Source organism: Schistocerca piceifrons, chromosome 4 (genome assembly GCF_021461385.2).
Source record: "Schistocerca piceifrons isolate TAMUIC-IGC-003096 chromosome 4, iqSchPice1.1, whole genome shotgun sequence".
Classification (NCBI taxonomy): Eukaryota; Metazoa; Arthropoda; class Insecta; order Orthoptera; family Acrididae; genus Schistocerca; species Schistocerca piceifrons.
The window spans coordinates 17,754,234-17,826,322 of record NC_060141.1 but is presented as its reverse complement, the minus strand read 5'-3'; the positions used below and the strand labels follow the sequence as shown (position 1 = coordinate 17,826,322).

Genomic DNA, 72,089 nt, shown 5'->3' with positions numbered 1-72,089 from the left:
CTCCATTCACGGCTGTCGCGACACCACTGGAGGCGGGCTGCGCGATGTTGGGGCGTGAGCGGAAGACGGCCTAACGGTGTGCGGGACCGTAGCCCAGCTACATGGAGACGGTTGCGAATGGTCCTCGCCGATACCCCAGGAGCAACAGTGTCCCTAATTTGCTGGGAAGTGGCGGTGCGGTCCCCTACGGCACTGCGTAGGATCCTACGGTCTTGGCGTGCATCCGTGCGTCGCTGCGGTCCGGTCCCAGGTCGAAGGGCACGTGCACCTTCCGCCGACCACTGGCGACAACATCGATGTACTGTGGAGACCTCACGCCCCATGTGTTGAACAATTCGGCGGTACGTCCACCCGGCCTCCCGCATGCCCACTATACGCCCTCGCTCAAAGTCCGTCAACTGCACATACGGTTCACGTCCACGCTGTCGCGGTATGCTACCAGTGTTAAAGACTGCGATGGAGCTCCGTATGCCACGGCAAACTGGCTGACACTGACGGCGGCGGTGCACAAATGCTGCGCAGTTAGCGCCATTCGACGGCCAACACCGCGGTTCCTGGTGTGTCCGCTGTGCCGTGCGTGTGATCATTGCTTGTACAGCCCTCTCGCAGTGTCCGGAGCAAGTATGGTGGGTCTGACACACCGGTGTCAATGTGTTCTTTTTTCCAATTTCCAGGAGTGTATGTAATTACGGTTGCCCATTTACAAGATCACATCAGGTTGATATTGCAAAGCTTTTAATTTCTGTTCATTATTTCAGGGTTTGTGCCCACTTGTATGCCACTGGGACCAAATAAGATTATTGTTTGGAAATATTGTACCTCTTTATGAAAAGTTTTATTCTCATGTTATTAATACTATCGTTATTATTATTGTAATTATTAATTGTGCTCTGTCCATTATTATGTAAGAATTATTTCTGGGTAGACTATTATTTATTTTTGTATTAACTGACAAACATTTATACTGATGTCAGTGTAATGACATACAGGATGATTTTGTGATGATGAAAGTTTGAAACATCGTCGCAAAACACCCAGTGTCTTTGTTAATAAATGCTGTTATAAAAGAAGTTCATGACTGGACAGCCTCAACTCCAAGGCCCACTCTGCCCAATTCTGGCATTACAATTTGTAGCAGAGTGTGGTTTCGATACACAGACCTGTTGATTGTTGGTCCAGCAAGCTACAATCTGTTAGCAGAGCTTGGTTATGTGTTGTGCTAGCTTGGTACACACAGAATTGACATTAAATGTTGAGGAACTGTGTCTTGGTTTCCTTTGTTTGGTTGTAGATATGGCTGTTATGGAGGCACGAGCCACAGCAAGGCTACACAAGAAGAGTTGGCTTCTGAAGTATCCATTCAACGGTGAACAACTACAAGCACTGTGGCCAAGTTGTCGCAACAGTTCTGACAGGTGATGCGTGGGTTATTGCAATTGAGTGTGGATTTGACAACAATAAATTGGCACTGATGTAGATGCATCATTTTTTTGGATAGAGTGAAGACTATGACTATGCATTATGTAAATAGGGTTAACAATTCGAGGTTTCTAGCGCAGGAAGCAGAAAGGAAGAATTAAATAACTTACAGTGGGGGGCATCGCAGGCAGATACTGTTAACAGTGAATTAATATGTGAATATCCTCGCAAGGTAGCAGATGAGATTTAAATCTTATAGCAAGGGAGGAGGTTAATCAAACAGAACAGGTAGAGCTACCAGAGCTGGAAGGTAGAATGTGGGAAATGTAGTTCACTAGATTACCTCATACATTAGCAGGAATAAAGACTAATTGAGCGTTGTCTGTGGATTCAAAACCAGCGACTGCAAAACGTTTATATTGTGTGCTATCACTACGTGAATGTAAATTAATCTTTTGGTTAAGGTGTGTGGAAGTATTACTGTTATTGTATCCTCATACAGGGGTTATTCTGGTACAAAGAGTAGCTAATGCCATATTTGAAGGGGAAATGGTGGTGGCCTTCCATCAACAGTTATGTGAGAAAGTACTTCCATAGAGGAATACAGAAATTAAGCGATCTGTGTTGTGGCCATTAGCAGGGAGTAAAGGAGCCGATTATTATATGTGAAAAACAGATATGTACAACTATCGCACATTTAGTCTTCCAGAAGTGAAAACAGCAATTCTAGCCAATACTGTGGAAGGCGTCAAACCAGCTGGTGATTTGCGGGGGATGTTTCCCTAATCCTCTCAAACGTTTAAGGACTGGAGTTAGTGCAGCAGATTGAAGTGTCTACGTATGTTAAGCAAAAGAATGGGGTCAAATAGGAAAAAGACATAGTACATGAAGGAAGAGATTGGCAAAACTAAGAAGCAAGACCTAATGGCTGTTTTCTCTGTGATGCCATAAGCCACTTTATGTGGGATTGCTTCCAGCAGAAGAAACAACTGAACACGGGAGATGATGGTTTCATGGGTGTGCAGCAGAGATTCTGAGCACATCAGTTTCCCATAGCAGTGTCAGGAGAAGGATCGCGCAACTGAGACATAGGACGCAATTCATCCCTGGTGAAGTTAATTGTGAGCTGATGTGTGATGTTCGTTATACATGTAGCTCGGGGACACTCGTGAGTCACAGTTGGCTTCATAGCCAACAGATTGTGTGTGGTTGACGAGGGTTTAAGGTGGGTGAATCTTCATATGAGTCAGGCAGTAGCAGCCGACCGAGACACAAGCAGCAACAGGGAAGTAACCGCTTTTGTGACATTTACGATTTCCTAACCAGTTTAGTTTGAGTTTCTGCGTGTAAATTTAATACCTAATAGCCACACTTCTCGCGTTTTCGTTTGCGTTGGAAAGTAAATCGATTTTGTGACATATCACAAGTTCCTAATCAGGGGCGAAATATTTAGTTTCACCTGAGTGCTTCGGTACTTAGGTTTTTGAATATCTGCGTATTACTAGACACAGTTCGTGCGTTTTCGTTAGGGTCTACAGTAAAGTTTCGCAGCACGTGTCGACAGTCCGTTTATCTGCATAGTTTAGTTTTCCACGGTCTATAGTATGGACAGGAACTGCGATTGTTGTATGCGGATGCGAGCCGAGTTGGTGACACTTCGCTCTCAGCTTCGGGCTGTGATGGCTTCGGTTACACAGCTTGAGGCTGCAGTGGATGGGCACCACTGTTGTGGGCCGGCCGTGGAGATCCAACGGACGTCCAGCACGTCAGAGTCCTCCGATCTGCCCTCACCGGTGGCCAACCCAGTTACTGCTAGCACTGAGGCTGACCTTCACCTGTGGTAGAGTGGGAGGTCGCCCCGGGGCGAAGCAGGCGTCGAAAGACTTCCCAGGCGTTCGCGAGTAAGGCCTCCCCGATTTGTCTGACAAACAGGTTCCACGTGCTGTCTGCGGCTGACACTGTCGCTGAGCCAGATTCTGCCGCCTGTCCTGTTTGAGAGGAAACCACTCAACCTGCAAGAACCGGGCAGTCACAGATGGTGAGATTATTGGTAGTTGGGAGCTCCAACGTTAGGCTCGTTATGTGGCTCATTAGGGACTTGGCTGACAAGAAGGGAAAAAAACCAATGTACACTCCGTGTGCATACCGGGTGGAGTCATTCCAGATGTGGGAAAGGTCCTCCCGGATGCCATGAAGAGCTCATGGTGCAGCCAACTGCAGGTGGTTGCTCACGTCGGTACCAATTATGTGTGTCACTTTGGATCAGAAGAGATTCTCTCTGGTTTCGAGCGGCTAACAGAAGTGGTGAAGGCTGCCAGTCTTGCTTGCAAGACGAAAGCAGAGCTGACCATTTGCAGCATAGTCGACAGGACCGATTGCGGACCTCTTGTACAGAGCCGAGTGGAGGGTCTGAATCAGAGGCTCAGACGGTTCTGCGTCCGTGTAGGCTTCAGATTCCTCGACTTGTGCCAAAGGGTGGTTGGGTTTCGGGTTCCGCTGAATAGGTCAGGTGTCCACTATACGCAAGAGGCGGCTACACGGGTAGCAGGGGCTGTGTGGCGTGGACTGCGCGGTTTTTTAGATTAGAGGGTCTCGGGAAAACACAAGAAGGGCTTCAGTCACAAAGAGTGCAGGCCGAACACAGGAAGATCGTAGATAGAGGAACTATTGGTATAACAGTTGTAAATTGTCGTAGCTGTGTTGGGAAAGTACCAGAGCTCCAAGCGCTAATAGGAAGCACATGCTCAAATCGTTGTAGGCACTGAAAGCTGGATAAAACCGGATATAAGCTCAGCCGAAATTTTTGCGAAGAACCTAACGGTGTTCCGAGAGGATAGGCTAAACAAGGTTGGCGGTGGCGAATTTGTTGTTATTAGAAGAAGTTTGAGTCAGCTGTAGCTGTGCTACAGTATGAGGATGGGGGAGGTGATACAGTACAACTCCATCACTTACCACCAAGTAGTAGAGAACAAGTAAATTGATTATGTTGAGAGCTCAAGGATTTGCTAACTGACAGAGTGGAGATACATACTTAGTCAAATATTGGATTGAGTTGGTAGATATAATCTCACTAACACGGTCACCCTATCGTCTGTTACTGCATAGAAATAGTTAAGAGGATTAGTGGAAGAAATGTCTCAGCAAGGTGTTATTTGCATTTCTAAGTCACCTTATTCCGCTTCCATAGTTTTACGGCCACACCTATCAGGCAAGTCTAGATCGACAGTAGATCATAGCAGCTAGTCCTCCGGTCCATACCATTGACGGATTTAGTGGTCTTTAAGTAGGGTCTTGAGGAACACGTGGGACTCGCCTTATGAAGGTGGGGTTGATAGTTAAATGGAATAAGTTGAAGAGCGGTTGTGGAATATCCTATACTGAGGAATGCGAAGGAGAGAGGTTTGTCGGCATGGTAATATTTTTAAATACTTTGTTCCGAGTTTCACGCAATTAGTCAAGCCACTGAATGAATTACTCAAAAACGGATGTCAGTTTGAGTGGTTTGAGTCTCAACAGGCCCCGTTTCAGGGGTTGAAGGACGCTCTAGGCAAAGCTCTTGTTTTAGCCACAACAGTCTTCGAGAAGGAGCTTATAGTTAGAATTCATGCTTCTATGGTGGAGATGGCAACTGTGTATCTTCAGTACTATCCGGAGCACGCACGGCCGGTTTCGTGTGTCTCATGAAGACTGTTCCCGCTAGAGAAAAGAAAATAGTCTGTTTCTTAGCTTGAGGCTTCGATAGTTTTGTTCACTTCGGAGGAATTCGGGTCTGCCTAGAGCATAAAAAGCTTTTCACTTGAAGACCGACAACAGGCTTTTATGAAACTTCCTGGCAGATTAAAACTGTGTTCCCGACCGAGACTCGAACTCGGGACCTTTGCCTTTCGCGGGCAAGTGCTCTACCAACTGAGCTACCGAAGCACGACTCACGCCCGGTACTCACAGCTTTACTTTTTACTTCTGCCAGTACCTCGCCCCTACCATCTGCCAGAAAGTTTCATATCAGCGCACACTCCGCTGCAGAGTGAAAATCTCATTCTGGAAACAGGCTGTTAGTTGGATGATGGCGTGCCCCAGGCACACAGGCAGAATTACTAGCTGGGCTACCCATATTCCCGTCTTTCAAATGTCGGAGGCACCGCTAATGTCACTGCTGCTGGTTTTAGTCGTATGTTTCAAATTCATTCGGAAGAAAATGAAGTAATTGGGAATGAGTAAATCTGATATTCGGAAATTTCCCTAATTGGGAGATTTCACTATGCTATTTAAAGAGATCGCCCTACACCAGGAGAAGGACAAAGTTCTGAGGGCCATGAAACAGAGGAATAAGAAAGGGGAGAAGGTCAGGCCGCATACTCTTAAAAGTTCAGCGTGGGATGACAGGTGCTATCCACTCCGCTCGCCAGATTATTGAAAAACACAGTGAGACATCAAGGCAACTGTAGCTTTATCCGAGTCCCACACAATTTGATTTGGCTTGCCCTGCCTGAGCATAGAGTACCTGAAGAACCTGTCAAAGTGCTCTACCACGACCCAATGGGCTGTTGGAGTAGCGGACGGTTTTCCCAAGGATACAGTCACAAGTGAACGGGAGATCTGCAGAAAACTGCACCGTGGATGTTGCTTTATGCTGATGATGTGCTACTGCCTTCCGAAAATGAGACTTGAAGAAGTAGCTCTACGATTCAACATAAAATGCAGTATCTCACCACAGGTGCACATGACTCAGATTCCATCAGACTCAATAGCGTTGACAGGACTTTTAAGTAGCTGGGCTCGACAATTTCTGCTGATGAAAATCTCAGCTCAGAATTCTCTAACCTAGTGAGCGGAACATGGCTCACGTGGCATTCTGCGACTAGTGTGCTCTGTGACCGGAAGGTTCCAAACAGGCGGAAGTATACCGATCGGTAACCCGTTCAGTTGCACTGTATGGTACTGAATGCTGGCGTTTAACAAAAGATGACGAACAACGACTTGCTGGCCGCGAAACAGAGATGCTCAGATGGGTATACGTGCATTAACACTGCACGATTATGTCACTAGTGAAGTTCGTCAGTTATGTGGGGTAGTAGCAACAGCAGACAAGGTGGAAGGAAGTCATCTGCGATGCTGCGGCATGTTCTTGGAGCACAAGCTACAACAGTGGTAACGGTAAACCATGAGTAGGACGGTCTAGCTGGTGACTGCTTGAGCACTGCACGACGGTCTTCAGATCTCAGGCCTGCACCTTGATCTGGCACAAGACCGTCAAGTGTACTAATCTTCCGCGTAGGTGATGCAATTCGGCAAGTTGATAGTTTTTCCAATAAAACATGTCTGCAGTTCAGAGTGTATTTACAGCACGTTTGTACAGCATACTAATTACACATGATGCAGGCAACGTAGCGTGACTTGATTGTGTGAATATGTTACGTTCGCCTCAAAGACTAATGCAGCGGTCACGTGACATAAGCTGCTCAAACACTGCTCTCTGCCGTGGTTCCATGCACACAGCTTATATAAATTAACAACAACAAAAATTAAATACATATATTGTTGATTGTCTAAATTTTCACAGATCTGAACGGTTTAGTGATGAATGGAACTTGCTTCTGTTGAGTTCCCGTATAGAGTAATAGTTTTACAGATTTACAAGGATTATCTCCCCTAAAAGTAAAATTCAAATTGTTCAAATGGCTCTGAGCACTTTGGGACTCAACATCTGAGGTCATCAGTCCCCTAGAACTTAGAACTACTTAAACCTAACTAACCCAAGGACATCGCACACATCCATGACCGAGGCAGGATTGGAACCTGCGACCGTTTCAGTCGCGCGGTTCCAGACTGAAGCGCCTAGAACCGCTCGGTCACACCAAATATACAATTCCAATTGCTGATACAATGCATTACATGAGAGCGTTAAGTGCTTTTAAAGTAAGCAGATTCAGTTTTTGACAATATTATTTTAAATATTAAGAATGTATTTATTTCTTTTTTACCTGAAAATTCGGTAAATCAAAATTTTTTTGTCTGTTTACATTCCTGTTCTGGTGACGATCTTTAACGAGTAGTACAACCGCAATTAAAATAGAAATCAGCTAACTATCCAGCAGAGTGTTTGTTTTGTAAAGTGAACATTAACGTATAAGACAATCACTGACTTTAATGTACGTATCCAATGACCACTGTGGGTATAGTAAACTACTGTTGACACGATGTTGGTGTATTCTGAATATATTGTCCCATTCTGCTACATTACGAACGGGTAAAATGGCGACAGAGGGAAAAAAGAGCAAACCGCACCACCAATTGTGAGAAACTCTAAGCAGGAGAAAAAGGAAGAAGAAGAAGAAGAAAAAGAAGATAGTTATAGTGATGGTGATGAGAAGGAAGGGTAACACCCATGTATGCCGTGGGCCTACGGTTGTGGTTCCCACGGAATTGGTTTCAATGTTATTTGCGTATTATCATCAGTATGTAAACACTTTACAGTTTATAAGACACGTTGCTAAATCCTGGAAGGACTTATCTGTAAGGGAACGGATGGGGACATCAATACGATGCTGCGAGTATGTGAGACATGTGCCGTAAATAAACCCGCGTAGGACACGAAAAAACATATTTTGACATCGAAACAAAGACAAAGCAGATGGAGTTGTATGTTGATTTTGTGGGTTCATATCCGAGATCGTGAGCGGGAGAAAAGTAGCTTCTTTTGTGTGTGGATACGTTTTCAAGGTTCTGATTGTTTCCTATTGGGACCACAGTTCCACAAGCTCCTGTGTATAGGTTGAAGAGAGAGACTACACAAACCCGTCGTTCAGCAGGAGGGTTAACTGTAATAAACGAGTGGCCTTCATTGCTTATGTTAGTTATATCACACCCGTTGCGACTCTGGAATAGCTTATGTACGTGTTCTACATCTATATCTACGTATATACTCTGCGAACCAATGTGAAGTGCATAGAAGAGGGTGCGTCAAATTTGTATCAGTTATTTGGGATTTTTTGCGTTCAATTCACCCTCCCTATGGGGGAGATATATAGCGGGCCGTAGTATATTGTTGTTGTTGTTGTTGTTGTGGTCTTCAGTCCTGAGACTGGTTTGATGCAGCTCTCCATGCTACTCTATCCTGTGCAAGGTTATTCATCTCCCAGTACCTACTGCAACCTACATCCTTCTGAATCTGCTTAGTGTATTCATCTCTTGGCCTCCCTCTACGATTTTTACCCTCCACGCAGCCCTCCAATACTAAATTGGTGATCCCTTGACCGTGTCCTACCAACCGATCCCATCTTCTGGTCAAGTTGTGCCACTAACTTCTCTTCTCCCCAATTCTGTTCAATACTTCCTCATTAGTTATGTGATTTACCCATTTAATCTTCAGCATTCTTCTGTAGCACCACATTTCGAAAGCTTCTATTCTCTTCTTGTCCAAACTATTTATCGTCCATGTTTCACTTCCATACATGGCTAGACTCCATACAAGTACTTTCAGAAAAGACTTCCTGACACTTAAATCTATACTCGATGTTAATAAATTTCTCTTCTTCAGAAACGGCGTCCTTGCCATTGCCAGCCTACATTTTATATCCTCTCTACTTCGACCATCATCAGTTATTTTGCTCCCCAAATAACAAAACTCCTTTACTACTTTAAGTGGCTCATTTCCTAATCTAATTCCCTCAGCATCACCCGACTTAATTAGACTACATTCCATTATCCTTGTTTTGCTTTTGTTGATGTTCATAATATATTACAATTACAATTAGTATATTACTAGAGTTGTAATTTAAAGCCAGTTCTTCAAACTTTATCAATAGATGGTCTCAGGGTAGTTTCCCTCTATCTTCAGAAGGCTGCCAGTTCAGTTCTTTCAACATCTCAGTGACACACTCCCGTGGGTGAAACAAATCTGTGACCGTTCGTGCTGCCATTCTCTGTATGCGTTGAATATGCCATGCTATTCCTAGACAAAGCCTGAAACGCAAAGGATATACCAGAATCGAAGTTTACTTTGAAGACCAATCCGCCACTGGCTAATTTATTGTCCATTGAACATGGAAATGGAGGACAGCTCAGAAAAATATATTGGCTTCTCATCAGCGGAATACTTTGGTTTAGGATTGAGGAAGACGTTCCAGTCAATTTAGAGTTAGATCTCGTGTGCATCTGGGGAATTTTGGTAAAATGAGCAGGGCAGAAGCGAAGTACATGGGAAAACTCTTACCACGATTTACGGCCCCTACGAAATTGTCATTTTTGTGACTCCTGTCTCGGTCTTTATTAAAGAGTTGGCAATGACAAAGGGCAAAGGAAAGCAAGGCACATATTTCGTAGCTTAAACTGGCGTACAGCCAGAATGATGTGTAATGTGGGAGACCATTGTAAGGTTTGTTTTCCCACCTTGTACTTAAGTTCGTTTTTGCTGTTGTACCCCCCTTCCGGATCAGTGCGTGCTTGTATGTTACCATGGCCGAATAAGATTAGTCTCTGACAATACTGTATATGTTCAGAATAAGTTTTATTACTGTTATTATATTATTGTTATTATTATTATTATTATTGCTATTTGTTCTGTGTCCAATTTTAGGGAAGAATTATTTCTGAGAACAGGATAATTCATTTTGACATTAACTGCCAAGCGTTTGTAGTGATCTCATTTGAGTTTCATCCGCTAATACATGTTTTCCGATAGATGTGATACAAGCCCATGGTTATAAATACCCAAGTGTCCCAAGCTTTCTCCAGCCCCCCTCGGTCGTTTCCATACGTTTGACGACGTAAACCACGAACGCGAGAATATCTTTCCTTTATTCCTCCCTCTTACGGTTGCAAACTCACGATTGAGGTATCACAGAATGGTCCGACTGAGATACCACAGAACGGCGGCATAATAAACTGGAAAAATCTTGTCTCGTATTCTAGTGCGTCCAGGTGTCCAACGTCAGTCATGTTCTGATGTCAATCCCCTAGGGAATACGTAATAAACGGAATAAATAATAAACTGGAAAAATTTTGTCTCGTATTCTAGTGCGTCCAGATGTCCAACGTCAGTCACGTTCTGATGTCAACCCCTACGGAAGCGACAAGGTGGTGAATTATTTCGTCCTTGCTTCACAGGTGAGAGTGATGTCACGAACTGGCGTAGCGATCCACGGCACTTCCCCGTCTCCAGATTTCATCGGGCGCCCCACAGCCGCAGCGACGGTGATGTGCTGTGTGCCGTGACGCAGGTCACAGCTAATGCGTGCAGCGTGGAATGGAGGAGGAGGGGGAGGGGTAGGGGGTTGTGGCGGCCGTGCGTAGCGCAGTCCGGGACTCGCGTCCGCAGCCGAAGTCGCTTACGCACCCGTCAGCGCTGACGCTCCAGCAGAAGGCAGCCGGCGCGTTGCCTGCTGCTGGGAGAGAGATTTTAATCTGTGGTGTTTGGCCTGGTGGAGGAACAGTGCTGACGTACTCTTGCTGACCACCGAACTGTGATCCAACGAGTTTGGTTCGGCCTCCGCCTCCCCGCAGGGCCTCATCGACTGCAGGACCTCTGGGTTTGCCCTCCCCCACTTCCCTCGCACTGCCTTCTGTCATACTCCCTAGACTCTACGCTGTACACATACACATCACAGACTCTGAGTGACGTAGTTACACTGAACACATAAACACATTTCATAATGAAACACGTGAGATTAACGGAAGACGAATAATGCCATTCCACATTTTTACAGTGACGCTTTTGGGTGATTCTCCCCACCCGTCCCTGTGAGGTCTGCGTTACTTCTCTCGTGCTACACATATTTGTGGAGTTGTATTTTAAAACATTTTTCTCAGCAAGTGGACAAACATAAAACAGCCATTTTCAGTCCATCTCTATTCATTACGTAGTTATTTTCTGTCATGCACTTAATGGTTTAGATATATCTGTCTTTTATAGGCAAATGTTTGAACACAACGAAAACAACACTCACTAGAAGTTCCACATCGGATTATTGCCCGGATTTTCATAGCCAAATGCGGGTAAGGAATGAAAGAGGAAGCCAGTTGGTAGAATTGTGCACAGACCATATAGCTTAGTCATAGCTAACACTTGGTTTAAGAATCATGGAAGAAGTCTGTATACGTGGAAGTGGCCTGGAAACACTGGACGGTCTCAGAGAGATTATACAATGGTAGGACAGAGATTTAGGAACCAGGTTCTAAATTCTAACACATTTCCAGGAGTAGATATGGAATCTGGCCACAATCTATTGGTTATGAACTTATATTAATACTGAAGAAACTGCAAAAATATGCGAATTTAAGGAGATGGGACCTGGATAAACTGAAAGAATCAGAGGTTGTACAGAGTTTCAGAGAGAGTATTACGGAACTATTGACAAGAACGGGGGAAGAAAATACAGTAGAATAAGAATGGGTACCTTTGAGAGATGAAATAGTGAAGGCAGCAGAGGATCAAGCAGGTCAAAGGACGAGGGCTAGTAGAAGTCCTTGGGTAACAGAAGAAACATTGAACTTAATTGATGAAAGGCGAAAATATAAAAATACAGTAAATGAAGCAGGCAAAAAGGAATACACGCGTCTCAAAAATATGAGATCGACAGGAAGTGCCAGATGGCTAAGCAGCGATGGCTAGAGGACAAATGTAAGGATGTAGAGGCATATATCACCAGGGGTAAGTAGACACAGCCCACAGAAAAATTAAAGAGACCTTTGGAGAAAAGCGAACCACTTGTATGAATACCAAGTGCTCAGATGGAAAACCAGTTCTAAGGGCAGAAGGGAAGGCAGGAAGGTGAGAGTAGTATATAAAGGGTCTATACAAGGGCGATGTAGTTGAGGGTAATATTATGGAAATGGAAGAGGACGAAGATGAAGATGAAATGGGCGATATGACACTGCATGAAGCGTTTGACAGAGGACTGAAAGATCTAAGTCGAAACAAGCCCCCAGCAGTAGACAACATTCCATTACAACCACTGGTGGCCTTGGGAGAGCCAGCCCTGACAAAACTCTATCACCTGATGAGCTAGATGACAGGCGAAATACCTTCAGACTTCAAGAAGAATATAATAATTCCAATTCCAAAGAAAGCAAGTGTTGACAGGTGTTAAAATTACCGAACTATCAGTTTAATAAGTCACGGGTGCAAAATGCTAATTCTTTGCAGACGAATGGAAAAACTAGGAGAAGGCGACCTCAGGGAAGATCAGTTTGGATTCCGTAGAAATGTTGGAACACGTGAGGCAATACTGACCCTACGAGTTATCCCAGAAGATAAGTAAAGGAAAGGCAAACCTACGTTTCTAGCATTTGTTGACTTAGAGAAAGTTTTTGACAATGTTCACTGGAATACACTTTCAAATTCTGAAGGTGGCATGGGTAAAATACAGGGAACGAAAGGCTATTTACAATTTGTACTTAAACCAGATGGCAGTTATAAGAGTCGAGGAGCATGAAAGGGAAGCAGTGGTTGGGAAGGGAGTGAGACAGGGTTGTAGCCTATCCCCGATGTTAATCAATCTGTGTATTGAGCAAGCAGTAAAGGAAACAAAAGAAAAATTAAGAGTATGACTTCCAGGGAGAAGAAATATAAACTTTGAGGTTTGCCGATGACACTGTAAGTGTGTCGGAGACAGAAAAGGACTTGGAAGAGAGGTTATAAAATGTAGACTGGCAATGGAAAGGAACGCGTTTCTGAAGAAGAGAAATTTGTTAACATCGAGTAGAGATTTAAGCGTCCGGAAGTCGTTTCTGAAAGTATTTGTATGGAGTGTTACCATGTATGGAAGTGAAACATGGACGATAAATAATTTAGACAAGAAGTGAATGGAAGGTTTCGAAATGTAGCTCTACTGAAGAATGCTGAAGATTGCATGGGGAGATCACGTGACTAGAGAGGAGATACTGAATAGATTTGGGGAGAAGAGGAATTTGTGACACAACTTGATCGGTTTGTAGGACACGTTCTGTGCCATCAGGCGATCATCAGTTTAGTATTGGAGGGAAGCAAGGAGAGTAAAAATCGTAGAGGACAAGGCATGGTTACACTAAGCAGATTCAGAAGGATGTAGGTCGCAGTAATTACTCGGAGATGAAGAGGCTTGCACAGGATAGAGTAGCATGGAGAGCTGCATCAAACCAGTCTCAGGACTGAAGACCACAACAACAACAGCGTGAGGTCTAGCAGAGCAAAAAGAGATGCAACTTCTTGAAAGTAGTCTGCCTAATTAAGAAAATCTTAATTAATGACTTGAGGTAAAATCGAAATATTTCACAATAGTTCCTTCAATGGGAAATGGTCGTCTCGTCAAGATAAATTGAAACTTCTGTGATTTCTCTTGATCGGTATACGGTTTAAGAGTAACAGGAAACGGAACGTAACTAAATTATATTATATTTCACGACTTCTGAACAAAAATTTAAAATTAATAATTTTTGAAAATAAAATCCATCAAAATTTTTTTCGAAATGATTTGTGTAAGAGTAAGAAACAAAATAGATAAGCGAAACATCTGAAATGATACATTTACTGTGCTTGAAGTCGGCTTCAATTAAGTCACTTGATTAATATTTTCACTTCTTTTATTTCTTACTTTTAAATACATCGTTTCACAAAATATTTGATTGGGATTTTTTTTCAAAGTACTTTTTTTCTGTATTGTCTCTGTAGATAATTTTCACTTCTTCATGTGAAAGTTGAGTGTTATATGAGTGGTAGACTTACTCATTATTTCTGTGTTCAACGCTAGATGATGACCCTGGATCACAGGTACCGATGTACTGCAACGTAAACCACCGTATGATTGTACACCTTTAGATAAACGACAATGAAACCGTAAGTGCGGGGTGTTTCACAATACCTATTACAGGCTTTAAGTGGTTGCAGAGAACACAACATAGACAAAGTTTTGATAAGGAAGGCCTGTAGAGAAATGTCTCATTTGGACGTAATAGCCGGCTGGAGTGGCCGAGCGGTTCTAGGTGCTACAGTCTGGAACCGCGCGACCGCTACTGTCGCAGGTTCGAATCCTGCCTCGGGCACGGATGTGTGTGATGTCCTTAGGTTAGTTAGGTTTACGTAGTTCTAAGTTCTAGGGGACTGATGACCACAGATGTTAAGTCCCATAGTGCTCAGAACCATTTGAAGCATTTTTTTTTTTTTTTTTTTTTTGGACGTAATATAGGTTTGAAGATCGGATAACTAACTTACAAATCACTCGCCTCACGGCACTTACATAGCGGACATACTAAGCTCAGATATGTGCGTCCTATAGAAGCCCATAGCACAGGGAATGTATGCAGCACTTGTCGTCGGGTTCTCCTCGACGTGAAGAACGACTTCCACTACAAAGTCTGAACCCTCCTGGTTACGAACTTACCAGTTTCTTGCACTCATTGTTCTAGTCAGACGAAAAGGTATGTGAAGGGCTGAGGTGATCCTGAGCACGTTCTCGATACATGGATTGTGCAGCACTGCCTCTAGGTAACGAACCATGAAGCGGGACATTTGAAAATGATCCAGTCTAACTTTACGGGCAAACAGTACATTTCCGGACACGGATTCCTCGCCAAAATTTTATTTACTGAACCACTTTTACAACCTCAAGGAACCTGTAACAAGAATTGTGAAACATCCTGTATATAAAGCAGCTCTAAAATAAATCCATACTTTCCTTTAAAGAGTAAGAGGATTGTTCGCAGTTAATCTCATCCTGACGTCTGCTGTGAAACACTTCTAAGTACCTCTGAGACCAAAGAAGAAACAGTTCAGCGACAAGGTTGTTAATGGCGGAACACGGGCTCGGATAGGAGAAAGGGATGGGGAAGTGAACAGGTAAAAAGGATGGGGGAGGAACATTCTGGTATTCACCGTAATCGGTTTAGGAAACCAAACGGAAACGCATACGTGGCTGGCCGGACGGTTTTGTCCGAGCCAGTGCCCTGAGCACTGCTCGCCCTCACTCGGCACCAGCAGCGTGTTCACTCCCTGGAGCAGGTGGCTCGTATCAGAGTGATAACAGAGCACGAGGTTTTACAACGTGTGTGTCATGGCAACTCCAGCGTAATATTTTACAGTTAAATGTTACGTGGCAACTATCTAATTCTATTGGTATTAATCAAAAGGCCCACTTCAGCACAAAAACTCCTGTTATGTTGGTAATTTTTTATTTATATCAGACTAAGCAGAATGTGTTCTTCTCCTGCTTACTGACATAGGAAATTCCGTTTTCACAGTCATAGGGAATGAACATTTGCTTAATTGATGTTATGTTTTGGATGGTGTTGCCAACTGTTGAATGTTGTTACTACAGACTACGAAATGTGTGTTTGTGGTATCTGTGCGCGTTTCGGTGCGATTAGGTGATTATGCAAACCTCTGCTGTGAAAACGAAATTTCGTATGACAGAAAGCAGAAGAAGAGCAGCTGCAAAACAGGAAAAAGATCACGTGTAGACCAGCGTCTACGAGATTTATGAATAGAATTTTTTTCTGTCACTACATGATAAATGAGCAGGAAGTGTCAGAACTGTTTATAACTTCAGGCTAAAATGATCGAAATGTAAGGCGAAAACGTTTAAAACTAATAATGTATATATTCAACGGTAATGAAGAAACCTTGCTAATAATAAATACAAAACGAGAATGACAAGAAAAAAATTGTTTTATTCAATTGTGATTACACGGGTCTAAAGTATATTATACACAACCGAGAACGAGAGCATAACAAACAGCGGAAGGGCTGCAACTTATGCAACGCTTTCTTGACGAAGCGAACACATGTACGACATTCCGATGGCATGTGACTGCAACAGCATAGTAAAACAATATTCCAATTACGACAGTGTTTCCACATTCCTCGTATTACAAATAAACATTCGAAAAAAATAATGTTTCATTGTACCTTATTTTTGAGAACATCGTCTTGGAAAAGCTACTGAAACACGGGGCACTGCTTTCTGGTGCTATGTACATTCCACTGCAATCAAAGCAGAAAAAGTTCGTACTGTGATTGTATCACGATTGCAAGTCCTCGTAAATATCGAAGTCCAGCCCCAATGAAGACGATTTTAAGTCCTCGTAAATATCGAAGTCCAGCCCCAATGAACGTTGCATGACGTAGGTCTAGAAATCAGTTGCTAAGAAAGAATTGAGAACTTAATTATGTGCTTCTGACATTCCGCGCTGTACCATTTATTATCGGCTGCTTCCGTAAGCTGCTCTAAAACCAGCAAAATATCTTACACCATTATCTTCTTTAACCGCAAGATCTAACATTGCGATTTTGTTGGAATTTGCATTATACACTAGATCAATTTCAAGTTCAGAAAGATGACAGCTTTTCATGGCTGTTAAGAGGAAAAAACAGTTTTGAATAATTGAAGAACTTACTTTGTTTTTATAGGCTATGGTTTACAATTCAATGAAGGAAAAATCGTAGAATGCATACACAGATAGTCCTTCGAAATATTTTCTGAATTCTCACGCATCTCTGTGTTAGTTTGTGTGTGTGTGTGTGTGTGTGTGTGTGTGTGTGTGTGTGTGTGTATTTGTGGTAGAAAACTGAACTACTGCAATGAACTTTCAGGCTATGTAAGATAAGTATGAACCTTCATAACCCAGAAAATAATATGGAAGCACGATCTGACCTCATACATTTAACAGAATAAACTCAGACACACAAACACACACACACACACACACACACACACACACACACACACACACACACGCTTACGGAATCTAAGTGCAACGAAAACTGACTTAACATAAATTCTGTTCGAACATTAAATGATAAATGGTTCATCAATAAACTGACAAAGAATTGAACAACGTGTTTGCTTTCGGCTTATAGTTTCCAGCAGTGCAAACATGTGTGACCACTCAGAAATCTAATCTTTAATTCTAGGCATGGAAGAATAGCTGAGCGATAAAGATCAGCACGCAGGTTGTGAAATACCATTTGCACCTCACGTATCAGCAAAGTACCAGGTCACCCAGTAGCAGATCTATATAGAGAAAGCAGAGCCCGTCAGTGACAACAGCCATTGACTTCCTTGCTGTGTCTGGAACCTAATTTCATGCAAAGAGAAAATACGTGTTGCTAATATATTGCAACTGAAAACGTAATTCTGTGAGTTGTCTCTGACGCATCAGAATACTCACGTGCCGTCACTGGGATCAACGATCGACAATATGGCGTGGCAGAGTGCCGTTACATCACTTACTAATAACAGAGAACTGGCTTCGGTTGGAAGGATATAATTCAGAAAAGAATCTGATTAATGTACGGACATATAGTTACCAAAAGAATGTAGTTAATTTAGAAGCCCACATGGTTCCTCAGAACAGTAAATACAAAAGTACACTACGTGATCAAAAGTATCCTGACACCTGGCTGAAAATTACTAACAAGTTCGTGGCGCCTTCCATCGGTAATGCTGGAATTAAATATGGTGTTGGCCCACCCTTAGCCTTGATGACAGCTTCCACTCTTGGAGGCATACGTTCAATCAGGTGCTGGAAGGTTTCTTGGGGAATGGCAGCCCAGTCTTCACAAGGTGCTGTCGATGTGGGTCAGTGAGGCCTGGCATGAAGTCGGCGTTCCAAAACATCCCAAAGCTGTTCTGTAGGATTCAAGTCGGGACTCTGTGCACGCCAGTCCATTACAGGGATGATATTGTCGTGTAACCACTCCTCCACATGCCGTGCATTGTGAACAGGTGCTCGATCGTGTAGAAAGATCCAATTGCCATCCCGGAATTGCTCTTCAACAGTGGGAAACAAGAAGGTGCTTAAAACATCAATGTATGACTGTGCTGTGATGGTGCCATGCCAAACAACAAGGGGTGCAAGCCACCTCCATGAGAAACACGACCACACCATTACACCACCGCCTCCGAATTTTACTGTTGGCGCTACACGCGTTGATAGATGACTTTCACCGGGCATTCGCCATACTCAGACCCTGCCATCGGATCAACACACTGTGTGCCATGATTCGTCGCTCCACACAACGTTTTTCCACGGTTCAATCGTCCAATGTTTACGCTCCTTACACCAATCGAGGCGTCGTTTGGCATTTACTGGCATTATTTGTGGCTTATGAGCAGCCGCTCGACAATGAAATCCAAGTTTTCTCACCTCCCGCCTAACCGTCATAGTACTTGCAGAGGATTGTGATGCAGTCTGGAATTCATGTGTGATGGTCTGGGTAGATGTCTGCCTATTACACATTACGACCCTCTTCAACTGTCGACGGTCTCTGTCAGTCAACAGACGAGGTCAACCTGTACGCTTTTGTGCTGTACGTGTCCCTTCACGTTCCCACTTCACTGTCACATCGGAAACAGTGGACCTAGCGATGTTCAGGAGTATGGAAATCTCGCGTACATACGTATGGCACGAGTGACACCCAATCACCTGACCACGTTCGAAGTGTGTGAGTTCTGTGGAGAGCCCCATTGTGCTTTTTCACGATGTCTAACGACTACTGAAGTCGCTGATATGGAGTACCTGGCAGTAGGTGGCAGCACAATGCACCTAATATGAAAAACGTATATTTTTGGAGGTGTCTGGATACTTTTGATCACATAGTGTAAATCGCGAAAAGCGTAATCGGAAGAACACGTTCACAATACACGACTTTATACAACGAAGGGACTTAATGTTTGATCTACGCTGCTACGCATTGAAGAGGTAACATTTGTTCCTACAATCAGCTTCCATGTAATCAAAAGTGAGAAGGCTGTGAAGTTCCATCTCATCATGCGGAAGTATATTTCCGCAAGCTTGAGCGCGAAGTACTCGAGAGTTAAACTGTACAAATATTTAGAATAAATTGCTGAAATAACCTAACGAGTCGCTTAGAATTCTCCGCCGGCCGGAGTGGCCGAGCGGATAAAGGCGCTACAGTCTGGAACCGCACGGCCGCTACGGTCGCAGGTTCGAATCCTGCCTCGGACATGGATGTGTGTGATGTCCTTAGGTTAGTTAGGTTTAAGTAGTTCTAAGTTCTAGGGGACTTATGACCACAGCAGTTGAGTCCCATAGTGCTCAGAGCCATTTGAACCATTTTTAGAATTCTCCAAGGCAAATAATTCAAATGATTTCACCCGATTTCTTCATCATTCTAGAAACTCGATGCAGCTCGCACTTAATAGACAAAGCCGTCTAGCACAAATAAAACTGATCTCGACGAAAATTAGCACCAGATAGACGAATGCACATCCAAAAAATGAACATCTCGTTGCTTATAAACCGCGAAAGCTTCCCACTGGCTGATAGAAAGACCTACCAAATATTCGAAAATGTCTCAGTGGGCATATCTGTAGTTTGAAAAACTTATTTCCGTCCTTTGAAGCTGAGTGTAGTAGAAAGAAAAAGAATGGCAAAGATGATGTGGTGGTATATGGAAGGAAAATTATATTGGGTAAAATTAAATTTCCTAATGAAGTCGCAAGATTGATCTGTTTATCCACAACTGCATATCTGTAGTTTGAAAAACTTATTTCCGTCCTTTGAAGCTGAGTGTAGTAGAAAGAAAAAGAATGGCAAAGATAATGTGGTGGTATATGGAAGGAAAATTATATTGGGTAAAATTAAATTTCCTAATGAAGTCGCAAGATTGATCTGTTTATCCACAACTTAGTGGGTTATTTACGTTACTGATTAATTCTGGCTGCAAACTTAGCAATATGAGAAATATGAAAAATAAGGAGGAGACCTAGGAAGTTCTAAATATATGCTTTGTCAAGTACGATGGAAACACATACTTTTCTAAAAACATAAAAGTTGTTCCACAGGCCATTATAGAAACAACTGCATCAACAGAAAACCAATAAAAAGGAAAAATTCTGCACTGAATCACAATTACTTTTGTTGTTTTTGTGTATTGTGTCTAGAAATATGTTTTTCCCGACATATCTAATGCCTGAATTTTAGGAACATGTTATTTCTGTGGTTAGTAATGCTACAGTCAATAGTCATGCGGCAATTCTGGTTGCTAAGAAACAAAAGGCAGAAGGAAATTCCATGAAATATAATTTTATTACAAGGTGTGATGATGGCTAAACAATGATGCAGTATCACAGTAGACGGTGATGATATTTTAGCACAAAAATATAAAAATGAAACATAATAAATTATTACCACAGGGGAGTTAAAATACAACAGTGTTTAACTCTTGCGAAGAGCAGTTTCATGCTTTCCATTGCAGAAATCATGAGATTGGCAAGTAGTGAAGCATTGTTTGTTCCTTAAGCATTAAACTATTAGCAGATATTTAATTTAATCACAGGTTTTATACAATAAATAACAATTTCATATAAATGCTTGGCATTGTTATACCTCTAAGCGATTTTCTGCCTAACTGTCGCACTTTCATGTGCAATTTGCACGATACACTTTGTGTCAGCTTTGAATTTATGTGTACAAGAAAGTCTGTGGCATTTTACTTCGATACACTTGTCACAAATCTGATGAACTACCAAACTGTGCTAGCGAGTTACTTCAGTGAATGATACCCTCTGCATAAAAAATGGCAAAAACGTAAGAGAGAGTTGTAGTGAGATATAAAAGTAAGCGTTAATCGAGCGGCGATTCAGCATAGTTTTTGCAGAACATTCTACTTGTTGTCAATACAGTATTACACAACAGACTTTCTGAAACACAATTTTGAACCAACAAGTAACGCAGTATATATAAAAAAAAAAAAAAAAAAAAAACCGTTGTGTTCTGCCTTACGGCAGCTCATGTCATGGAGGAAGCCTCGTTAGAGAGGTCCATCGCATGAGCGTCTAGGGAAGTGATTCCAGTGGCGGTTTCCCGTTGCCTTCCACTGATGTTGATGAAATGATAGTAAGGACAACACAACACCCAGTCCCTGAGAGGAGATAACTCCGACCCAGCCAGGAATCGAACCCGGGCCCCTTTGCGTGACAGACGGCCGCGCTGACCACTGAGCTACTGGGGCGGACGTAGTATAAGTAAATCGTCTTATATCACACGTAACGTATCACAGATTGGCAGGTACCCTGTACTACACAGGCTACGAAGTGCAGACGAGTTGGATCTCCGGGCCGTCCTTTGGCCACGAGCGCAGCAGTGGCGACGCGACGCTAGGCAGGGCCGGTGGCTAGGGCCAGACGCGTCCCTCCAGCCAGCCGAGGTGTGTGGAGACGCGCGTGTACACGCCGGGCAGGGCGCCGCCGCAGGGCCGGGGACCGACGCTGGTGACGCCCACCGCCGTGTAGGGGGCGGAGCGGCCAGTCACCAGAGGGGCGCCGGAGTCGCCCTGGAAAACGAGAGCACGCCGTACTGAGGAGCAGTCGGTGGGCACAGCTCACTGGAGGAGTCTCCAGTTGTCTGTCACTGTGGGACGCATCAGGTAGGATGTGTCTGGTCATAGAAAGTAAGTACTTACAACACAGGTGTCAGTCTTCCCCTGTGGGTCTCCGGCACATATCACTGACGAGTCCATTCCTTGTGGAAATCTCTCCTTGTAGGCATTTTGGCATTGGGATAACGGACGTGGGTAGATGGTGGTCTTCAGAAGCACAGAGCTCAGTCGCGTTCCTGGAACAAAAGGAGAGTGACGACTTTGTTTCTTACATTTAAATTATGGTATGCTAAGGGCGCGGCTTGTACCAAGAACGATATGACCTTGTCTCTGTCTTACATTTGGCACTGGGAGAGTCAGAAGGCATGGGGACGGGGGTAAGTAACGGTGAGAAGTGACTGGACGTTCATAAATATTTCCATACATACCACTCTACTTCCAGTGTCAATGCATAACTCATCCTAGGTCTACATCTCGTGAAGACTGAATGCATTCTCATACTGCTTCATCTATTACTTTAGGAAGCTGTTAATCGCACTGTTCAGTATTTTGAGCTGATTTGAAATGTTTCATTCTCAGTCAGGCAAGCGTAATTTTTTGATTCTAGTAACTATTTTTGAGGCTTAAAACTATGAGTGAAAGATGATAATTCTTTGGGTGGCTCGAAATGGCAAAGATACGAGGAAAGGTATATTTTCTAGTTCACGTATTTGAGAAAATATTCAGTGGCATACAGTGATAGGATTTGAGACAAGATTGCCTCCTTCGCTTACCGGCAGCGTTCGTGGCGCCCCAGCCGGCGGCAGTGAAACTCGGCGGGTCTCCGTCCTGCGTGTTGAGACAGGCGGGGAAGACGGCGTCGCTGAACTCCACCCTCCTGTCCAGCCTCAGCAGCGCTATGTCGCCGTAGGACCGCCGCTTCCTGTAGCTGGGGTGCAGCACGATCTCCGAGATCCCGTAGTCTGCGCCGTCCGCTGTCGCTGTGAGGTTGTTTACTCCCAGGCGTACCGCGACTGGCCTTCCCCTGGAACACACGTACGTGGCGGTTCTCACAGCTGCTTTGACCGCTCTTTATCTACAGTTACTGCATGCTTGCAGCTGAGACACTGAGGTATCGCGTTTGTTACTTTCAAACGAACAGAGCACATGCGTAAATGACACATATCTGAACAAGCCTCCATGTAACTGACCATTTCATAATTAATTGCTAGGGGAGTGAAAATTGTTGGACCGTAAGAGAGTGAAATTAAGGTTAACTGCTCCGCTGAGATCTGTCACTGAAGGTTTAAGAGTGTGTAGATCTCCGACCGACAAGAGAGACCAAATATACACCTCAAACAACAAGACATATACGTGTTTCTTGGACAGGGGAACTTGACGAATTGACTTAGTCGTAAGTGAACGGCCCTTACTGTCGCCTGCAACGACTGAGCCCAAAGAGACGGCCATCGCATAAGCGATTCGTGTAGTGGAATATACTAGTGTCGTTATAGTGGTATGACCATCTTTCCAAAACTAACTCAGATGTTCAGGGCAATATGTGTAGATGGGAACGCTGTGTTCCCCACATTTTCATAGAAGCAGCAGAACAGTACTCACGTGACCCTATTGGCGCAGCAGTGGGCCGCGGTGAGGACGAACTGGTCGCTGATGAGAGTCCCTCCGCACAGCCAGCTGAGGCCCTCCGTGTTGGGCACGTTGAAGCCCAGCGCCGCCTGCAACACACCACAGGCGTTTAAGAATCTGATCCAGCATTTTGTCCTCGCTGTAACAGGCAAACACAGATCCTACACACAAATACCACCATGCATTTGTTGAGAGTATTACTTATTTTCTATAATATGAATTTCAAGCGGAAATACTGAGACCGAACGAGAGGGTATATTTGTTTCGACTCTGGAGTATCATTCGGTAGGTCACCAGATCATATCCTCATCTGATCATACTGAGTCAGATTTTCTGTGGCTTCCCTAAATCACAAAGGCGTAATGCAAAACGACACAGTTGAATCCTTCCGCATATGTAACCGGTTCGAATTTCCGTTCCCTTTCTAATGACCTTTTGACGTCAACGGTACGTTAAACCTTAATAATGATTCGGAAGTATAAACAAATCGTACAGTACTTCGAATGTCGCCCTAAAGCTCGCCATACTTGCCACAGCCCCTAATGCTCTTCGCCCCCCCCCCCCCCTCTGCATTCCATTCCGGAGACGTCGACCGTTGATGATACCTCCTTACTCTGAGCTGGATTCCCGCTACATTCAGTCCAACAAGAGACGCATTTTACTAACTTTTCGCAATCAAAGGACATTGTCTTTAACATTTGGCAACACTCATATTAGATCCAAAGATGCTAAAATGGTTGGAATGGCGAACGAAATGTGTAATGCTGTGGTTCTTCTGCCCCATAGATTGCTTACCATGAGAGAAATTAGGTGTTTGTTAAGAACAGAGCCTCATATTAAGATCCCTGATAACGATAGCAGGCCACTCTCCCATACAGTGTTACGTCTGATGACAAAGTGTAATTATTTAGGGCATTCATAACTAATACGGTTGCTACAGTAAACGCAGTGTAATCAAAGAAAATGGGGTCGATAACTTGTGTCTTGGTCCACAGTACGTGCAGAAATGAATATTCGCGTAAAATGGACGTAGCATAAGGGAAAAGATTTACTGTCACTATTTTAGAGAAAGTATAGAGGTTTAATCTTGATGTGTAGCCACAATTCTTTGGGTGAGCGTCACTATGCTGAATTATTCTTGCTTAAATAACTCGCAAAGAATAAATCAGTGTCGCTTATGTGCTTCATTCCAGAAATGACGTGTAATAAGAGAGCCATGAAAAGAAATCGTTGCACACAATTTCAGAGTCACTGCAGTAGAACTGATGTGCTATCGTTAGCAGTTTGTTGCTGTAGAAATTCTCCGTTGTCCATTCTACGAATTGCTGATTCATTTGATCTCGAAACTTATCCTTGTATTACGTATTGACCAGTGAATTCACAATGACGCGATTCATGCAGTGGTGAACGTTCTTTTAAGATCTTCTGGACTCACCATATGTGGAAATTCGTGCGGACCAGCCAGTTTCCCACGCAGAATGTAGTCTTCCAGACCATCCCGCATATCCTTGTAAGAACTGCACGCTGTAGATAAGAGAAAAAATATAATGTAATACACGTTACATATAGCCTTTCCACTCATATAAGAGACCTGATTACTACGACTTAAGACATTTATAATTTTCATAATGTAGTAAAATGACTTCAGAAAATTATGGAAGTTTAAGAAGATACCTGTTCTATTTCTAAATGAATAAGTTAGACTGATTGGATTATGTGAAATTCATTTGTTGTAGGCTACGACCCTTCTCTTGCGGAATGCTTATCACTTGTGGAGTCCCGAGTAGGTAATCAGTGAAGGTTCAAACTCTCATATCTGGTGCCATAAATGAAGGAATGCCGAAAAACAAAGCACTTATCTGACAGAAACTATGTGGCTGATGTCATTACAGTAGTCGAATACTGATATATTTGTTTATATATTCTGTTTATTGATTGGTTCCAGGCGCGCTATTTTCTGGAAGTAACTGTAGACTGTTTGGTGACTAATATGGTGCTTGCATAGTACCAGGGATACGAGGTATTTGCCAATGTGGGCCGCATCAAATTCATAGAAATTATGACTTGTTTAGATTCTTGTTTCAAAATACAGGGACGTTAATTTTTGCTGTGTTCTTTGGCGGTGTTCTTATACACAACTGACAATTGTGTGAAGGGCTGTGAAGTTACTGAATCCAGGAACGCGCTTTAGACTGTCTTACGATTCCATACAGAGTAATTGAGCGTGGCAAGAAAATGCATGACGTCCTGAATTCAGGTTAATGGAGTATTTGGAGAGAGAACGATTGTAATTAAATGTGTCTGTCACGAGCGAGTTATCAAATAGTCGTACATTAGACACTAATATTAGATTACAGGGGATGGATGGCAAATGCTGGGCTTCACAGTAGATAGAAAAAAAAGAACTGAGTATAAGTGTAGGCCGCTCCATTTGTGAGGGACGGGGTGAAAGCATTACAGGGGTATGGTCAATACTTAAATTGGGAATTTTAAATCCTTACTTTCCATAATTACTCTAAAGCTTCATCCATAAAAAGCTACAAGTTTCATAAAACATTCAGGAACCATATTTGTGAATCAAGGCAAAAAAATAGTGTTTGGTTTGTTTAGTTAGAATGTTTCACCAAGAACACACAGTTGATTCAGTTACGGTAAACAAATTAGCTCCATTTTTAGTATGTATACAGTACGATATAGTGAAAAGACGACTTTTATTAGTAAGAAGGTAGTGAGTCAGATGTAAATGATAACAAGTAAAGCAGCACGAGTGGGCAGTGCTGGTCCACTGTGTGAGTCGTGGGGGTAGAGCAGGGCAGGGCAGAGTGTGCGGCGGACTCACCTGCCTCGCTGGGCCGCCGCTCTGCCGCAGGGAAGGCCCAGGCGTCGCCGCTGGGGATGTCGTTGGAGTCCCCTTCCTCCGCCCGCACCTCCGCCTCCGGGCAGCAGACGACCTCCTCCAGGCCGGAGAAGCCGCAGCGCGGGGGCAGCGGCCGGCGCTGGCGGATGGCGAGCAGCGCAGCCGGGCAGTGGCGCACTCGGAGGCAGCTGCCCGAGGGGCAGGCAGAGCCCTCTGCGGACACCAGGGGCACCGTGAGGCTCGCCTCCACTGTAGCGGCCAAGTTAAGTAGCGAGCAGACAGGGGCCCAGGACTCGTAGTGCTAATACCGTCTGAGGCCGCTTCTGACTCTGGTAATATCCTTATTTCTATGACGAGGATTACTCACACATTTCTTCACGTACGTCGTAACCAGATCATGTGACACGTTAATGATTAAATCTCATAGCACTACCGAACTGCACGAATATTGTTTCATAAGTTCACTGCACTCCGAGACATTTCCTGTAAGATTAGCATTGGGTGATTTTGTGCTCTCAATGAAATGTGATGGGTTGGCTAAATTTTCATCAAACTGGGACACTATGCTTCAAGTCCGGTGAACAATGCTTTTGTCATCTTCCACAGTGTACACATCACGAACAATGGGCGACACTTGGTGTCCGATAACACTAAAGTAAATATCGTGCTTCATCTTCTCACTACTCTCAACGAGCGGACCAAGCCGTGGTACGATAAACACCGTCCAGATTTCAAAGAATCACACCTGACCTGAAATGTGGTCTCAACATATTGTGGTTTACACACATAATTAAATCGTGGGCGAACTCGATGTCTGGCATCATTTTTAGACGGAAAAATGACTCTTCAAACCACACAAGATGCCTCCACTGACCTACTGTCCAATTTCGGGTTGAGTGCCCCAGCGAAGTTGAGCTGCGTTAGCGAGGACCTTTAGAAAAGTACCTGACTTCTCACTTCCGTAACAAGTCGTTTTCTTTGCAACGCTCACTTGGTAAGTGCTACTAATGGACTTGCCTTCACTGACAACAACACTCCCTATCGCTTTTCAAACCGTTTGTCGTTGACAAGGCGCGATACTCGTGCAGGGGTCCCTGTTGGTTGGGACCTTTTCACGACCACCGACCTTATGCCGTCTGTCATGGCCATGAGTGGTACACCACTCCCTGTAGACAGACTCGTAACTTCTCGTCGCTGTGCGAACAAATTGACAGTGTGGTCACGGACACGTTTATTCACGATGGTTCCTTATTCCCCTTGCATCGCGCCTTCAAATGTGCTGATTCTATGCAAATGGCTCTGAGCACTATGGGACTCAACATCTTAGGTCGAAAGTCCCCTAGAACTTAGAACTACTTAAACCTAACTAACCTAAGTACATCACACACACCCATGCCCGAGGCAGGATTCGAACCTGCGACCGTAGCGGTCCCGCGGTTCCCGTCTGCAGCGCCAGAACCGCACGAGCACCGCGGCCGGCTGATGATTCTACGCACCCGATTCGCACATATGCACCACTTTGCTGTCATGACTTACAACAGTGGACAACGGCCACGCGAGTACCTGGTGCCACTCCTACGACTTGTACAGTATTCTAAAGCAACCCGTGTCCTCTTTTAATGGGATAACTAATAATTCCTGTTTTGAACTGTAGTAAATCAGACTTCGCAGAAAACCGTTGTATTGTGTCAACTGGAGGAAGAGCATAGCTATGCTGCACCACGAATACTTTGAATACTTGTACCGCATAGTATTCAAATGCTTTGATCCGTCCATGTACATACAGCGGCGGGGGGGGGGGAGTCTGGACAGCATTCCTTGTAGACACATTGCACAATTCGCCTGGATATACCAACACATTATCTTTGGTAAATTAGGATTCGTAGAAAACTGTTCTATTCTGTGACGTGGAATAAGGCTACAGTTATCTTGTAGTACCTTTTCCTCGAGCAATTGAGGGACATCGTTTTAAAATTAATATCTTCATCCATTTATCTCTGGTCCTGCGGAGGACCTTAAGTACGTCTTACTCGCTAGTTTTCACAGAACAGCATCGCGGATTAGGAAAAAAATCTTCACTTTCTTAACCAGAAGCAGACCTTAAAGTTCTACAGTGGATGTTATTTTAGACTGTTGACAGCTTAAAGTTCTACAGGGGATGTTATTTTAGACTGTTGACAGCTTAAAGTTCTACAGGGGATGTTATTTTAGACTGTTGACAGCTTCCTCATCCGATAAAATTACTTGGTTATAGTAGCACCGTAAGAGAGGTACTAGTTAGAGAATATTTCCCTGTGTCCTGTGCCCAAGAAAGAGAAAAACTGATGGTTCAAATGGCTCTGAGCACTATGGGACTTAACAGCTATGGTCATCAGTCCCCTAGAACTTAGAACTACTTAAACCTAACCAACCCAAGGACATCACACAACACCCAGTCATCACGAGGCAGAGAAAATCCCTGTCCCCGCCGGGAATCGAACCTAGGAACCCGGGCGTGGGAAGCGAGAACGCTACCGCACGACCACGAGCTGCGGACAGAGAGAAAAAAAAAAAAGAAAAAGCTAATGCTACTAGGTCGAAATAGTGAAAGCCAACTAAAGTTCTGTGCATAGACTCACCTTGGAAGAAGAGGGGGCTAGACGTTGCAAATTCCAACAGCAGCATCAACACACAAGAGACAGTAATACGTATAGCCGTTGTCGCCATTGTGTGAGTGCTCGACTGTCAGATTTTGTGGACTGAGTTGCGAGTGCTGGTGAGGCGTGCTATATAGCGACGGTGGAGCAGAAGAGGAAAATCGTGGGCGAAGGCAGGTGACGCGCGTCATTTGGAAGAGGGGGAGGGGGGAGGGGGGGGAGGGGTCCCAGACCGCTGCTCCCGCGTCCTGCCACCGCAAGACGCGCGGCGGGCTCACGGAAACAAGCGAGGAAGGAAGGAAGGAAGGAAGGAAGCTGTGACCGATGCCCGTTGTTCCGGGCCCACAACGCTCTTTTCGTCTATTCTTACACTTTCTTCTTTCACGGTAATTATCCCGAAAATGCACGTTTGTCAAACTGCATGGCAAGTTACACAATCTGCACTGGCACTGATCCTGTGCAATACTTTCATTCTACGTAAAGGGTCGAATCTTCGACATTCCTTAACCTCTCAGAATAAATCGTAATCACTTTTGTGGCTTGATATATAACATTACTTGAATTTCATAGTAACAGTAGTACCGCTCTCCCGGTCACAGAGGGGATAAGCGGGACTGACCGACCGCAGTGTCATCCTCCTACACTGGATGGAAATGTCTTCATTTGGGTGCAGTATGAAAGGATGGAGCGTCATCACACCGCACTCCCAGCAATTGATGGCTTTGCACGTTGTTGCCGCTACCAAAGGGTCACGTACCTCATTAGTCCAAGTTGTTAGGTACCTCCCTAGTGCAGTGGGTCAGGTACCCCCTTAGTTGGTATCACAAGGCTGAGAGCGACCCTCTGCAATCCTCCCACGAAGAAACCCCTGGTAGGTTCGGTAATCGAACCCCGGCCCCCCACATGGCAGTAGTCAGCTAAGGAGTCCACTTAGCTACAGAAATGGGCACGCGTATTTCGTGGCACACCATATTTCACGCACTGTTACTCCAGTACTGAGCAATCCAGGTCATCCTAACAGGTTTCACCATTCTTCGTGCAGTCCCGTTTTGAAGACGCTTTGCTGTAATACATTCACAAATGTGAGGCGCAAATTAGATAACCTAATGGACCGTCAAGTACCCTTATCTATATTCATCGAGTATAGCGTCATCCAGTTGCACATAATACATGACATTGGACTTATAAATTATCTTCCACAGTAATTAGTATCGACTAAACAGATTTCATTATAACCTTATGACGAGTAGCAAAAGAATTCAGTTACATACTAAAATAAGACAGATTCATATTACAAATAAAATAAAATACGTGCGTAAAACATGCTCCTATTGGAGCACAAAAATTGAGCATGAGATCTTTGTTTATTTAAAAGACTTGGACTGAAAAGTGGGATACCAGCCGCCTCATTTTGCATTCCTCAGCACCTTTAAAAACGTTCCCACAAATTTCGGCATGCGAACATAATCCCCTTCTTTACGCATGCAACTCATCTTATACTCCCATAAGCTCCCCTGACTGTAACTCATTCATACCTACTAATACACCACCGGCCATTAAAATTGCTACACCACGAAGATGACGTGCTACAGACGTAAAATTTAACCGACAGGAAGAAGATGCTGTGATATGCAAATGATTAGCTTTTCAGAGCATTCACACAAGGTTGGCGCCGGTGGTGACACCTACAACGTGTTGATATGAGGAAAGTTTCCAATCGATTTCTCATACACAAGCAGCAGTTGACCGGCGTTGTCTGGTGAAAAGTTGTTGTCATGTCTCGTGTAAGGAGGAGAAATGCGTACCATCACGTTTACGACTTTGATAAAGTTCGGATTGTAGCCTATCGCGATTGCGGTTTATCGTATCGCGACATTGCTGCTCGCGTTGGTCGAGATCCAATGACTGTTAGCAGAATATGGAATCTGTGGGTTCTGGAGGGTAATACGGAACGCCGTGCTGCATCCAAAAGGCCTCGTATCACTAGCAGTCCAGATGACAGGCATCTTATCCGCATGGCTGTAACGGATCGTGCAGCCACGTCTCGATCCCTGAGTCAACAGATGGGGACGTTTGTAAGACAACAACCATCTGCACGAACAGTTCGACGACGTTTGCAGCAGCATGGACTATCAGCTCGGAGACCATCGCTGCGGTTACCCTTGACGCTGCATCTCAAACAGGAGCGCCTGCGATGGTGTACTCGACGACGAACCTGGGTGCACGAATGGCAAAACGTCATTTTTTACGATGAATCCAGGTTCTGCTTACGGCATCATGATGGTCGCAACCGTGTTTGGCGACATCGCGGTGAACGCACATTGGAAGCATGTATCCGTCAGCGCCATACTGGCGTATCACCCGGCGTGATGGTACGGGGTGTCATTGGTTACACGTCTCTTGCTCGCATTGACGGCACTTTGAACAGTGGACGTTACATTTCAGATGTGTTACGACCCGTGGCTCTACCCTTCATTCGATCCCTGCGATAACCTATATTTCAGTAGGATAATGCACGACTGCATGTTGTAGATCCTGTACGGGCCTTTCTGGATACAGAAAATGTTCGACTGCTACCGTGGCCAGCACATTCTCCAGATCTCTCATCAATTGAAAACGTCTGGTTAATGGTGGCCGAGCAACTGGCTCGTCACAATACGCCAGTACTGTGCTCTTGATGAACTGTGGAATCGTGTTAAAACTGCATGGGCAGCTGTACCTGTACACGCCATCCAAGCTCTGTTTGACTCAATGCCCAGGAGTATCACGGCTGTTATTACGATCAGATGTAGTTGTTCTGAGTACTGATTTCTCAGGATCTATGCACCCAAATTGCGTGAAATGTGATCACATGTCAGTTCTAGTATAATATATTTGTCCAATGAATAACCGTTTATCATCTGCATTTCTTTTTGGTGTATCAGTTTTAACGGCCAGTAGTGTATATCGCTTTACGTCGCTCATACCCATCCACTCCCAGTTGCAATTTCTCACTCACTCATTCAGCCCACCACGTTGTCATTATCTCTTTGTGTATCTCTGTCATTGTCTTCGTTCTACCCTACCACTGCTACTACAGTCTCCTCTCATTACCACTGTCTCGCTCTTGCTCTTTCTTTCTGCCAGTATGTCATTCCTTCCTTTCTACTGTTGCTGACTCTTCTAACTCTCTTTATGTCTCTCTTCCTCGTTGTCACCATCATATTCTCTGTCTCCCATTGTCGTTGAATCTCGCGACTTCCACTTCCTCTTTCTCTTTCCCCGTCCCCCATCCCTGGCATTGTCTCATTCACTCTTTTCCTAGCACTGTTATGTCACTGTGAACTATGTTCCACTCCCGCTGCGTCCTTCTCTCTCACATAAACTGTCAGCGCCTCCTTCGCTGTTTCTATAACTCAGCTGCTCTATACAACTACAGTACTTATTACTTTTCTGTTCTTTCCACTGTCTTCTCTCTCAGGATAAGAAAGCGCGAATACGTTCGCTTCCCAAAATATCCGGGAAAATTTTTAAAGGTGCTGTGGAAAGTGGAATGAGCCATCTGGTGTCACAGTTTTCAGTCAGAGTCGTTTAAATAAAGAGGAACACATTCGCATTTTTTGTGCAGCATTAGCATTTTTCCGCTGGTTCAGTTCTTTTCCGTGCTACTGCAAGATATGCAACTTATATGAAACCTGTGACCGGATATTACGTGCAAAAAAATGTTGCATGTTCTTCAGTACTCTATAAGCAACGAATTTGTGTCACACTACATTTTGCGTATGTATTTCACATGTAAAAGTACTGTAACTCTGAACCTCTTTATATCGGAAATGGATGAAAATCGGGATGTGTGCATAACGACAACGAAACGCCGGGCTCGCTTTTGGTCTACTGGTAGCAGCGAAGATATAATTTCAAAAATCTGTTTTGTTGGGTTTACGAGGAACCGCCCATGAACTAATGGTGCCTCCATAAGTTCCATCAAGCCGTCCGCAGACCACATCAAATGCAAAATGGACGAACTGATTCGCGCCATTTTCCTAAGTACTGTAGGAGTAAGAGTGCAGTAGTGACACTTTACCCCTGTACTGTAGGATAGTGACACTAAGATGATCGTTCTGTTGGGCATAAAAAAAATGGTTCAAATGGATTTGAGCACTATGGGACTTAACATCTGTGGTCATCAGTCCTCTAGAACTTAGAACTACTTAAACCTAACTAACCTAAGGACATCACACACATCCATGCCCGAGGCAGGATTCGAACCTGCGACCGTAGCAGTCGCGCGGTTCCGGACTGAGCGCCTAGAACCGCTAGACCACCGCGGCCGGCTGTTGGGCATACAAATGGTCTCCAGTCCGAGGGCTACCCTTAACACTTGGCCTCACCTCTTTATCAGCAGCCGGCCGGAGTTGCCGAGCGGTTCTAGGCGCTACAGTCTGGAACCGCGCGACTGCTACGGTCGCAGGTTCGAATCCGGCCTCGGGCGTGGACGTGTGTGATGTCCTTAGGTTGGTTAGGTTTAAGTAGTTCTAAGTCTATGGTACTGATGACCTCAGAGGTTAAGTCCCATAGCGCTCAGAGCCATTTGAACCTTCTTTATCAGCAACAGAGTCCGAGATATTAACACCTGAAAATTCCGGTTTTATGCGAGACGCAATGGAACATATTAGGTACGCATAGTGTGGCATGCATACCGATTACTTTTACACAATTCTATCGTAACACTTCATGAATCTACTCATTATCACTGGAAAATAACTGTTCCAATTATAGTAAACTTTGGGTCTCTTCACACGCAGCAGATACAGAGATATAAACACTTTTACAGATAGATGCTTAGCTTTCCAGTAGATATTATAAACATGCATAAAGAGGTCTATGCTGTGCACAACCTTATAATTTAGTTATACGAAGCTGTAGGAAGCTATACTGGTTAGAAAATGTGGTCAGTATCTGTTTATGTTGAACTGTAACAAAATTTTAGTTGCGCAGTCCTAAACTAGATTTGTATTTTTTCCGGAGTCGATGTGGTTCAAGTCATGCTTACTTGTTGCCCTGCAAGAATTGTCATTTGTATTACCGCCCTAAGAACACAGGATAAAATCATCCTACTACAGTCTACACGTCCTTCACAATATATATTCCGCCTTGTTCACCAACATTTTTTAGTTTGTGAGAGCGTACTTGTTTTCGGCGACAACACTCTGCGATTCTGCAATACTATGCTTATTCTAGGCCAACGGAACCCGACAGTGCATCGGATCTAATCTGTTAGGGAGTGAAAGGAAGACAGAATACGGAGCAGTAAGCGAGGTGCTTCTGAAGCTCTGAGTGACGCAACATGTGTACGAGAGACTGGCCAGGGGTCCCCCCTCACACGCGAATCACTGCAGGAAGCCGCTTCTTGCCTACCGGCGCCGCTGTGAGACCGTTACACCATTCTGATTCAAGTGTCTGCGCGTTTGCTTACTCGTGAGGCAAAATTCGTCTTCTCCGCTAAAAATGAGTCATGTGACGGCCAACGTGGACATAATTCCGGGTCTCTTGCTTCCCTTCCCGGCACGCTGTCTTACGTTGGACAAATTTTGTGCAAGATTCCGGATGCCTGCCTCAGTGGTCAGTGACCTTGTTTGTGTCGCGGAAGCCCTGCACGTGATCTTCGTCAGTGCCGAGGGAGTCCACTGTGTGAGGTCAGAGAAGCCGAGGCCCATGTACCTCACGAGGGCGTCGGATAAGCTACACGAAAGAAGAGTGGAGCCGCTGGTTTAGAAGGTCAGAGGCAAAGCCCTGGTGGGCACTGCGTTAACCGCTAGTCACACCTTAAACAGCATCGTACCGTGGGCTCAGAGCAAGTTTTAAATTTAATCGCATCAACAGTGTGGCCACGAGGACGAAAATGAGAGATAGCAGAGGAGTAAGGTAGAAAGAATTGTGAACTAGACATATTTGCACAAAAGATATGAACCATATCCGAAACGTATTAGGTTTAAGTAATAATGTGACCGTTTAATGACCTTGGATTTGTTCCCTGAGTTTATTTCTAACTTACCTTTTCAAGTCTTTTCTACTTCGATGTGGATATTTGCATGTATTCCTCAAGTTTAATTGATGTTCACGTCTATTATGGCACCACTGCGGTTTCCGTTTCTTCTGGGAGACGAGAGAATGTTAAGGTATTTCGTAGAACAATCATTTTAAATTCCACCGCAAAAAATAATCTCCTGCCATTAAGTGCAGCTAAAGTGAGAGGGTAGTGCACTGCCCAAACTTGTCAGCGCTACACTTTTGGATGGTCACCAACAAGGACTTCAGATAATATAGCTGCCCCAATGTGTTTGAACAATAAGCGTTGTATAACTTTTAGAAGGATATTCCCAGATAAGTTTGGTAACGTGTTATACAATGTTCTTGTGAGCGGAATGTATATCTCCAAAAGAGAAAAAGAATGGCACATCACGAAGGAGTCCCCCGAATCGTACGAAACTCGCTAGATGTGCTGTACAGACAAACAAATGTCTACAATTTCATAAAAGTTGGATGATTTATTCAAGAAAATGACCTTCGTAAATTGATCAAGTCAATAACGCGTTGGTGCACCTCTGGTCCTTATGCATCCAGTTATTCAACTTGGCATTATCTGATAGAGTTGTTGGATGTCGTCCTGAGGGATATCGTACCAAATTGTCTCCAGTCCCTGCATTAAGTCGTCAAAATCCGGAGCTGGTTGCAAGTCTTTAACCATATTACACAAAACGTTCTCAATTGGGGAGAGACGTGCCGACCTTGCTGGCCAGTGTAGTGTTTGACAAACACGAAGCCAAGCAGTAGAAACTCTCGCCGTGTGCGACCGGGCATTATCTTGCGGAAATGTAAACACAGGATAGCTTGCCTTGAAGGGCAACCGCTGTGCCGACCTGCTACGAAAAGAGATGGCAATCCAGACCATTGATCGTGCTTGTCGAGCCGTACAGTGGGTGTTAGTTTGGTATCCCATCATTGTGTGGGAGACCACCTAACACAACATCGCTGGCCACCGGTACTCCATTCGAAGTAGGACTTATTGCTGAAAATAATTCTACTCCAATCAATGATGTTCCAGGCCGAACCACGCCCTGGACAACGGTGTCATACCAACCTGGCTGTCACACGGCGTGCGAACCGAAAACCAAGAGTGATGGTCAGGACTGCAATACATCCGCTGCACTTACAGCAAAACGGTGCGTCGACGCTATGATGAATCCCGATTTGTTGTCCTTCGTGGAAACCCACCCGGGGCTCACATTACAGCAAGATAATGCCTGCTCGAACATGGCGAGAACTTCTACAGCTTGTGTTCGCGCTTGCTAAGCCCTCCGTTGGACACACAGTTCGCTGGATCTCTGCACAGTTGACAACTTTTTGAGCATTATAGGCAGCGCCCTCCACACATCTCGGGATTTTGACGACCTGTCGCGCCAGTTTGACAGAATTGTGCACTATATCCCTCAAGAGACACCCAACAAGTCTGTCAATGAATGCCAAGACGAATAGCCTTGCTCGATTTGTGAAACCCTTGAATAAATCATCCTATTTTGCTTGTTTGTACATGGACATCATACCTAACGAGCCACTCGGAAAATTGCTTCATGATTTGTCTTGTTTTTCTTGTTTCATAGAGTGTATTTTTGTAACATAAATGAATATGACTTTCTCTGGCAAACCTGAAACGAGATGAATGAATAATTTTGACTAGCTATCTTCAGGAACACCCCGACCTCTCCGTGAACGAGTCCCTGCCAAGAGGTGTAGGAGAGAAGGGCGCAGTACACGGTGCTCGTACCTCAGTGGCAGCGGCCACTTGCTCCGGACTGCTGCCTCTTGAGACCAGCTACTAGCGCCACCCACACAGCAAACGAAGATGTACCTGTTCCCAAACCACATCTGGAAGCAGATGCTCGAGTAATCAAGTACTGTAATACACTTCGTCGTTCTTTGCTTGCGATTAATTAACACGATATCACTCTCTGTGCCTGTAAAGCTACTTGAAATACTCGAACAAAAGAAGGTCTCTAGATTAATGTTTGCTCCTCGGAAGAGAAGCCGGTCACATTAGTCGAAGCAGTATCCGGTGAAAGCTAGGGCTAGTCAAATGGAAACCAAGTATCCGTCACAGCGGGGGCTAACAATGGTTCCACTCAAAAGTGATCGCCACACGCGTCTAGACGTTCATCTCACTTCGAGGCGACACGTTCTGTTCCTGTATTACAGAACGCGGTAGGCCGCTGACTGATCCACAATCGCAACCAGTCTTGTTCTTCCTCGTCAGGCTTTCTTCAGATCGCCAAAGATGTGAAAACCACACGGTGAAAGAGACGGAGGGTATGAAATGGTGGCGACATGATTTAATTATGTTTGCAATTTGTGTAAATAATGATAAGTATTTCAAGATAGCTGCGGAAGGTGACAGACGAAACACCTGTTGTTGTTACTTTCACCTGAAACACTACCAATTCTCGTTAATGTCTTGTAAAGTAATGTCCGAAGAATTTATCGCTTTACCTCGTTTCTTCTTGATTGCAGCAGTTCCAGAATCTTCTTCTGCGACCTTCCTTGTACTAGACAAATTTCTTCAGAGCGTCCCATGGTGATAAGGCTTCGTTTTCATGATATAAAATTTTTGTAGAAGAAATGTTAATGCACGTAGGTTTTTCCTCCTATTAAATAAAACCCCCTCCAAACGTGTAATAAACACTTTATTGAGATACAAGCTTCCACTGGTTTTGCTTGACACAAAACACGGAGCGTCTCCTTAAAACCTGCTGCCATGGAATCATCCGAAACAAGAGAAGTGATTAATGAAAGAAGCTGCAGAGCATCCCCCGCACTCGCCCCCTACAGTGTCGTCAACCTAGTTGGGCTTGCGGCCACGCTCCTCCATTACGAACGACAGAAGAACCTCTCTCTGTTAAAAGTTGCAGGTAACGTCGATTTCTGCGCGATTTCTGCGTACTGAAGGCGCAGAAATTCTGCGAAGCTTGGTCGCCACCTATATGCGCCAAATTAGTTATGCATCGTGATGGAGTATAATTATTATCGCCTCGTTACTGCGCACCAAGGTGTACGGCATAACGGTTTAAGCGAATGATTACGTTTCAGACTAACCTTTACCTTAGTCGAGGGAGAAACATATGACAGCTGAAGTACCGCATGGTAAAAGCAGTGTGTCCACTGTCTAAACGTCATCCGTTGTCTACAGGCCCTTTTTTTTTCTCCTGCTGATATAGTACGAGGGATAGTCATAAAATTTTGAATATCGTCTTGAGACTCTAAATCAGGTAATAAATATTCTGTTTGTTAGTTTGCATCCAGACGTCAGGAGTCGTGGTACATACGTACTGCCCGCGACACAGAACTGCTGACGTGTACTGAAAACAAACAAGAAAAATATTTGTTATGTACCTTTATATTTTCCAGATGATAGTTAAAACATTGTGACAACCCCTTGTAACTCTCTCTGGTTTCAGGCAGTCAGGTTCTAACTGGTATATCCGGATGAGGACCTTAAGCTTGGCGGCCACCTTGGTGCTACCCGCGAGCAGTAGCCTGTGCGCCGGCACTGGTTTTCGCCCTCTCCCTTCTCTCGCCATCATCATCATCATCATCATCATCATCACCACCACCACTATCTTCATCATACGACACAAATATCACACCACACACACACACACACACACACACACACACACACACACACACACAACACACACACACAATACATACATGTAGTATTAAAAATATTGTGACGGAGCTTGTTGTAAATGAACTGACAAGAAAAACTGCATGCAGTGCCAGCACACACGTTCTTTCATTAGGTCATCGTCGTCGACTAGATCGATTCCTCTCACGAGGAACCCACTGAAGAAACTCTGTAGCACGTTTCGCTCTGGTTAGGCTGGCCCTTTACTCCATCCACCTGCACTTCGTTTCATAATAGTCAGTGTGACGTCCTCCACGTTTTCCTTTCTTAGCCAGTATGTCATCTTCGTATCACTTCACGTTAATCCCCATATCTCCTTTCCACAGAAACAGCGCTGACCTCATAGTAGCTTCAGGTCAAGAAGCGCTGGTTCCGCTACATAAGAAGGAGTTCACCAGTCGCTCTTGACTTAAATGGAGTAACTAACCCGTCACTGGGTTACACTGATCAGGAGGGGCGTCCTACTCGCTGCGGCCGTGGTACTCGATAGGCCGTACACGCCGCCCAGGTCGTGCGTAATGGGCCAGCAGCTCAGTGAGCTCAGCATTCGCGCTCTGGGTACGGGCTTGGACACCCCGGGTCTTCTGAACTGGGATCTCGTAAGCGCCGTCAGCCCTCTGGAACCCTAAGTTGTGGACATGCTCAGCGACCGCCGCTTGTAACGGTCATGAACATTGTGTGTCACAGGGAACAGAGATTTTGTATTAACTGCCTGGGTCGCAAGGATGGTATGAACGTCTACAAAAAAGTAATCCCTCAATCTCAAGGTGTCTTGTGCACCGATGAGATGCATGGCTACTAAGGCACAACAGCCCTTAGGGGATGAGCTTTGGGGGACCCGCCGAATCTCAGTTATAAAAAAAGGCTTACCTAGGAAAATGGGCTCTGTCTGGCTGGGTGAATGAATTCTTATGATCTAGTGGGACCAAAATGGTTGAGAATCACAACTGACACTCCCAGTGGAAGAAGTGTGCCGGTGGAGAGGTTACCTACAAACTCAAAGACACATGAGATGGAGAGACCATCTGAGACATCTGTTTGAGTGGGGGATAAAGTAAGGGAACAATTTCAGTGGATGATAATATGTTCATTGGTATGAAGAGGAAAGAAGGCACATTTGAGAGAATATCCCATTCTGTATACAAAAGGGAGTGGAGAGAATTGTAGGAGTTCATAAGTCTATTAAAAGATTACGAATGGTAAACTCCTGTTAGAGACAATGATATCCACTCAAGCGCCTTAGTTAAAAAAAAAAAAAAAAAAAAAAAAATGTGTGTGAAATCTTATCGGACTTAACTGCTAAGGTCATCAGTCCCTAAGCTTACACACTACTTAAGCTAAATTATCCTAAGGACAAACACACACCCCTGCCCTAGGGAGGACTCGAACCTCCGCCGGGTATCGCCGCACAGTCCAGGACTGCAGCGCTTTGAGACCGCTCGGCTAATCCCGCTCGGCGCGCCTTACTTACTGGGGTACATAGATATCGAAATGCACAACAGCAGCAATTACACAGGATTGTCCTATTAAGTAGTGACTATGTTATGTGTCTGGACCGCAATACTCTTTTAGCGGAATGGCGAAGCGTATTTATAACCGATGTGAGAAATGTGTCTGACACACGTAGCTGCTGAATTATAAGAAACGGCTATCTTGGTACTCATCTTTAAGTACCCACATTGCCTGAATACATCAAGACTGGTTTACCATGTATTACAGTCCATCCGTATGTCCCCAATCCGATGTGCTGCTTTAGGGCCAGACATTTGGACGCACTGTCCCAGTGTGAAACGGGCAGGGGAAACCAACTTGGCACACATGTGGTCCAAATGGTCACGATCCAGTACGCTGTGTACACTAACACACTGTAGTGGTGATTGCTGAGGCGCGCATCGGGTATGGTCAATGGACATACCACAGAATGACGATATAATTGGAAGAGTTTTGTCTCGTATTGCTTTGCGTCCAGGTAACGTAAAACATGTTCTGATGTCACTCCCCCCCCCCCCCCCCCTCGAAGCGGCAAGAAACTTAATTACTTCATCGTGCTGCATTTGTTCCACAGTTGAGAGTGACGTTGCGAGCAGACGTCACGCCTCACAACACTTCCACGTCTTCAGATTTAATCGGGCGCCTCGGAGCTGCGGCGACGCTAATGTGCGCTGCGCCGTGACGTATACGAAGGCGAGGGGCAGGCGGGCAGTGGGTGGGTGCTCGGCGCAGTCTGGACTCGTTTGGGCAGCGGCCACAGCTGACGCTCGAACGGCAGACAGCCGGCGCTGGTTCTGCTGCCGGGAGAGATTTTAGTCTCTGCTGTATATCCCGCTAAGGGGAGGACAAGTACTGGCGTACTCTGCCTGCTCACCTAACAGTCAGCCAAAGCTTTTGGTTCAGTCTCTGCCTCTTCGTAGGTTCCCATCGAGTGCAATCGTTCGATGGAGAGGCGTAGGTTCTACGCTGTTACTGGGTCTACATTCTCCCAATTCTCTCTCTCTGATATCTGTAATACGTTCGTGAACGGCATAGACTAAATGGCGTAATTACACTTACGACATTGACAATGAAATACACGAGGACTGTATGAATACTAATAACACTAGTGGTCGTTTTCAAGTGTTTCTTCACGTTTGTTCCTGCAAGATTTCAGTTTTTTTTATGAATTCAAAACAATCATGCTGCGTATTTTTATTCTCTCATCAGTTGCACTAGCGTAAACACCGCTAATTTTAGCCCATCGCCTTTCATTAAACATTTTTGTCAATTAAGCAGTAAATGCTTTCGATGTGCCTGACTTTTGTGATCAAATATTTGAGTTGAGCAAAAACAAGACTCCCTTGAAATAACATAACGGATTTTTGTCCGAATTTTAATAGCCAAACGAAGAGTGGGAAATACACAAATGAGATTTCAAACTGACAAACAAAGATATAGTTGTGAAAGATGGTTTAATCTCTTGAAGTAGATAATAAATTCCTTATTAGTGATTTGAGTAAGAACAGGAGTGATTAGCAACAGCTGCTGTGTAAATGAAGTGTTAAACAGATCATATTTCAAAGGACTAGCTATTCTGCGCGTAAAAAGTTACGTTACTGTAGAAAGCGTGAAACTGTATAGAATGAGGTTATCAAAGGAATGTTAAGCCACCGAACCAACTCTCAATCAAAATTTCACTATTTTATTTAAGACAAGAAAGTTAGATTAGGTACACGTGGGTAGACTCAGCACATTTAATTATTCAGTTAAATAAGTGCAAGCTATTAAAGGAATGTGTATCATACATCTGCACATTTAATTATTCAGTTAAATAAGTGCAAGCTATTAAAGGAATGTCTATCATTCATCAAGTGCTATAAAACTTAAATGTTGGCAATAAATGATCTGATAAGTTTACACACTAACCATTATTTAAAGCGCCACTTCTTAAAGCCGCAACTTGACATCAAACCCCAAGTATATAACCATGCCATGTAACATCACAATTAATTAAAGGGGTCCCATTAACTGGATCAGAAATCGCTGCTAACAAAACAGTTCACAGAATTCAATAAAAGGATAGTTTGCCTTCAGAAATCTTTAAAAGCAGCAAACTATAAATCAGACAATGTAATAACAAAAGGTTGTTTTGGAAGGCGCCGATAATAAGATACTTTAGCATCAAAAGATATCAGAGGCCGAATTAGCTAAGAGTCCAAGCAAACGCTGTACTGTTCCATGAATTTAATTTTTGTACAATCAGACTTCCAGTAACGCAGGTTAAACTGCAAACCGGCTTTCATGCCGACGAAGAACGCCAGGGCCGCGCTTAGAAATTTTGTCCGGCTGGCAGATTCATTCGATACTGGTCGCAAATTGTCGCTTGTAGGACAAGAACAGTTAAGTTTTAGGACTCTGAAACAGAAAAAAATGTTACCACACAGACAGTAGTACCTTAAATCAGTCCATATCATTTAAAAGAAGGAAACAGTTTTGCATATTTAATATCCCGGAACTGCCCATATAAACTGAGCTATGACGAAGTAGTTACTGCGCGGGCTCTTTGGCAGAACAGCGGGCATTTGAGTAAGATCAGCCAAAAGTTGTTTACGGCAAAGTACGTACCAATCGGTTATGGGCCCGCTCACAAACCCCAAAACACACACAAGTTATCACTGGCACTTCCTTTACAGTTTGAAAGGAAAAAAAAACTTATTGTTGGAGCAACGAGCCAACAAGTACACGCGACTTTGGCACAACTCAGTTATTATGCAGTACAGCACAAAAAAGCTCACCATTATCTTGCGTTACGGAGGTGATGACTGCCAACTGCCTCTCTGTACGTAATGCTTAATAACGTACACTCGTGGTAGAATTAGAATCTGGCTTTAGCACATCGAATGTTCCACAACAGCGAAAGAGGTCGCCGAAAGAAGCGACGACTTCACGTGTGACTACACACAGCGTTGCCACCTCCAAACTTGAAAGCCTCCCGCCTACCAGCATCAGCACCCCCCCCCCCCCCCCCCCTGCCCTGGACCACCACATGGCTGGCAGACTGGTGCCCTCTGTACCGGCAGAGACCTCCCCTCTTTCTTCCCTGCTTGAGTGGCACCCCATCACCCACAGCCAGCTACACGCCGTGGGCCAGAGTTCCGAATCAAAGCACAGCCGCTACCTTATCCAAAGCGTATACACACGAACCTATTAATTTCCGTCAAGTTAAATTACAGCATACATTGAAACTCCGTCGTTTACTCTTGAGCTGTACACTTTAATTATAATAAAATGTTGATCGGTATTGAAATAGGTTATACCTCATCTCTTCTGAATAAACCTGAAGATAAAAAAGTCACGGAAAAAAATCCGGTCATATGTTTTGTAAAATGATTTGTGTAAATCTATGAAATACAGTAGAGTATAGAAACGCATTACACTCCTGTGCATGATTTTCAATGCTGTGTACAGTAAGTGGGGCAGGTAAAATGCTTCGCTGACATACTGTATATTTTTTCCATTCAGACAAAACATTTGCCCAGATTTTTCCAATTTTTAGGGTTCTATCGTGCCTCAGTCGGTGAAAGCGGAACCCCGACAGGGTGGCTTTGTTGTCCGTCAGTCTGCCTCTGCCCGACTGCTGAAAACCCTTTTTCCCATGAACGGGTCGACGTCTCAGGCTGAAATTGATGTCACATACTGAGGTCTGGTCTGCGAATGTTTGTCTCACTTACAACTTGAAGCACCATATCTACGTGCAGTAACTGCTCCTGGATGTCTGATGATGGATAAATTCCGAAATATGTCATATGAGCAATAAAGACGTTCCTTGTCCGAAATTTGACTTTTAGCATCGCGACTCAGTCGTCTGCTTCCTGCATGATTTTATGTCACATTTATATTAGTGTAATTAAAACATTCTCGAAAAGCTTGGAATCCCCGGGTAACACGTAAAAATGGTGGACATTCTCGGTTCGAGGAACTGATGAACTACCTGTGTACATAATTAAGTTTGTACTACTCACATTTGGCCCTTTTTTATTTTATTTTATTTATTTATTTATTTATTTTTTTTTTTTACGTCCACTGTGTCACCACAGCTGGCTTTCACTGCCTCTTCTGAAGAAGCGCCAGTAAATGAGAGGCCAACATAGTAACCGTCTCTACATTTATGTAGATACCCCGCAAATCATCTGTCCGTGTGTTCTATTCTAAGCCACACAAGATAAGTGGCCCCAATTTACGACAGCATCAGTCCCTGAATAATTATACGCATTTCGGAGAATTACAATGAAACCATTACTGCAGGCAGTTTCACTTCCGAAATGCAGGTTTCCAGAGGTGGTAGAGAGCCCCTCTTAGACAAAGTTCTTATTGTTGTGGTTGGCAGGAGAGCCAACACCGTGTTACTAGAGGAGGCCGAAAGGCACGCGTTTTAGCTCACGCAGGCTGGCGTGAGGTCTGGAACATGACAGGGAAATTAGACTTTAGAAAAACCGACATGGCTGGTGGAATACTTAACTTTAATCCATTAATGGTGAACGTCGGTCTGACGGTTCATGCATCACAAGATCAATAGCAACTGAATATGGCGCCTTGCTAGGTCGTAGCAAATGTCGTAGCTGAAGGCTATGCTAAACTATCGTCTCGGCAAATGAGAGCGTATTTTGTCAGTGAACCATCGCTAGCAAAGTCGGTTGTACAACTGGGGCGAGTGCTAGGAAGTCTCTCTAGACCTGCCGTGTGGCGGCGCTCGGTCTGCAATCACTGATAGTGGCGACACGCGGGTCCGACGTATACTAACGGACGTCGGCCGATTTAAAGGCTACCACCTAGCAAGTATGGTGTCAGGCGGTGACACCACACTTATAATGCATCCCTTTCCGGAATTGTATCGTTCCCGATGTGAAAAATGTTTAAAAATAGGATCGCTCTCAAACCTTCCGCTTCACGGCACGCACAGAGCGATCCAGAAGCGTTCCAGATACATGGATCGTACATTGGGTATCGTACCATGAAGCGCAAAATTTCAAAATATTCTCATCTCCAAACTTGATGCACATGCAAACGATACTTTTCCCGACAGTGGTTCCTTAACAATATCTCATCTACTAAATCCCGTCTACAAACCCTAGAAGCCTGTAATAGGAATTCTGAAACACCATGTGCATTACAAAAGTGTAATACAAACCCATTGTGCCTTTTATGGAGTAAACCCCTGTTCTCAGTTAAGCTACTCTGCTGCAAAACACTTCTAAGCACTTTTGAGTTGCAAGTCATCGGAAACTTAAGAACATCTCGGATTGAGCAGAAGACTGGGGGACGAAATCAGCTGTGACATTTTCACTCTCAGTAACCAGTTCAAGGAAACGACATGAAACACGTACCTCGATGGCTGGACGGGTTTCTGTGCCGCCGGCCGCTCCAAGTGAGAGTCCAATGCCCGAAGTACTGTACCACCCCACTCGGTACATGTAAGGTGTTTACCCCCTCTAAGCAGGTCGCTTGGATTAGTATAACAATACAGCACAAGGATTGGCAGTATATGTGTTATGTCAACAGCAGCGTAAAATTTTAATGTCAAATATTGCGCAATAACTACCTACCTACAGGGTAATTACAATAGAACTAAACGAAAAGGCCGTTCCAGCACAAAAAGTCTCACAATGTGCAAAAATATTGTCAAATCTAGTCTCTCTCTCTCTCTCTCTCTCTCTCTCTCTCTCTCTCTCTCTCACACACACACACACACACACACACACACACACACACACACACACAGACACGCACACACACACACTGGTTTCCGATACCGTAAAACAACTGTATCTTGTACTATAGATTGAGAATCAGTTGTCATCAAGTAGTTTTGGTCTGTTGTAGTGGTTCACAGTACAATTATCTCGCCTGTAGAGTTGCATAGAGCGCTCCTGTGAGCATCTCTGCAGAGGTGCGAGTAACCTCTTCCGGTCCGTTTTCCTCCTGGAGTCTGTTACATCTGATCTGCATATGACTTATTTCTCTGACTTGCGTGAGATTCGATCTATCTGGATCATAAAGCACGAGCAAAACGAACACTTGGTTTTAAAGTGTAATATATGCGGAATTTTCGTTAACGTCTAGTAACAAGTTAGGTAAGGTACTCGTAGGGAAGATAGTACATTTACTGTCCTCTGATGGCTTGCTTGTGCATAAGAGTGGAAGAACGAGATGCGTATTTTTTTTTCAAATTTTCTACATTTTCTCGTAACAAAAGAATAGTAATGTTTCGTTGCCCCTTATTTTAGAGAATATAATCATCGAAAACAAGTCAGACTCGTGGTACTGTTTCCTACTCTTCAGAGTACTGTACTGCAATTGAAGTAGCAAAGTTTTTGCTACGATTTCATCAAAACGTATTCGTAAACGTTCTGCTCCCATGCCACGGTACCTTGCGTGATATTGGTCCATAACTCGGTCAGTAACAAAGATCTGAGGGTTAGATATGTGCTTCTGAGATACGGCGTTACAGTTATTTACTATCAGCTGCTTCTGCGAGCTACACTAAAGCCAACAAAGGCTCTCACACTATTCGCTTCTTTAACCACACAGCGAAACTGTTGCCGCTCATTCACGATCGCACACGGGCGTCCAGAACAGAAAATACAAATGTGACTCTCCCAAACCTTAAAGAGGAATATAAATGTGCTTAGAGGGAAGAATATGTTCAAATAACTTACGGGTTTGCTGCCGGGTGACGTCGTCGATCACCGCCGATATTTCGACAGGAGCACACCCTGCCATTCTCAAGGCACAAATACAAGGAAGAAAAAATGTGCAAGCAAATTTAATACCTCGATTCACAGAGGAGAAACAAGGAAGACACCACACACAGAACAAGTGTCAACACAACCAAAGATAACTAACATCAGAAATATCGATAGTTACTATTAATCAACAGGTGAGGTAGCACTAATTCTGTCCCTCTGTTTTTTGATGAGAGACAGAGCCGGATTCCAAGCAGCATTTAAACAAAATCCATCATCTCTGTTAATAAGGTTGCTTGATAGTCTGATTTCAACAGCTTCCTTAATAACACTATCTCAATAGCTGGACGTCCAAGCCAGAATCTCCGTGTTGTTGTATTCCATAGGATGACCGGCGTCAAGGTAATGTTCTGCAATAGCGGATGTGCTCGGCTGTTGTAAGCGTGTGTGACGCTTATGTTCAATACACCGGTCTTCCACAGTCCTGGTTGTCTGACCAATATATGACATGCCACAACTGCAAAGAATACGATAGACCCCAGCCTTACGCAAACCAAGATCATCTTTTACGGAAGCCAACAGGGCCTTAATCTTACAAGGTGGTCGAAAAACACATTTCACATTTCCGCAAAATACGGCCAATCCTGTTGGAAATGCTTCCTGCGAAAGGCAAAAAGGCCGTAGACTTAGGTGCCACTTCGTTGCTATCGTCACTCACCCGTTGCACAGAAGGCTGATGGCGCAACGCACGTTTGATCTGCCTCTCACTAAAACCATTCTGACGAAAGGTGACTTCGAGATGTGCTAGCTCAGCTGCCAAACTTTCAGGGTCTGAGATAACGTGGGCCCTGTGAACCAAGGTGCGAAGTACTCCTTCACGCTGAGCTGGATGGTGACAACTATCAGCTCGCAGATACAAGTCAGTGTGGGTGGGCTTCCTATAAACAGAATGTCCCAACGCACCACCAGTCTTCCCTTTGACCAACACATCAAGGAATGGAAGGCATCCATTCTTTTCCACCTCCATAGTGAACTGAATATTCGGGTGGATTGAATTCAGATGTTCCAAAACCTGGTTTAAATTCTCACTACCATGAGGCCACACAACAAAAGTATCGTCTACATATCTGAAAAAACACGCACACATTTGTGCCTTCAGAATGGTAGGGTGTGGTCCTGTCGAAATATCACCGGTGTTAGACGACGTCACCCGGCAGCAAACCCGTAAGTTATTTGAACATTCGATTCGCCGGGAAAAGTTAAGGTCTCACAGGGAAGAATATGTTTGCAGTACACACTTTACCCAGGACAGCGACTGTTTTATAATTCGGGAGAGGATAGTGTTTAATCTACAGCGGTACGCGTCGAAGAGGTAACGTTTGTTCCCACAATCAGTGTCCATGTAATCAAAAGTGAGCAGAGTGTGAAGTTACGTTTCGCCTAACGGAGAACATTTAAACATCCCCGAGCGCGATATATTCAAGAATTAAACTGTACAAATATTTAGAAAATACCCTAGAAGCATGCTAACCAGTCGCTTAACATTCCCCATGGAATGTAACTCAAATGATCTGCCTGGTATTGTTCATCGTTCTAAAAACTCTGATGCAGTTCCCACCAGCTAGACAAAGCCACTCCTCCCACTAAGCCAAATAGAACTGAAAACACGAAAAATATCATCAGAATGGCGGATGCATATTGAAACAGGGAACACCCCCCTGGTTTCCAAACCGCTGAAAGATAGCCATTGGCTGATACAGAAACCCACCTCCCAAAGATGTGAAAATGTCTCAACGGTTATATCAAGAGGTTCCTCAAAGAGCTTATTTCCATCATTAAGAGTTGAGTATAGCAGAAAAAACACGACGTGTAGCAAAGATGAGGTCACGATGTATGTATAGTGGAAGTGTAGCCGCTAAAATGAAATTGCTAAACGAACAGGCAACATTTACCTGTTCGATTACAGCTAAGTAGTCTATTTTCCTTATCGATTAGTTTTGGTTGTGAACTTGTGAAATAATGTGTGAAAAATGGAGAATAAATTCGAGACCTACAAAGATGTTACTTTATACATGCCCTTTCAAGTACGATTGAGACTCATGCTTGCCCTTACAGAAACACCTGCTTCAAAACAAAACCTATAAAAAGAAGCGACTCTACAGTGAATTAGTCTGTCTTTAAATACAGCAACCAGTGTGCTCTCTGTGTATGACGTCTAGAAATATCTGTTGCCCAACACACACAACGGCCAACTTTTAGAAAGGCGTTATTCCTGCTGTTACTAACATCAGATTCAACATTCACATCACAGTTGTGGTTGCTAAAAAATATAAGACAGAAGAAAATTTTGTAAAACTTATTTTTATTACAGAAAGTGATGATCACTAAACAGTGTACAACAGTATACAAAGTCCAATAGTAGGCGATGATGATGATTATGATATTTTAATATGCAGTTATAAAATACATAAAAGTTAATAAATTATCTCCATAAGGTAGTTAAAATAAAACAGTGTTTAAGTCTTTTCTAGAGTAGATATGTGGTTTTCACTGCAGTAATGATGAAAAAATGGGCAAGTAGTGAGGGGTCGTACTTGTTTCTACAGCATATTCAAAAAGTAAAGAAAAGTAAATCACAGGATTTATACAATAAATAACAATTTCATACGAATGCTAGGCATCGTTATACCTCTTTTACTTTTTGTGACTTGTTGTCGGACCTTAATGTGCAATATGCACGATACACTTTCTATCAGCTTCGAATTTATGTGTACGTCGAAGCCGGTAGCATTTTAGTTCGATAGGCGTTTCACAAATATGTAGAACTATCAAATTGTGCTAGCGAAGTACTTCAGGAAGTAATACTCTCAGAATAAAAAGTAGTAAAAATGTAAGAGAGAGTTGTAGTGAGCTGTAAAACTTATTGTTAATCGAGTAGCAGTCCAACATAGGTTTTGAAGTCCTTCTACTTGTAGTAGATATTATACAACAAACGTTATGAAACACGATTCTCAACTAACAGGTAACGCAGTATAAAGACATAAATATATCACATGTAACGTATCACAGATTGGCAGGTGCTGTGTACTACACAGACTACGAGATGCAGGTGAGATGGATCTCCGGGCCGTCCTTTGGCCACGAGCGCAGCAGTGGCGACGCGACGCTAGGGAGGGCCGGTGGCTAGGGCCAGACGCGTCCCTCCAGCCAGCCGAGGTGTGTGGAGACGCGCGTGTAGACGCCGGGCAGGGCGCCGCCGCAGGGCCGGGGACCGACGCTGGTGACGCCCACCGCCGTGTAGGGGGCGGAGCGGCCAGTCACCAGAGGGGCGCCGGAGTCGCCCTGGAAAAAGTAAACACGCCGTACTGAGGGGCGGTCTGTGGGCACGGCTTACTGGAGGAGTCTCCACTCGTCTGTCACTGTGGGACACATCACATACGATGTGTCTGGTCATAGAAAGTGAGTACTTACAACACAGGTGTCAGTCTTCCCCTGTGGGTCTCCGGCACAGATCACAGACGAGTCCATTCCTTGTGGAAATCTCTCCTTGTAGCCATTTTGGCATTGGGATAACGCACGTGGGTAGATGGTGGTCTTCAGAAGCTCAGAGCTCAGTCGCGTTCCTGGAACAAAAAGAGAGTAACGACTTTGTTTATTAGTTTTAAATTATGGTATGCTAACGGTGTGGTTTGTACCAAGTATGATGTGACTATCATATGTTCGGCAGAGGAAGAGTCAGAAAAGGTAGAGAAGGATGAACTGAGTGGATGTTGAAAAGTTTTTGCATATGAAGATATTCTGCTTTCAGTCTCAATGGATAGTTCTCCTTATAATGACAATGGATGCACATGCTACGAACACTGAATGTTTTCTGATATTCATTCATTTTAGAAGTTGTTAATCATACTGACACAATATTTCGGGTATGATATGAATAGTTTCCTTTTGAATTGAGGAAGCGCAAGTGACGATTTTTTTGGTTTAAAACAATAAGTGATAGATGATAATTGTTTGGATACGTTGAACTGGGAAAGATACAATGAAAGGGATATTTTGGAGCTCACGTATTTGAGAAGATATTCACTGGCATACAGTGCTGCACAGTGACAGGACTTCAGACAAGACGGCCTCCTTCACTCACCGGCAGCGTTCGTGGCGCCCCAGCCGGCGGCAGTGAATCTCGGCGGGTCTCCGTCCTGCGTGTTGAGACAGGCGGGGAAGACGGCGTCGCTGAACTCCACCCTCCTGTCCAGCCTCAGCAGCGCTATGTCGTTGTAAGACCGCCGCTTCCTGTAGCTGGGGTGCAGCACGATCTCCGAGATCCCGTAGTCTGCGCCGTCTGGTGTCGCCGTGAGGTTGTTCACTCCCAGGCGCACCGTGACTGGCCTTCCTCTGGAACAATCACACACAGTGATTCTCACAGCTGCTTTGACCGCTCTTGATCTACACTTACTGTATAGTTTTTATACTGCTGAGCAACAGTCATACAACAATTTTTAAATGAAAACACTGCCATTTGACTGTATTATTGTTTATAATTATAACGAAAGTACTGGCCTTTCATGGCGTTTGAATCACTTGAAAATGGCATAAAAGGCCAAAACCTGGGCCGTAATTAAGTAAAAAACAACAGAGTCAAATGACGGTCTGTTCATTTAAAAAAAAGTTACTGCATACTTGGCGCTGAGACACTGAGGTATCGCGTTTGTCACTTTGAAACGGACAGCGCACATGCGTAAATGACACATATCTGAACAAGCCACCAGGTAACTCACCATTTCATGATTAATTGCTAGGGGAGAGTGAAAATTGTTGGACCGTAAGAGAGTGAAATTAAGGTTAACTGCTCCCCTGAGATCGATCTCTGAAGGTTTAACATTGTGTTGATCTCCGACCGACAAGAGAGGGCAAATATACACCTCAAACAACAAGACATATACGTGTTTCTTGGACAGGGGAACTTGATGAATTGACTCTATCGTAAGTCAACGTCCCTTACTGTGGCCTGCAACGACTGAGCCCAAAGAGACGGCCATCGCGTAAACAATTCGTGTAGTGGAATATACTCGTGTCGTTATAGAGGTATGACCATCTTTCCAAAACTAACTCGTGACAGATGTTCAGAGCAATATGTGTAGATGGGAACGCTGTGTTCCCCACATTTTTATAGAAGCAGCAGAACAGTACTCACGTGACCCTGTTGGCGCAGCAGTGGGCCGCGGTGAGGACGAACTGGTCGCTGATGAGGGTCCCTCCGCACAGCCAGCTGAGGCCCTCCGTGTTGGGGACGTTGAAGCCCAGCGCCGCCTGCAACACAACACAGCCGTCTCAGAATATGATCTAGGTTTTTATCATCGTTGTAAGAGACAAACACAGATCCTACCCACAAACACCACCATGCATTTGTTAAGAGTACTACTTATTGTCTATAATATGTATTTGAAACGGAAAAACTGAGACCGAACGAGAGGGTACAGTTGTTTCCAATCTGGAGAATCATTCAGTAGGTCACCGGATCATATCTTCATCTGATCATACTGAGTCAGATTTTCTGTGGCTTCCCTAAGTCACAAATGCGTAATGCAAAAGGACACAGTTGAATCCTTCCGCCGGCCAGGATTGCCGAGCGGTTCTAGGCGCTACAGTCTGGAACCTCGCGACCGCTACTGTCGCAGGTTCGAATCCTGCCTCGAGCATGGATGTGTGTGGTGTCCTTAGGTTAGTTATGTTTAAGTATTTCTTAGATCTAGGGGACTGATGACGCCAGAAGTTAAGTCCCATAGTGTTCAGAGCCATTTGAACCATTTTTAATCCTTCCACTTCTGTATCCGGTTCGAATTTCCGTTTCCTTTCTAATGACCTTTTGATGTCAATGGTGTGTCAAACCTTAATAATAATTCGGAAGTATTAAAGAATCGTACATTAGTTCTAATATCGCCATAAAGCTCGGTTATCTTGCCACTGCCCCTAATCATATGCTCTTCGCCCCCCCCCCCCCCCCCCCTGCATTCCATTCCAGAGACGTCGACCGTTGGCGATCCCTCCTTGCTCTGACCGGGATTCCCGCTACATTCCATCCAACAAGAGACGCATTTTACTAACTTTTGGCAATCAAAGGACTTTTTTTTAACATTTAGCGACACTAATATTAGATCCAAAGATGCTAGAATGGTTGGAATGGCGAACGAAATGTGTAATGCTGTGGTTCTTCTGCCCCATAGATTGCTTACCATGAGAGAAATTAGGTGTTTGTTAAGAACAGAGCCTCATATTAAGATCCCTGATAACGATAGCAGGCCACTCTCCCGTACAATGTTACGTCTGATGACAAAGTTTAATTATTTAAGGCATTCATAACTAATACGGTTGCTACAGTAAACGCAGTGTAATCAAAGAAAATGGGGTCGATAACTTGTGTCTTGGTCGACAGTACGTGCAGAAATGAATATTCGCGTAAAATGGACGTAGAATAAGGGAAAAGATTTTCTGTCACTATTTTAGAGAAAGTACAGACGTTTAATCTTGATGTGTAACCACAATTCTTTGGGTGAACGCCACTATGGTGAATTATTCTTGCTTAAATAACTCGCAGAGAATAAATCAGTGTCGCTTATGTGCTTCATTCCAGAAATGACGTGTAATAAGAGAGCCATGAAAAGAAATCGTTGCACACCATTTCAGAGTCACTGCAGTAGAACTGATGTGCTATCGTTAGCAGTTTGTTGCTGTAGAAATTCTCCGTTGTCCATTCTACGAATTGCTGATTCATTCGATCTCGAAACATATCCTTGTATTACGTTATGACCAGTGAATTCACAATGACGCGATTCATGTAGTGGTGAACGTTCTTTTAAGATCTTCCGGACTCACCATATGTGGAAATTCATGCGGACCAGCCAGTTTCCCACGCAGAATGTAGTCTTCCAGACCATCCCGCATATGCTTGTAAGAACTGCACGCTGCAGATAGAGAAAAAATGTAATGTAATACACGTTACATATAGCCTTTCCACTCATGTAAGAGACCTCATTATTATGACTTACGTTAAGAGATGTATAATTTTCATAATGCAATTACCTTCAAAAAATAATGGAATGCAAGATTTTGAGAATATCATTGTTCCATTTCTAAATGGATAAGTTAGGCTGGTTGAATTATGTGAAATTCATCTGTTGTGGGCTACGACCCTTCTCTTGCTGGATGGTTATCACTTGTGGAGTACCGAGTCGCTAAGTAATGGAGGTTCAAACTCTCGTATCCGGTGCCATAAATGAAGGAATGCCGATAAACTAAGCACTTATATGACTGAAACTAATGTGTTTGATGTCATTACAGTCGTCGAATACTCATATATTTGTTTATATATTCTGTTTATTGATTGGTTCCAGGCGCGCTATTTTCTGGAAGTAACTGTAGACTGTTTGGTGACTAATATGGTGCTTGCATAGTGCTAGGGACACGAGGTATTTGCTAATGTGGGCCGCATCAAATTCATAGAAATTATGACTTGTTTAGATTCTTGTTTGAAAATACAGGGACGTTAATTTTTGCTGTGTTCTTTGGCGGTGTTCTTATAGACAACTGACGACTGTGTGAAGGGCTGTGATGTTACTGAATCCAGGAACGCGCTTTAGACTGTCTTATGATTCCATACTGAGTAATTGAGCGTGGCAAGAAAATGTATGACGTCCTGAATTCAGGTTAATGGAGTATTTGGAGAGAGAACAAGAGGTTGTAATTAAATGTGTCTGTCACGAGCGAGTCATCAAATAGTCGCACATTAGACACTAATATTAGATTACAGGGGATGGATGGCAAATGCTGGGCTTCACAGTAGATGGAAAAAAAAGGAACTGAGTATAAGTGTAGGCCGCTCCATTTGTGAGGGACAGGCTGAAAGCATTACAGAGGTGTTCTCAATACTTAAATTGGGAATTTTAGACCCTTACTTTCCGTAATTACACTAAAGCTTCATCCATAAAAAGCCACAAGTTTCATAAAACATTCAGAAACCATATTTGTGAATCAAAGCAAAAGGTTAGTGTTTGGTTTGTTTTGTTAGAATGTTTCACCAACAATCCACAGTTGATTCAGTTAAAATGATAAACAAATTAGCTCCATTTTTAGTATATATGCAATATGGTATAGTGTAAAGACGACTTATTAGTAAGAAAGTAGTGAGTCAGATGTAAAGGATAACAAATAAAGCAGCACGAGTGAGCAGTGCTGGTCCACTGTGTGAGTCCAGAGTAGTGGTGGGGGTAGAACAGGGCAGAGCAGAGTGTGCGGCGGACTCACCTGCCTCGCTGGGCCGCCGCTCTGCCGCAGGGAAGGCCCAGGCGTCGCCGCTGGGGATGTCGTTGGAGTCCCCTTCCTCCGCCCCCCACCTCCGCCTCCGGGCAGCAGACGACCTCCTCCAGGCCGGAGAAGCCGCAGCGCGGGGGCAGCGGCCGGCGCTGGTGGATGGCGAGCAGCGCAGCCGGGCAGTGGCGCACTCGGCGGCAGCTGCCCGAGGGGCAGGCGGAGCCCTCTGCGGACACCAGGGGAGTTACCTCCACTGTCAGGTGGGTCAGCTCAGCTGTAGCGGCCGAGTTAAGTGACGAGCAGACAGGGCCCCAGGACTCGTACTGCTAATACCGTCTGAGGCCGCTTCTGACTCTGGTAATATCCTTAATTGTACGAGGATGATTACCCACAGGTGTCTTCACGTACGTCGTAACCAGATGAAGTGACACATTAAGGATTAAATCTAATAGCACTACCAAACTGCACGAATGTTGTTTCATAAGTTCACAACACTCCGAGACATTTCCTGTAAGATTAGCATTGGGTGATTTTGTGCTCTCAATGAAATGTAATGGGCTGGCTAAATTTTCATCAAACTGGGACACTATCCTACAAGTCCTGTAAACAATGCGTTTGTCATCTTCCACAGTGTACTCATCACGAAGATGAACAATGGGCGACACTTGATCTCCGAGAACACTAAAGTAAATGTTGTGCTTCATCTTCTCACTACTCTCAATGAGCGGACCAAGCCGTGGTACGATAAACACATTCCAGATTTAAAAGAATCACCCCTGACCTGAAATTTAGTCTCAACATGTTATTGTTTACACACATAATTAAATCGTATGCGAACTCGATGTCTTGAATCATTTTTAGACGGAAAAATGACTCTTCAAACCACACAAGATGCCTCCACTGACCAACTGTCCAATTTTGGGTTGAGTGCCCCAGCGAAGTTGAGCTGTGTTAGCGAGGACCTTTAGAAAAGTACCCGACTGCTCACGTCCGTAACAAGTCGTTTTCTTTGCAACGCTCACTTGGTAAGTGCTACTAATGGAATTGCCTTCACTGACAACAACACTCCCTATCGCTTTTCAAACCGTTTGTCGTTGACAAGGCGGGATACTCGTGCAGGGGTCCCTGCCGGTTGGGACCTTTTCACGACCACCGTCCTTATGCCGTCTGTAATGGCCACGAGTGGTACACCACTCCCTGTAGACAGACTCGTAACTTCTCGTCGCTGTGCGAACAAATTGACAGTGTGGTCACGGACACGTTTATTCACGATGGTTCCTTATTCCCCTTGCATCGTGCCTTCAAATGTGCTGATACTACGCACCCGGTTTGCACCTATGCACCACTTTGCTATCATGACTTATGACAGTGGACAACGACGTGTACAGTATTCTAAACCAACCCGCGTTCTCTTTTAATGGGATAACTAATAATTCCTGTTTTGGACTGTAGTAAATCAGACTTCGCAGAAAACCGTTGTATTGTGTCATCTGGAGGAAGAGCATAGTTATGCTGCACCACGAATACTTTGAATACTTGTACCGCATAGTATTCAAATGCTTTGATCCGTCCATGTACATATAGCGGGGGGGGGGGGGAGTCTGGACAGCATTCCTTGTAGACACATTGCACAGTTCGCCTGGATATACCAACAGATTATCTTTGGTAAATTAGGATTCGTAGAAAACTGTTCTACTCTGTGACGTGGAATAAGGCTACAGTTATCTTGTAGTACCTTTTCGTCGAGCAATTGAGGGACATCGTTTTAAAATTAATATCTTCATCCACTTATTACTGGTGCTACGGAAGGCCTTAAGTACGTCTTACTCGCTATTTCGCGGAATAGGAAAAATATCTTCACATTGATAACCACAAGCAGACCTTAAAGTTCTACAGCGGATGTTATTTTACACTGATGACAGCTGCCTGGTCCCATAAAATTTTTTGATTATAGCAGCTCCTTAGGAGAGAACCGAGTTAGAGAATATTTCGCTGTGACCTGTCCTCAAGAATGAGAAGAACGAATGCAAGTAGGTCGAAATAGTGAAAGCCAACTAAAGTTTTGTGCATAGACTCACCTTGGAGGAAGAGAGGGCTAGACGTTGCAAATTCCAACAGCAGCATCAACACACAAGACACAGTAATACGTATAGCCGTTGTCGCCATTGTGTAAGTGCTCGACTGTCTGATTTTGTGGACTGAGTTATGAGTGCTCGTGAGGCGTGTTATATAGCGACGGTGGAGCAGAAGAGGAAAATCGTGGGCGAAGGCAGATGACGCGCGTCATTTGGTTGAGGGGGGAAGCGGGGAGGGGGGAGGGGTCCCAGGCCGCTGCTCCCACGTCCTGCCACCGCAAGACGCGCGTCGGGCGCACGGTAACAAGCGAGGAAGGAAGGAAGGAAGGAAGGAAGGAAGTAAGCTGTGACCGATGCCCGATGTTCCGGGCCCACATCGCTCTTTTCGTCTATTCTTACACTTCCTTTTTTTACTGTAATTATCCCGAAAATGCACGTTCGTCAAACTGCATGGCAAGTTATACAATCTGCACTGGCACTGATCCTGTGCAATACTTTCATTCTATGTAATGTGTCGAATCTTCGACATTCCTTAAACTCTCAGGATAACTCGTAATCACTTTTGTGGCTTGATATATAACATTACTTGAATTTCATAGTAACACTAGTACTGCAGTCTTGGTCACAGAGGGGATAAGCGGGACTGACCGACCGCCGTGTCATCCTCCTACACTCGATGGAAATGGCTTCATTTGGGTGCAGTATGAAAGGATGGAGCGTCATCACACCGCACTCCCAGCCATTGATGACTTTGCACGTTGTTGCCGCTACCAAAGGGTCACGTACCTCCTTAGTCCAAGTTGTTAGGTACCTCCTTAGTGCAGTGTGTCAGGTACCCCCTTAGTTGGTATCACAAGGCTGAGAGCGACCCTCTGCAATCCTCCCATCACGGAGAAACCCCTGGTAGGTTCGGTAATCGAACCCCAGCACCCCACATGGCAGTGGTCAGCTAAGGAGTCCACTTAGCTACAGAAATGGGCACGTGTATTTCGTGGCACACCATATTTCACGCACTGTTACTCCAGTACTGAGCAATCCAGGTCATCCTAACAGGTTTCACCATTCTTCGTGCAGTCCCATTTAGAAGAAGCTTTGCTGTAATACATTCACAAATGTGAGGGGCAAATTAGAAAACCCAATGGACCGTCAAGTACTCTTATCTATATTCATCGAGTATAGCGTCATCCAGTTGCACATAATACATGACATTGGACTTATAAATTATCTTCCACAGTAATTAGTATCGACTAAGCAGATTTCATAATAAACTTATGAAGAGTAGCAAAAGAATTCAGTTACATACTAAAATAAGACAGATTCATATAGCAAATAAAATAAAATACGTGCGTAAAACATGCTCCTATTGGAGCACAAAAATTGAGCATGAGTTCTTTGTTTATTTAAAAGACTCGGACTGAAAAGTGGGATACCAGCCGCCTCATTTTACATTCCTCAGCACCTTTAAAAACATTCCCACAAATTTCGGCATGCGAACATAATCCCCCTTCTTTGCGCATGCAACTCATCTTATACTCCCATAAGCTCCCCTGACTGTAACTCATTCATACCTACTAATACACCACTGGCCATTAAAATTGCTACACCACGAAGATGACGTGCTACAGACGCGAAATTTAACCGACAGGAAGAAGATGCTGTGATATGCAAATGATTAGCTTTTCAGAGCATTCACACAAGGTTGGCGCCGGTGGCGACACCTACAACGTGTTGATATGAGGAAAGTTTCCAACCGATTTCTCATACACAAGCAGCAGTTGACCGGCGTTGTCTGGTGAAAAGTGGTTATCATGTCTCGTGTAACGAGGAGAAATGCGTACCATCACGTTTCCGACTTTGAAAAAGTTCGGATTGTAGCCTATCGCGATTGCGGTTTATCGTATCGCGACATTGCTGCTCGCGTTGGTCGAGATCCAATGACTGTTAGCAGAATATGGAATCGGTGGGTTCAGGAGGGTAATACGGAACGCCGAACTGCATCCCAAAGGCCTCGTATCACTAGCAGTCCAGATGACAGGCATCTTATCCGCATGGCTGTAACGGATCGTGCAGCCACGTCTCGATCCCTGAGTGAACAGATGGGGACGTTTGTAAGACAACAACCATCTGCACGAACAGTTCGACGACGTTTGCAGCAGCATGGACTATCAGCTCGGAGACCATGGCTGCGGTTACCCTTGACGCTGCATCTCAAACAGGAGCGCCTGCGATGGTGTACTCGACGACGAACCTGAGTGCACGAATGGCGAAACGTCATTTTTTACGATGAATCCAGGTTCTGCTTACGGCATCATGATGGTCGCAACCGTGTTTGGCGACATCGCGGTGAACGCACATTGGAAGCGTGTATTCGTCATCGCCATACTGGCGTATCACCCGGCGTGATGGTACGGGGTGCCATTGGTTACCCGTCTCTTGCTCGCATTGACGGCACTTTGAACAGTGGACGTTACATTTCAGATGTGTTACGACCCGTGGCTCTACCCTTCATTCGATCCCTGCGATAACCTATATTTCAGTAGGATAATGCACGACTGCATGTTGCAGATCCTGTACGGGCCTTTCTGGATACAGAAAATGTTCGACTGCTACCGTGGCCAGCACATTCTCCAGATCTCTCATCAATTGAAAATGTCTGGTTAATGGTGGCCGAACCACTCACTACTCTTGATGAACTGTGGTATCGTGTTGAAGCTGCATGGGCAGCTGTACCTCAACACGCCATCCGAGCTCTGTTTGACTCAATGCCCAGGAGTATCACGGCTGTTATTACGATCAGATGTGGTTGTTCTGGGTACTGATTTCTCAGCATCTATGCACCCAAATTGCGTGAAATGTAATCACATGTCAGTTATAGCATAATATAATTGTCCAATGAATAACCGTTTATCATCTGCATTTCTTTTTGGCGTATCAATTTTAACGGCCAGTAGTGAATATCGCTGTACGTCGCACATACCCATCCACCCCCGGTTGCAATTTCTCACTCACTCATTTAGCCCACCACGTTGTCATTATCTCTTTGTGTATCTCTGTCATTGTCTTCGTTCTACCCTACCACTGCTACTACAGTCTCCTCTCATTACCACTGTCTCGCTCTTGCTCTTTCTTTCTGCCAGTATGTCATTCCTTCCTTTCTACTGTTGCTGACTCTTCTAACTCTCTTTATGTCTCTCTTCCTCGTTGTCACCATCATATTCTCTGTCTCCCATTGTCGTTGAATCTCGCGACTTCCACTTCCTCTTTCTCTTTCCCCGTCCCCCATCCCTGGCATTGTCTCATTCACTCTTTTCCTAGCACTGTCTTGTCACTGTGAACTATGTTCCACTCCCACTGTGTCCTTCTCTCTCACATAAACTGACAGCGTCTCCTTCGTTGTTTCTATAACTCAGCTGCTCTATACAACTCCAGTACTTATTACTTTTCTGTTCTTGCCACTGTCTTCTCTCTCAGGATAAGAAAGCGCGAATACGTTCGCTTCCCAAAATATCCGGGAAAATTTTTAAAGGTGCTGTGGAAAGCGGAATGAGCCATCTGTTTTCAGTCAGAGTCGTTTAAATAAAGAGGAACACATTCGCATTTTTTGTGCAGCATTAGCATTTTTCCGCTGGTTCAGTTCTTTTCCGTGCTACTGCAAGATATGCAACTTATATGAAACCTGTGACCGGATATTACGTGCAAAAAAATGTTGCATGTTCTTCAGTAGTCTATAAGCAACGAATTTGTGTCACACTGCATTTTGCGTATCTATTTCACATATAAAAGTACTGTAACTCTGAACCTCTTTGTATCGGAAATGGATGAAAACCGGGATGTGTGCATAACGACAACGAAACCCCGGGCTCGCTTTTGGTCTACTGGTAACAGCGAAGATATAATTTCAAAAATCTGTTTTGTTGGGTTTACGAGGAACCGCCCATGAACTAATGGTGCCTCCATAAGTTCCATCAAGCCGTCCGCAGACCACATCAAATGCAAAATGGACGAACCGATTCGCTCCATTTTCCTAAGTACTGTAGGAGTAAGAGTGCAATAGTGACACTTTGCCCCTATACTGTAGGATAGTGACACTAAGATGATCCTTCTGTTGGGCATAAATAAATGGTTCAAATTGTTCTGAACACTTTGGGGGACTTAGCATCTGTGGTCATCAGTCCCCTAGAACTTAGGACCACTTAAACCTAACTAACCTAAGGACATCACACACATCCATGCCCGAGGCAGGATTCGAACCTGCGACCGTAGCAGTCGCGCGGTTCCGGACTGAGCGCCTAGAACCGCTAGACCACCGCGGCCGGCTGTTGGGCATAGAAATCGTCTCCAGTCCGAGGGCTACCCTTAACACTTGGCCTCACCTCTTTATCAGCAGCCGGCCGGGGTTGCCGAGCGGTTCTAGGCGCTACAGTCTGGAACCGCGCGACTGCTACGGTCGCAGGTTCGGATCCGGCCTCTGGCGTGGACGTGTGTGATGTCCTTAGGTTGGTTAGGTTTAAGTAGTTCTAAGTCTATGGTACTGATGACCTCAGAAGTAAAGTCCCATAGTGCTCAGAGCCATTTGAACCATCTTTATCAGCAACAGAGTCCGATATATTAACAGCGGAAAATTCCGATTTTATGCGAGACGCTATGGAACATATTAGGTACGCATAGTGTGGCATGCATACCGATTACTTTTACACAATTCTATCGTAACACTTCATGAAAGTACTCATTTTCACTGGAAAATATCTGTTCCAATAATAGTAAATTTTTGATCTCTTCACACGCAGCAGATATAGATATAAAAACACTTTTACAGATAGATGCTTAGCTTTCCAGTAGATATTGTAAATTTGCATAACAACCTTATAATTTTGTTGTACGAAGCTATACTGGTTCGAATATTTGGTCAGTATCTGTTTTTATTGCACTGTAACAAAATTTTAGTTGCACAGTGGTAAACCAGATTTGTATTGTTTCCAGAGTCGATGTGGTTCGAGTCCTACTTACTTGTTGCTCTGCAAGAATTGTCATTTGTATTACCGCCCTAAAAACGCAGAATAAAGTCATCCTACAACGGTCTACACGTCCTTCACAATATATGTCCCACCTTGTTCACCAACATTTTTTAGTTTATCAGAGCGTACTTGTTTTCGGCGACAACACTCTGCGATTCTGAAATACTATGCTTATTCTAGGCCAACGGAACAGACAGTGCATCGAATCTAATCTGTTAGGGAGTGAAAGGAAGACAGAATACGGAGCAGTAAGCGAGGTGCTTCTGAAGCTCTGAGTGACGCAACATGTGTACGAGAGACTGGCCAGGGGTCCCCCCTCACACGCGAATCACTGCAGGAAGCCGCCTCTTCCCTACCGGCGCCGCTGTGAGACCGTTACAACATTCTGATGCAAGTGTCTGCGCATTTGCTTACTCGTGAGGCAAAATTCGTCTTCTCCGCTAGAAATGAGTCATGTGACGGCCAACGTAGATACAATTCCGGGTCTCTTGCTTCCCGTCCCGGCACGCTGCCTTACGCTGGACAAATCTTGTGCAAGAGTCCGGATGCCTGGCTCAGTGGTCAGCGACCTTGCTCGTGTCGTGGAAGCCCTGCACGTGATCTTCGGCAGTGCCGAGGGACTGCACTGTGTGAGGTCAGAGAAGCCGAGGTCAATGTACCTCACGAGGGCGTCGGATAAGCTACACGAAAGAAGAGTGGAGTCGCTGGTTTAGAAGGTCAGTGGCAAAGCCCTGGTGGGCACTGCGTTAACCGCTAGTCACACCTTAAATGGTATCGTACTGTGGGCTCAGAGTAACTTTTTAAATTTAATCGCATCAACAGTGTGACCACGAGGACGAAATTGAGAGATAGCAGAGGAGTAAGGTAGAAAGAATTGTGAAGTAGGCATATCCGAAAAGTATTACGTTTTAGTACTACTGTGACACTTTAATGACCTAGGATTTGCCCCCTGAGTTTATTTCTAACTTACCTTTTCAACTCTTATCTACCTCGATGGCAATGTGTGCATGTATTCCTCAATTTTAATTGATGTTCACGTCTATTATGGCACCACTGCGGCTTCCGTTTCTTCTGGGAGACGAGAGAATGTTATGGTATTTCGTAGAACAATCATTTTAAATTTCATCGCAAAGATAATCTGTTGCCATTAAGTGCAGCTATAGTGAGAGAGTAGTGGACTGCCCAAACTTGTCAGCCCTAAGCTTTTGGATGGTCCCCAACATGACTTCAGATAGTGCAGCGGCCCCGATGTGTTTGAGCAGCAAACGTTGTCTATCTTTTAGAAGCATATTCCCAGATAAGTTTGGTGACGTGTTACACAAATTAATTCCTTGTGCGCAGAATGTATATCTATAAACGAAAAAAAGAAAAAAAACAGCCCATCACACGAAGGAGTTCCCCCAATCGAACGGAACTCGCTATATGTGCTCTACAGACAAACAAATGACTATGTTGTTGTTGTTGTGGTCTTCAGTCCTGGGACCGGTTTGATGCAGTTCTCCATGCTACTCTATCCTGTGCAAGCTTCATCATCTCCCACTACCTACTGCAACCTACATCCTTCTGAATCTGCTTAGTGTATTCATCTCTTGGTCTCCCTCTACAATTTTTACCCTCCACGCTGCCCTCCAATACTAAATTGGTGATCCCTTGATGCCTCAGAACATGTCCTACCAACCGATCCCTTTTTCTGGTCAAGTTGTGCCACAAACTTCTCTTCTCCCCAATCCTATTCAATACTTCCTCATTAGTTATGTGATTTACCCATCTAATCTTCAGCATTCTTCTGTAGCACCACATTTCGAAAGCTTCTATTCTCTTCTTGTCCAAACTATTTATCGTCCATGTTTCACTTCCATACATGGCTACACTCCATACGAATACTTTCAGAAATGACTTCCTGACACTGAAATCAATACTGGATGTTAACAAATTTCTCTTCTTCAGAAACGCTTTCCTTGCCATTGCCAGCCTACATTTTATATCCTCTCTACTTCGACCATCATCAGTTATTTTGCTCCCCAAATAGCAAAACTCCTTTACTACTTTAATTGTCTCATTTCCTAATCTAATTCCCTCAGCATCACCCGACTTAATTAGACTACATTCCATTATCCTTGTTTTGCTTTTGTTGATGTTCATCTTATATCCTCCTTTCAAGACACTGTCCATTCCATTCAACTGCTCTTCCAAGTCCTTTGCTGTCTCTGACAGAATTACAATGTCATCGGCGAACCTCAAAGTTTTTATTTCTTCTCCGTGAATTTTAATACCTACTCCGTATTTTTCTTTTGTTTCCTTTACTGCTTGCTCAATATACAGATTGAAAAACATCGGGGAGAGGCTACAACCCTGTCTTACTCCCTTCCCAACCACTGCTTCCCTTTCATGTCCCTCGACTCTTATAACTGCCATCTGGTTTCTGTACAAATTGTAAATAGCCTTTCGCTTCCTGTATTTTATCCCTGCCACCTTTAGAATTTGAAAGAGAGTATTCCAGTCAACATTGTCAAAAGCTTTCTCTAAGTCTACAAGTGCTAGATACGTACATTTGCCTTTCCTTAATCTTTCTTCTAAGATAAGTCGTAAGGTCAGTATTGCCTCACGTGTTCCCGTGTTTCTACGGAATCCAAACTGATCTTCCCCGAAGTTGGCTTCTATCAGTTTTTCCATTCGTCTGTAAAGAATTGGTGTTAGTATTTTGCAGCTGTGACTTATTAAACTGATAGTTCGGTAATTTTCACATCTGTCAACACCTGCTGTCTTTGGGATTGGAATTATTATATTCTTCTTGAAGTCTGAGGGTATTTCGCCTGTTTCATACATCTTGCTAACCAGATGGTAGAGTTTTGTCAGGACTGGCTCTCCCAAGGCCGTCAGTAGTTCCAATGGAATGTTGTCTACTCCCGGGGCCTTGTTTCGACTCAGGTCTTTCAGTGCTCTGTCAAACTCTTCACGCAGTATCATATCTCCCATTTCATCTTCATCTACATCCTCTTCCATTTCCATAATATTGTCCTCAAGTACATCGCCCTTGTATAGACCCTCTATATACTCCTTCCACCTTTCTGCTTTCCCTTCTTTGCTTAGAACTGGGTTTCCATCTGACCACTTGATATTCATACAAGTGGTTCTCTTATCTCCAAAGGTCTCTTTAATTTTCCAATAGGCAGTATCTATCTTACCCCTAGTGAGATAGGCCTCTACATCCGTACATTTGTCCTCTAGCCATCCCTGCTTAGCCATTTTGCATTTCCTGTCGATCTCATTTTTTAGACGTTTGTATTCCTTTTTGCCTGCTTCATTTACTGCATTTTTATATTTTCTCCTTTCATCAATTAAATTCAATATTTCTTCTGTTACCCAAGGTTTTTTACTACCCCTCGTCTTTTTAACTACTTGATCCTCTGCTGCCTTCGCTACTTCATCCCTCGAAGCTACCCATTTTTCTTCTACTGTATTTCTTTCCCCCATTCCTGTCAATTGTTCCCTTATGCTCTCCCTGAAACTCTGTACAACGTCTGGTTCTTTCAGTTTATCCAGGTCCCATCTCCTCAAATTCCCACTTTTTTGCAGTTTCTTCAGTTTTAATCTACAGGTCATAGCCAATAGATTGTGGTCAGACTACACATCTGCCCCTGGAAATGTCTTAAAATTTAAAACCTGGTTCCTGAATCTCTGTCTTACCGTTATATAATCTATCTGATACCTTTTAGTATCTCCAGGGTTCTTCCATGTATACAACCTTCTTTTATGATTCTTGAACCAAGTGTTAGTTATGATTATGTTGTGCTCTGTGCAAAATTCTACCAGGCGGCTTCCTCTTTCATTTCTTAGCCCCAATCCATATTCATCTACTATGTTTCCTTCTCCTCCTTTTCCTTCTATCGAATTCCAGTCACCCATGACTATTAAATTTTCGTCTCCCTTCACACTCTGAATAATTTCTTTTATTTCATCATACATTTCTTCAATTTCTTCGTCATCTGCAGAGCCAGTTGGCATATAAACTTGTACTACTGTAGTAGGTGTGGGCTTCGTATCTATCTTGGCCACAATAATGCGTTCACTATGCTGTTTGTAGTAGCTTACCCGCATTCCTATTTTCCTATTCATTATTAAACCTACTCCTGCATTACCCCTATTTGATTTTGTGTTTATAACCCTGTAGTCACCTGACCAGAAGTCTTGTTCCTCCTGCCACCGAACTTCACTAATTCCCACTATATCTAACTTCAACCTATCCATTTCCCTTTTTAAATTTTCTAACCTACCTGCCCGATTAAGGGATCTGACATTCCACGCTCCGATCCGTAGAACGCCAGTTTTCTTTCTCCTGATAACGACATCCTCTTGAGTAGTCCCCGCCCGGAGATCCGAATGGGGGGTTATTTTACCTCCGGAATATTTTTTCCAAGAGGACGCCATCATCATTTAATCATACAGTAAAGCTGCATGCCCTCGGGAAAAATTACGGCTGTAGTTTCCTCTTGCTTTCAGCCGTTCGCAGTACCAGCACAGCAAGGCCGTTTTGGTTATTGTTACAAGGCCAGATCAGTCAATCATCCAGACTGTTGCCCTTGCAACTACTGAAAAGGCTGCTGCCCCTCTTCAGGAACCACACATTTGTCTGGCCTCTCAACAGATACCCCTCCGTTGTGGTTGCACCTACGGTACGGCTATCTGTATCGCTGAGGCACGCAAGCCTCCCCACCAACAGCAAGGTCCATGGTTAATGGGGGGATCAAATAACTACAATTTCATAAAAATTGGATGATTTATTCAAGAGAATGAGCTTCGTAAACTGATCAAGTCAATAACGTGTTGATTCAAATGGTTGCTTCGAATGGCTCTGAGCACTAAGGGACTTAACTTCTGAGGTCATCAGTCCCCTAGAACTTACAACTACTTAAACCTAACTAACCTAAAGACATCAAACGCATCCAAGCCCGAGGCAGGATTCGAACCTGCGACCGTAGCGCTCGCGCGGTTCCAGACTGTAGCGACTAGAACCGCTCGGCCACTCCCTCCGGCGTGTTGATGCAGCTCTGGTCCTTATGCATCCAGTTATTCGGCTTGGCATTAACTGACAGAGTTGTTGGATGTCGTCCTGAGGGATATCGTACCAACTTGTCTCCAATTCCTGCAGTAAGTCGTCAAAATCCGGAGCTGGTTGGAAGTCTTTAACCATATTACACAAAACGTTCTCAATTGGGGAGAGACGTGCCGACCTTGCTGCCCAGTGTAGTGTTTGACAAACACGAAGGCAAGCAGTAGAAACTCTCGCCGTGTGCGACCGGGCATTATCTTGCAAAATGTAAACACAGCATAGCTTGCCTTGAAGGGCAACCCCTGTGCCGTAAGGGTGGCGCGCATGACAAGCGTAGGAGTCCTGCTCCGAAAGAAATGGCACCCCAGACCACTGGTCCAGGTTGTCAAGCCGTACACTGGGTGTTTGTTTGGTATCCCATCATTGTATGGGGGTCTCCTCACACAACACCGCTGGCCACCGATACTCCATTCGAAGTTGGACTTATCACTGGGGATAATTCTACACAAGTCAATGATGCTCCAGGCCGAACCACGCCCTCGACAGCGGTGTCATACCAACCTGACTGTAACCCGGCATGCGGCCCGAAAACCAAGAGTGATGGGCAGGACTGCAATTTCTTCCCATAGCAGGACACCTTTAGTTGACATCCCCTGCACTCTTACAGCAAAACGGTGCGTCGGCGTTGTGATGCGCCGCGATTTGTTGTCCTTCGTGCCAACCCACCCCGGGCTCACACTACAGCAAGATAATGCCTGATCGAACATGGCGAGAACTTCTACTGCTTGTGTTCGCGCTTGCTAAACCCTCCCATGGACAGAGAGGTCGCTGGATCTCTGAACAGTTGATAACTTTTTGAGCATTATGGGCACCGCCCTCCAAACACCTGGGGATTTTGACGACCTGTCGTGCAGTTTGACAGAATTGGGCACTATATCCCTCAAGAGACACCCAACAAATCTGTCAATGAATGCCAAGACGAATTGACTTGCTCGATTTGTTAAGCCCTTGAATAGATCATCCTATTTTGCTTGTTTGTACATGGAAATCATACCCAACGAACCACTCGGATAGCTGCTTCATGGTTCGTCTTTTCTTTTCTTGTCTGTTAGACCGTATTTTTGTGACGTAAATGGATATGACTTTCTCTAGCAAACCTGAAACGAGATGAATGAATAATTTTGACTAGCTATCTTCAGGAACACCCCGACCTCTCCGTGAACTAGTCCCTGCCAAGAGGTGTAGGAGGGAAGGGCGCAGTACGCGGTGCTCGTACGTCAGTGGCGGCGGCCACTTGCTCCGGACTGCTGCCTCTTGAGACCAGCTACTAGCGCCACCCACACAGCAAACTAAGATGTACCTGTTCCCAAACCACATCTGGAAGCAGATGCTCGAGTAATCAAGTACTGTAATACACTTCGTCGGTCTTTGCTTGCGATTAATTAACAGCTCATGACTCTCTCTGCCAGTAAAGCTACTTGAAACACTCGAACAAGAGATGATCTCCAGATTGATGTTACTCGAGCAGTCCTCGGAAAGAAAACCCACTCACATTAATCTAAGCAGTATTCGGAGAAATGCTCTGGATAAATGGGCATCACTCGACATTATAAGGGCCAGTCAACTGAAAACGGATTATCCGCCACAGCGGGGACTAGGAATGGTTCCATTCAAAAGACATTCATCTCCCTTCGAAAAGAGACCCTCGATTCCTGTTTCGCAGAGCGCGGTCGGCCGCTGACGGATCCACAACCGCACCCCCTCCAATTCTTCTTCGTCAGGCTGAAACCGACGTACGTGCAGGTCTTGCCTCAGATCGCCAAAGATGTGAAAACCACACGGTGAAAGAGACGGACTGCACGGTGGGTGTGAAATGGGGGCCACGTGATTAAGTTATTTTTACAATTTGTGTAAATAATGACAAGTATTTCAAGATAGGTGTGGAAGGTGACAGACGAAACAGCGGCTGTTGTTACGTTCACCTGAAACACTAGCAATTCTCATTAATGTCTTGTGAAGTATTACCCGCGGAAGTTATCACTTTAAATAGTTTCTTCTTGATAGCAGCAGCTCCATAATCTTCTTCTGTGACCTCTCTTGTACTAGATAAATAAATTTCTTCTCAGCGTGTCATGGTGATACGGCATCGTCTTCATGATATAAAATTTTTGTAGAAGGAATGTTAATGCACTTAGGTTTTTCCTCCTATGAAATAAAACCCCAGTCCAAACTTTTAATAAACACTGTATTCAGGCCGGCCGCGGTGGTCTAGCGGTTCAGGCGCTCAGTCCGGAACCGCGCGACTGCTACGGTCGCAGGTTCGAATCCTGCCTCGGGCATGGATATATGTGATGTCCTTAGGTTAGTTAGGTTTAAGTAGTTCTAAGTTCTAGAGGACTGATGACCACAGATGTTAAGTCCCATAGTGCTCAGAGCCATTTGAACCATTTGAACTGTATTGAGACACAATCTCCCATTGTTTTTGCTTCACACAAAACATGGAGCGTCTCCATAAAACATACTACCATGGAAGCGTCCGAAACAAGAGAACTCTTTAATGAAAGAAAACTTTTAACAAATGGACATTAAAAAAATTGAAATTACTGATATAACATGGGTTCTGTACCACATGTTGTATAACATTGTTAGGTTTACCTTTCTGTAAATCATGGGAAAGACACACACACAGAGAGAGAGAGAGAGACAGAGACAGAGACGCAATTAAAGAAATTACACTCTTTCAGGCATCCCAGTTTAGGTACAGTATAGAAGCTGCAGTGTTTCCCAACAAAATCTCTGACGCGTAACCTCCGTCTGATTGGAAGTGTGGGGGCGGGCGTTATCGCGCACAGGATGCTCCATCTGCTCTTCGAGTTTCTCGAGCGTGGAACCACGCTTAATACGCAGTGTATGAAGACACTCTGCAGAAACGGAGGGCCGTCAGGTCAAAACGGCCTGCAATGTTTCTGGACGGAATCATCCCGTTGTACGCTAACGCCCGTCCCCACACTGCGAATCTGACAAAGGCTACGCGTCACACATTTGACTGGGAAACTCTGTAACATTCCGCTTACAGACCTGGGCTTTCACCGTTTTATTTCCAGATTTTTGGCGACCTGAAGAAAGACATATTTGGACGTCGATTTCTGTCGGACTAGGAAATGCTAGACTGCGTGCCGTTGTGGATCCGTCAGCGGCCGACTGCGTTCCGCGAAACAGTAAGTGGTTGTCTCGCCTCGCAGTGAGATGAATGTCTAAACGTGTGTGGTGACAACTTCTCAATCGAACCACACCACGGTCCATCTTTGACCGGTGTTCTGTTTTCGTTTGAGTGCTCCTTATACATTCAGAACTGAACAGCGGTATTTGTGACTACGGTTGGTTTCCAGAACTGCAGGACGGGTGGAGAATGCAATAAACAATGTTTTATTTGCTCTGGACATGCAGTAGAGTTTGTGGAAGGAAGAAGCCTGGTAAAATATGCGTAAATCGTTCATGAATCTCAACGAATGGGCTGTAATGAAAAGTGCTCAGAATTTCGGTGGGCTGGGAGAAATCGGACGAACGATACGGCCAGGGTTTTGCTACGCACGTGCAATTTACCTGCACAGTGCAGAGTGGATTGCTTGAGCTGTGGTGAACTCAGCGGTGCATGCGTCTTATCGCTGGGTGGGGCGCGGATGACTTCATAATGCCTAAAAATGCACGTGGCTTTTTCGTGAGTCGACAAGATCACATCGGTAACTATATGGCGCGTATGTTACGATATGCTTTAGTTACCTGTCAGTCAGAGGACCATCTTCATCGTAGAATGTCATACGACAGGTGGGCTCCTTAACGCTGCCAGTCTGACAGCCGCCTCGTGTTCCATAACAAAGGCCGTCGGCCGCTTCTTGGCGGTCAGCTGCAGAGCATCCCCCACACTCGCCCCCTACAGTGACGTCAACCTAGTTGGGCTTGCTGCCGCTCTCCTCCATTATGAACGACAGAAGAACCTCTCTCTCTTAAAAGTTGCAGGTAACGTCGATTTGTGCACGAGTCCTGAGACTGACGTTATCGTTGCATTCTTCGCCGAGTTTGAGTTAAATGATGTCGTTTCTGTTACCTGTTCTTTCAACAGCACGTCGATACAAAAACAAGGGCCAAGTTCAACTTGCTACTTCTCTGTTACCTCTTTTGCTCACGTCATACCTGTTGTAAAATTCTATCTTCAGGGCTTGTCCGTAGCAGTGTGCAACGATGGAACAGCACATAGAGAAAGCTGCACTGAACCATTTGTCGTAAGGAACCAGGGGTCTCGGAAGCCAGCTCTCTTCCAGCTTATTTACTACTGATATGCATACAAGTCTACTGGTACTGTGTTGCTTATTTACATACACATTTCTTATTTGATGCAAGCAAACGAGGAGGATGGGCCTGATTACTACGATGTCATGATGCTGGTTTTGTTTACATCGATTGTCTATAAGATGGCTGTGTTGTGTCGTATTTCCATTGTCCCTTGACAGAAGGTGCTATAAATCAACGACAGACACATTCGTTACTCGGCGCTATTCAGAGATGTACAGTGCAGTACGATGGAGCAGTGCCGGTAGAGTTTCGCAGAACTCACTGACACGCACCTTGCGTATGGGGAAGTGCGTTGCAGAGCTCTCGCTGCTGAAAGGCCGTACCGGGAACGATTTCCTAACAGGCATCACCCGTCACGACGTGTGTTATTTCTCTCGATCGACAAATGCGGGAAACTGGTTCATTGGGAAGAAAAGAGGGACCTGGCAGCATGAGGATCACAACAGGAATATTTGTCATGCTTGCATTGATGCTGGTGAGCTTCAGTTTCAGCTCATTTTGTTAGA

At 44.4% G+C, this 72,089-nt stretch overlaps 2 protein-coding genes and 1 non-coding gene across 3 annotated transcripts; all 3 read right to left on the bottom strand.

Annotated features, from left to right (window-relative positions):
* Positions 1-5,265: 5,265 nt before the first annotated feature.
* Positions 5,266-5,340, bottom strand: Trnas-cga. The gene has a single exon. It is a non-coding gene; the product is annotated as a tRNA-Ser (tRNA).
* A 16,067-nt stretch (positions 5,341-21,407) lies between these two features.
* On the bottom strand, positions 21,408-28,922 carry LOC124795549 (serine protease persephone-like). The gene is made up of 7 exons (XM_047259621.1): positions 28,835-28,922; positions 26,199-26,465; positions 24,795-24,883; positions 23,333-23,448; positions 22,507-22,757; positions 21,818-21,969; positions 21,408-21,688 (listed from the first exon to the last, which is right to left on the bottom strand). Exons 1-7 carry the CDS (start codon positions 28,920-28,922, stop codon positions 21,530-21,532), a joined length of 1,122 nt encoding a protein of 373 aa, XP_047115577.1. The 3' UTR covers positions 21,408-21,529.
* A 21,395-nt stretch (positions 28,923-50,317) lies between these two features.
* Positions 50,318-57,259, bottom strand: LOC124795548 (serine protease persephone-like; the record flags this gene model as incomplete). The annotated part of the gene is made up of 7 exons (XM_047259620.1): positions 57,172-57,259; positions 55,088-55,319; positions 53,867-53,916; positions 53,660-53,748; positions 51,981-52,096; positions 50,931-51,181; positions 50,318-50,412 (listed from the first exon to the last, which is right to left on the bottom strand). Coding segments are annotated over exons 1-7 (921 nt in total), but the record flags the coding sequence as incomplete, so codon positions are not given.
* Between the last annotated feature and the right edge of the window lie 14,830 nt (positions 57,260-72,089).

Coding starts and splice junctions, on each gene's coding strand:
- LOC124795549 (XM_047259621.1), bottom strand. CDS start 28,922: ATGGCGACAACGGCTATACGTATTACTGTCTCTTGTGTGTTGATGCTG. Junction 26,466..28,834: donor TAGCCCCCTCTTCTTCCAAG/GTGAGTCTATGC, acceptor TGGCCGCTACAG/TGGAGGCGAGCCTCACGGTG. Junction 21,689..21,817: donor GGAAGACTGACACCTGTGTT/GTAAGTACTTAC, acceptor CTCGTTTTCCAG/GGCGACTCCGGCGCCCCTCT.